This window comes from Diabrotica undecimpunctata, chromosome 7 (assembly GCF_040954645.1).
Source record: "Diabrotica undecimpunctata isolate CICGRU chromosome 7, icDiaUnde3, whole genome shotgun sequence".
In the NCBI taxonomy this organism is placed as follows: domain Eukaryota; kingdom Metazoa; phylum Arthropoda; class Insecta; order Coleoptera; family Chrysomelidae; genus Diabrotica; species Diabrotica undecimpunctata.
In genome coordinates, this window is record NC_092809.1 from 52,008,367 (window position 1) to 52,080,455 (window position 72,089).

Genomic DNA, 72,089 nt, shown 5'->3' on the forward strand with positions numbered 1-72,089 from the left:
TTTATTACAGATTTTTAATCTAAGATAGAACAGATGGAGAAATGAACAGACAAACATATTCAATAAGATCTCAATTTATTTATGCATTACTATTTCTGTCCATTTTAACTCTCATTACAATTAATGGTAGTTAGTATTACATAATATTACGAAAAGTTATTAAACAATACTGTAAACACTTTTTGTAGTCATAATTTTATATTCTCTGCATCATTATATAATAGATCTAAAAACCACATTAGCATTTTTATGTATTATTCTTAACGGTATATTTAAGATTAGTGAATATTTTATTATTATCGATGAGAAGCAGATCCAACTCTGCAATGCAGAATCCCGGATTCATGGTGGCATTTAACTAAAAAGCATTATCTATCATTAATCTGGCGTGTTATCACATTTTGCTGTTTTATAAGAATATTCTCACGCATCTTCAAATATCAATTATTTTTTATATTTCTGTTGCATTCAACTATATTTTTATAATTTCGATAATGGTGCTTTATACCAAGTAAGGTCATGAATGTTTATATTATAGGAGATGTTATGGTATTCCAGTAGAGCTAAAAAATATAAATTTTAAACGTTGAAAATATAGAGTGTCTAATTACTTATTTAATAAAATATACCACGATGGTCAAATACTCAGTCAAGATGGTCAAATGTATAATAAATCTTGTTAAATTTTATTAGCCTTAGGATCCACACGTTAAAAATCCTAGTGAAAGTTATTCAATAGCGCATATAATGTACAGGGTGAGTCATGAGGAACTTTACATACTTCGACCATATGTAGAGTCCCTCAGGGAGTATATCATGTGGCCACTAAAAAATGTCAACTCCTCTTCTTTATTAATTAACAGGGTGATTTGTGTAAGTGACCATTTATTTCATTTTACTGTAGTGTTTATACGGCTCATTTGATGTTTTTAATTTTTGCATGATACAGTACACTACTATCAAGCATTCGACTGGTATTAGCTAAACTAAAAAATTCCAGGACTGGCTTTGGAAAAATTAATTTAGGGATTCGTATTAAATATTACACCCTGTATAATTTTTTTTTTAAATGCAATAAGTGATTTTCAAACTACATAAATAGCCAATGAAAACGACATATGCGACAATGTTGTCGCACTTTTATTAAATTTTTAGTGAACGATCAAATCTTACCAAAAATAGAACAACCATAATGAAATATCAAATTATAAGGTATTAATTTAAACAAATGTTATAAATTTCAAACATTTTAATTAAAATGAGTTCCTACAACATAATCTAATACGTAGAAAATTAACATCTTTACTGTCACTTTGTATTATCTCTACGATAGAATCAATTGTTTTTCAATTTTAAATTTTTACTCATAGATCGTATTGGGGCATTATTTTCGATAAATAATAAATTAAATTGATTAAAAAGTCAAACCTCTGTATGTGTTAGTTTTTGTTGATTGTAAATGATTAAAATTTTATGTCAAATAATAATACATTGCATCAATTGTACTAAATAAAAATAAATCTAAAAAAGTTTAAAATGAAGGTTGGCGTTGACTGTTTGACGTTTCTTGATATTTTATACCCATTGTCATTATTGTCATTATCAATTGTTATTTATGTGTACAAGAATACATATTTCTTCTGTCATATCTACGTTAAGTACATTGTGTTAGTTTTGGTAGAGCTTTTGTTACTTTCGTTCAAAATGCTACATCAGTTTTCGACCACAGAATATGCAGACATAATATTTGTTTATGGATTCTGTAATGGGAATGGTAGGGCTGCTAGTAGAGAATATCGCAGGAGATTTCCTAATCGTCGAACTCCCAGTCATCCAACATTTGGGTCAGTTTTTAATTATTTGCGAGAAAATGGCACTTTTCCTAGTGGAACAACAGAGCGACATGTAGATGAAGCGCGGGAAGATGACATTATGGACGCCGTTACTATGAACCCTACAATAAGCACTAGATAAGTAAGTCGAGAACTCAATGTTACTCAATCAAAAGTAAGTAGAGTCTTACAAAAAAATAATCTATACCCATATCACATTCAAATGGTTCAGCGACTACATGCTGGAGATGAGATCGATAGGTTGGAATTTTGTAGATGGATTAACAATAATCGACCAACGCTATACAGGACACTATTTACAGATGAAGCCCAATTTACCAGAGACGGGATAAATAATTCACGAAATTCACATGTGTGGGCAGAAGAAAATCCCCATGCTATTCGAGAACGTCGTTCTCAGTTAAGGTTTTCGGTTAACGTGTGGATTGGTGTCATAAATAAACAATTAGTAGGTCCTCACTTTTTTGATGGTCCTTTAACAGGGCAGGTCTATTTGAACTTTCTACAAAATATTTTGCCGAATTTGCTTGCCAACGCGAACGTTGCTATCCGAGGAATGTATTTTCAGCATGATGGGGCACTTTTTACTGGCAGTGAGACAACATCTCAATAATGTTTATGGCAACAGGTGGATAGGACGTGCAGGTCCTATTTCGTGGCCTTCAAGATATCCTGATTTCAATCCCGTTGATTACCATATTTGGGGACGATTGAAGCAACTAGTTTACGCAGTGAATATTAATAACCGACAACAATTAATTGATAGAATTATACATTGTTGTAATACTATTAGAAACGATCCCCAGAGTATCCGTAATTCAATACGTCAATTAACAATTCGGCAACAAAAATGTGTACAGGCTGCAGGGTTCCATTTCGAAAATCTATTTTGAATTATTTTTATTTTGTTACCATTATTGTATCTTTTCCAGATCTAATTTATGGGTTTATCATAACTATGTACATATTTTTAGTTTTTTTTTTTAAATTGTTCTTCGTTATTGTTAGTAGTTACTGTTTTTTGTTGTGCAGTGACTCAGTTTATCATTTCAATTAAAATGTTTGAAAGTTATAACATTTGTTTAAATTAATTACCTTATAATTTGATACTTCATTATGGTTGTTCTATTTTTGGTAAGATTTGATCGTTCACTAAAAATTTAATAAAAGTGCGACAACATTGTCGCATTTGTCGTTTTCATTGGCTATTTATGTAGTTTGAAAATCACTTATTGCATTTTAAAAAAAATATATACAGGGTGGTATATTTAATACGAATCCCTAAATTAATTTTTCCAAAGCCAGTCCTGGATCGAATGCTTGATAGTAGTGTACTGTATCATGCAAAAATTAAAAAAATCAAATGAGCCGTATAAACACTACAGTAAAATGAAATTAATGGTCAATTACACAAATCACCCTGTTAATTAATAAAGAAGAGGAGTTGACATTTTTTAGTGGCCACATGATATGCTCCCTGAGGGACTCTACATATGGTAGAAGTATGTAAAGTTCCTCATGACTCACCCTGTATACTGACTATATACAATCAACACACAGTTTTTATTGGACGGCCTTTTGCAGAAAGGAACCAATCCACAAAAATGATATTTTCTATTATACCATTTTTATTGTAATAGAGGTCATATAATTTTATCTAAAAAACTCCAACCCACCAAGTCGTTCCTAGCGCCATTTGTTAACGATCGAACCAAACCAATATATCAGTTTAGTCGGACACAGTTTTTTAAGCAAATGGTTGCTTCTATTCTGCAAAATTGAAATCAGTAATTTCCATATTTTAAACCGTATTATTTTTATTCCATATTAAAAGCTTATTAAAGTTTCGTGATATTGTAGGTGCCTGAAGAAGTAAGTTAGCTTAATGTTACGTCTACCTATAGTGCAAAACTGATCGAAGATGACAAAAGGTATCACTGTTGTTTGGTAATTTGACTTTACTGTTTTTACACTATAATGTGTTTTTTCTATTGACTTTTTTAGACCACTGACATATAAGGAATGATATTTAACGATGGATATGATTCTGATAAGGATCCTCAATTCGTTTCAGTTGAAGGTAAACACAGTGATTCTTTATCAGAGCAAGAAGATAGTGGAACGATTGTGACCAATGCTGTCATCGAAAATTTCAGTACAAGACCGAGAAGAGGAAAAAAAAAACGAAAATCGCTAAATTCTTACAAGAGCACAAAATGAAAAAGCTAAGAATGAAAATAAAATTGATTATGATCATAAGCGAAAAATAGTAGAGGCAAAGACATTATATATGAAACCTTTCAGTGCTTCTGCTCAAAACAATGTACTATGGCATTAAGTTTAGAGCAAAGACAAGAATGTTTTAAAAAAATGTGGGAACTAGGTAAATATGACGCCCAAACAACATATATGAATGCCCTGGTAAAGGAATCAGAAAAAAAGGACTTATGGACTAGGGCAAAGACCAAAAACCTATTCCAGGATTTACAAACTAGATGGCGTTGTAGTCTGACGTGACACTTATATCAAAACCCTCTATATTTAAAAAGAAAAGGTTAATTCAGCACTCCTAAGACAACAAGGAGTTATAGATCAAATAAACAATATACCAAAATACAAAAGTCATTACCGCAGATATTAATGTTCTAAAGCTGAATTTGTACATACCGAAATGACTTTGTCTTTGATGTACAGGAAATATAAAAAAGCAAATGAAAATCCCATTAGTTTTCAACATACAGACGTATATTTTTAACACTTTCATTGCCGACGGCACACACCGTGCGCCATCGGCTATTGTCGTCACAGGGTAACGGCACACCATATACGTCGAGCGCATAGGTGACTTTCCTCTTTCCTCAAGCAGTATGGCTCTGCTCTGGCCTTCGTTAGAGTCAATTCTGTTTTCGTTTTCCATTCAGATATAGTCTAAAATATATACGTGCATTAGCGGTTTCGGAATATTGTAATTTTTTATACAGTTATGGATCGTAACGTTGCAGGACCGTCTAGTTCGAAGCGTGGACGTACACAACGAGATGTGAGGATCATATCGTCGAATAAACAGCTTTAAGAATTAACAGATTCATTGTGGAAAGGTTTAGAGGAAGATCCTCTAGTTTCATCAGATGATTCTTAATCGGGAAACAACGATATATTTGAAGCTGGTATTGTGAATGATCCTGATAAGGTTTTTAGCAACGATGATGCTGAAATCCCTCAAACAAGATTATTTCCAGACTGGAATAATACTCCTAATTTAAAAACAATTAATTTCACTGGAATATCTGGCTTTCGTGTACCAAGACCTGATAGTAATATTCCATACGATTTTTTCAGTTTGCTTATAACTGATGAATTGCTAAATTACATTGTAAATCAAACGAATATTTATGCAGAGGAATTTTTTTAAGTCATTCTATTTCTGAAAAATACAGCATAACCGAGTGGAAACCACTTTCCCTAGCAGAGTTAAAGATTTTTTTTGGCATGTTGTTAAAAATGGGAAATATACAACTAAATCGGCTACAAGACTACTAAAAAAAAAGATGAACTGTTTGCTATTCCTGTTTTACAAAAATAAATGAGCAGAAGAGTCCATGAAGCTGTGGCGAGGAAGAGTGTCTTTTCGCCAATTTTTAAAAGGTAAACGACACAAGTTGTATCAACGGCATAAAATTGTACATAACAGCTGAACCATATGGTGTGTGCAATGTATACAGTGGTGCACAAGGTGAAACTGGTGGTACAGGTTATACTGAAAAAATTATTGTAACTGATAAAAGGTTTCTAGAACAAAGGACATTCTTTATATATGGGCACCAGTTCAATCATCTCATCTGTTATAAAAAGATTAAAAATATTTATTTGGTCAGTAAGATCTTTGGCTTTACCCTTTGATCCTGGAAGGTAGGTAATAATATTTCTTAAAGAAGCTCGAGAGTGTATACTAGTCAATGAAATGTCAGTCCAAATTGTTTCATTGTCTGTACCCAAAAAAAAGTTTCTCTCATCTAGTGGTTTATTTGCTAAAGGCACGTCCATACCTTCGTCATTTTCGTCACAGTTAGAGGGTACATACTCGATATCCTCATATTCATGATCCGATAAAATATTGTCCTCAATTTCACTTACACTGCCATCTATAGATGAATTGCTTTCTCCATCTTCTATTTTAGAAATTTCTTCCAAAATCTCCTTTTTAGATAAATATCTTCGATTAAATTCCATTTTCTAAAAAAAAATATTACGTAAATTACACGGTTACGTCGTATCCGACATCAACGCGTAATAAAATCCGAACGAAAAACGATTGATTCACCTTACTTCGTGGGCATCTAGAGAACGACTACTTTTAGGAGGGTACCACGATACTGACGATACGGGCACAGAATACTAATCACAATAAGAAGCGAAAGCTTTGTCGGAACCTTTGATGTTGGGAGGACAGAAATTCAGAGTGACAGTAGCAATAAAACTATGCATTCGTACATGAAGAAAAGTAGTGAGGAAATCGTTCAAAACTGTAGTCAAATGATAGTTACACTGAGAAATGAAGTAATCTGTTTTGTATGAATTTTATTTTTTCTGTAAAATTTAATATAACTTATATATCAATTCTGTACTGATAATTAAAAAATTGTTAAGTCAAAAATATTGATTTGTTTTTTTTTTAACAAACAAATTACCGTATTAAAAGTATTTTAGTACGTTAAAAAACCGATTAAATTTGAGAGTTAATTTCAAAATAGAGATGAAAAGCAGTTGATTTCTATTACTTTTTATCGTTTTTTTAAGGTTAATAAAACACTTCATCACTCAAAATCTACATTTTGACTCAAGACTTTTTTACTTATCAATACAGAATTATACTTTTGAAATTTCTATTAACTTTGTCTTAAGTTGCTGACTTTTTTTGTTTCCTGTTGAGGAATTTCTTTGAATGTGAATATCTATTAACCTCCAACACCACGATATTTTCGCTGCGCGTAAAAACTCTGCAGCTGCGGCTAGAATGACTGTATACCCCTTAGATTTCTTTCTATGCATCTGAGGTCTCTGAAACTTCTGGTTGTATTGTAGTAAATTCAACTCGCCAGGACATATCAAATTTATGGTAGGAAAGGGTAAAAAGTTGTAATAAAACAGAATAATAAAAATTTATTGTAATTAATATACACGTATACCTCTTTGATTTCTCTTTATGTGCATCTGAGGTCTCTGAAACTTCTGGTTGTACAGTACTACATTCAATTCCCCTGGATATATCACATTTGTGGTAGGGAGGGGTAAAAAATTGTAATAAAACACAATAATAATAATAGAAATTTATTGTAATTAATACTAATAATAATGTTTATTTAGGAAGCTTAGATTATAATATAGATTTACAAAAAATAAGCATACTTAACACTAAATAAACATGAAAAATCACTGAAATAGAGCTACCATAAAAGTAGCACCCCTTGTGTGTGATACTTAAAAAATATATGTACAAAAAAGCAAATATTTAACAAATGTATTAATATAAACAGTTACATATGCGCACTTACAAAAATACATTCATTTTAATATAGCATGTGACATAAATATGTCAATAAATTCAAGAAATATTGTAGTTGGTAAACAAAGTATATTTCGATATTTTTTATTTATTACTATTATCAATTAATCTGCTCCTCGCACAATCGTGTTATTTTGTTTCCAATCCATTGTTTAGTTTTATACTGATATCTATGTTTTTTATAACTCTTAATTTGTTTTAAATTCTCCGGTAGACAATTGTATCATTTGGGCCCTATGTAGCCAACATATTTCTGGAGTATGGATTTATTACATTTAGATAAAATTGCATTATTCCTTATATAACTAGTTTGATGCGCATGATTGCTAATGTATAATAGTATCCTTTTTTATTTCATGTATGTGTATAAGGGCTTTGTAAGAGGACAATTTACGTACAGTTAAAAATTTATTCTCATTGTATAACAGTTCGCTGTAATATCTTAATTTTTTTCATAAAAATTTAATTAACCACTTCTGAATGTTTATAGAATGCAAGTAAATATTCCTTATTCCGCCCCATTCTAAAAGACCATCATAAGCATGGATAAACATAACCCGGATGGGAATAGAATAGAAATATATGCTTTATTGTCATTGAAAATTTTACAATTTTATGGACGAAGCTTACAAAGACTCAGAGGAAAAAGACAATAACACATTGCATAATCAACTGTAGGAACTAATAAGTTTAAGCTACTTTGGGTAATGATGACCCACGGGCAAAGAACCATGGAACTGTACATTAAGATATTATAATTTCTTAGTTATTAATTAAGTAACTCTTCTACTGAATAAAACGGTCTTTCAGATAGATAGGCTTTTGTCATTTTACGAAACTTCGGGAACGATGTTGCAGATTTATGTCGTAAAGGGAGATCGTTGTAGTTTTTTTGCAGAATATAATATAGATTTGTTTACTAACTGTGAACGGCATCGGTAAATAAACATCAAAGGTTGAATTTTCGTTTAGTAGTCACGATAAGGTCTTGCTGGAAACACATGTAGGTATTTACGAACTAAGCAAACAGTTTCTAAAATATATAAAGAAGGAAGTAAAATCCCGTGATCTTTGAAGTAGACTCTGCAATGTGTTGTTCTTCTGAGGCCAAACAGATACTTTATTACTTTTTTTATTTAATAATATCAACGGATTGGGCAGCTGTACCAGAACCCCCAAAAGAAAGACCACATCGAAGATGAGACTCGAAGAAAGAAAAATATGCAATTTTGGAAGATTATAAATTGATCGCCTTCGAAACAGATCTTATTGCATAGCAGGCTGAGGCTAGTTTCTTACTTAACAAATCGATATGAAGGGACCATTTAAGGTTGCTATCTCAAAAAATACCAAGAAATTTTACAGAATCAGCGATACTGATCTGGCTTTTAAGAGTTGAAGAGCTCCTTGATAGGATAATGCTACTGTTTTATCCAGGTTAAAAGAAAGTAAATTAGAGTCGGACCAGGTTTAAGCTGAAATGTTAAATAAGGTTTTTAAAATGGAAACTTTTAAATACAAAAAACCAGAATTGGAACAGTTTAAAAAATTATGTGACAAATTTAATAATAAATTGTGAAATCTCAATCACTGTTGCAGAGAAAAGTACCAAAGGCCAGAATGTATTCAAAGAAATACAAACAATTCGCTTTCACATTATACTTTTTGAACCCAAAACTTAAACTTTTTGAAAAAAATTCGTTATTTACCAACTAAACGTTGTTTGGAAGAAATGACTGAAAACATTGTTTGTAAACCTGGATTAACTCAGACCTCTGTATTTAATGCTATCCAGTTTAAAGTTAAGACTATGTCAGAATTGGATAAACATTGTAGTATATGCATTTATGAAGTTGTGCTTAAGTCAAATCTTTATTTTCATTTTAGTTGTGATGAAATTGTTGGATTCCAAAACATAGAGAAAGAAAAAAATCAGTCTGTAGTTGCATAAAACTGTACAGTTATTATGGAAAGAGGACTGTTTCAGAATTGGAAACAGCCAATTGCTTATTTTTTTGATTCAACCTGTGACGCGAACGACTTCACTAAAGTTCTCACTGAATGTGTTACCAAATTATCAGAATCTGGTTTACATGGTCACATTCTACTAACTGATTTAGGGTCAAACTTTATAAAGCTTTCCAGAAAATTAAATGTCACTGCTTAAGCTTATTTATTTTTTAATCCTCCACATCTACAAAAATCACCTAGAAATAACTACCGACGCGCATATTCAACCAACAAACTTTCAAAAAAGAAAGTGAAGTTAGCTACTCAAGTTTTAAATGGAACAGTTGCAAGCGGTATGCAGACTTACATAGTACCACTAGTAACACTACCCCTTCATGCTGCAGGTATTATTGAAATGATAAATAAATTTTGATATATTCAGTTCCACCAATATATGTATGTCACCACATAAATTTAAAAATGTGTTTTTTAAATTTGGATTATCAGCTCAATTACCTCGACAAGATATGGATATTTTTGGATAACTTAAACGTATGTAAAGAAAACATCGATGTATGATCAAGATCTAAACTTCGTACCAGTTGGATGGTGACAATAAAAAGTCTAAACGTTCTTTGGCAGCGACTGGAAAATAGTTTTTTAAATGCCCTCTGAAATTGTATGGGAGTTGGATTGATGGAATTTCCACCTTGTTGTCTTATACTACCAAAATAATTTTCCACGCAGTCTTGGTTAAGTCTTCTTGTTTTTAAGTATTTAAAATCATGAGACTTTAAGTTATCCCAAAGCTTTTTAACACCATTCATTGTTACAATCCAACACTTTTTTGATCGCGAACGACATGATACATCTTTTCCTGTTTTATCTAATATTTTCAGTTTATGTACCAAATCTATCATAGAATCTAGGTAATTGATCTGAAAATCAGTTCCCTCAAATACATTTTTAAATTTGTTAGGATTATTCTTATCAGTAGAATTTAAAATATCAAACAAATTATTAAATTTTTCAATAATTTCTATTCTTCCCAATGCATCTGATGGAAGAATACCAAGAGAAATATATGTATACATAGAACTTGCAACAGTGTTACTTAAAATTTGAGATGCTAGTTTTACTCGCATTTTTTCAAAAGATGTAGGATATATATGGGAGTGTGTTAGTTTTGGTGCACACTTATAGAACTGCTTTTTATCTTCATGATAAAAAGTTTCTATAAATGACCAAGATGTTTTTTTGTCATCAAAATAAAAAACATTATTAATTAAGTTATTTCTAGTGGCTTTAATTAAATGACATGGATCAAATATATAAATAATTTTTTGTCCATTGACATCAAATTCTGAGTTAGCTGGAGAAATCCCCAGTAATTTACTCAATTTTAGAAAATTTGATCCCATATCAGTAACAAGACAATTCACATATAAACCTGATTGAAATAGTTAAGAAATACATTCTTTTATAATAGGAAGAAGGTGATTTGCTTCAAAGGTACTGTTTACAAAGAAATATGCTAGTTGTTGTTTCCAATTTGAATATAAGCCTCGAACCATTTTCACAAGTACATTTTGTGCAATTATTGATTCCTTTTTCCCATTTTCTATATCATATAGACCAACAATCTCATCACGACCTGTATCAAAAAATAAATTACTTTTAATAGACATTTCATCAATACAAATACTACAGTGCTTGTCCTGATCTAACATTGTGTTCACTTTTAACTTTAGGGCATCAAATATTTGGTCATTATTCAAACCAGGTTTACAGACCAAATTTTCAGTAACTTTTTGAAGACTTCGTTTTGAGGGCAAATACAATATTCTTATCATAAAAGCATAGGCTCTTGGGCCCAAAAAATATAGTGTTAATGCAAATTGTTTATATTTATCAGAATACCTTCTACTTTTTGGACATTTAGTTTTCAAAATTGCTTGAGCTTTCACTATTTGTGCTAGCGATTTGTTTAAAAATTTGTCACATTTGAAAAAATTTTTTTAAAGATTTATTGTCTTCCTTCTGTTTGGAAGACGCATATGCTTTCTTTGCACTTGCACGCAATTTTTTTATTTTTAATCTTAGCTTCTTTTTCCTGGGTGTACCTCCCGACAACTTGGAGGGGGTTTGTGTTTCAGCTGTGAAACATTCTGGAGTATGGGGCCTAGGTGGGCTAGACACTTCCTGCCTATTAACATCTGAAATATAAAAATATATTTAATAACCAAATAACATATAAACGTTCAAAGTAGATATGTTAATGCTTATTAGTGATTAGTTGAATGCATAATACAGTTGTGGGAACAATAAATAAAATTACCTGTTAACAGAAACTCTTCCATCAAAGTATCAGTTATACTATGGTTATCATCAATTGGATTTTTAATGGCAACTGGCTGCACAATATCTATTTCTGTTATACCTAAAACCACAACATAAATATTACTCAGTATGTAACCATAAGATATATGTTCTTAATAAGGCTGATAAAAGATCATTAAATTTCACAATTCCAGATCTTGTTTATACCTATTATGAAAAACAACAAACAACTTTGTATATAGTTGTAAGTAGATACTGATTTTTATATGACTTTTATAATAAAGCACTATAATTGTGAATAAATAAAAATTATCTACCTTCCAGCCTTATGACTTTCTTTAATGGTTCGTCTGTGTGTTTTAAATACTGAAGAGTATGTGAGAAAATCGTTGGATGCGCTTGTTGAAATAATCTCTTCCTTGTGTTTCCTTTGTACATGTACGCCGGTTCGAAATGTTTCTCGCACATTTTATAATTTGTATGCAATTTAACATGTTTGGAAAGCAGATCATACCTATTGGCCGCTTTCAGCCATAATTCAGCTCTAAAAACAAGTGTATTTAACTAAAATATAAACATTCAGACAACATTTGTAATACGTTTGAATTTAAAATTTAATTTGTTTACCTGCTACGATCAGTCGGTATTGAAAAGAGACTAATTCCTTCACCAGTTTTCGATGGGCACCCATGAACAACACAATAAAATCCTCCCTTTGGTGCAGCCATCACAATAAGTTTATTTCACAAATATATTAAATTAACTAACTAACTAAATAACTAACTAAATTAATTATACTAACTATTAAAAAATAAACACCAAACACTTCTCAATACATAAACAAACAAGACATCAAAACTACATAAAACATGGCGGATTTCGCACATGCGCAAAGAAATTTGGATTGCGAAAAAGCCCTCCGTTTCGCTTCTGGTTGTGATTAGTATTCTGTGATACGGGTACTAGGTAGACGGCAGCTGACGGCAGTAGACGCCAACCCCACCCCACTACCTTATACGCATAAAACATGGTACAATGAATACAAGGTATGATATTGCGCATGACATTTGACAGTTGACCCAGGAGTGTGACGTAGTCAAGACCGCTCGAACCCATTATTATGATTATTACAGCTTAACGTACACATTAATTTTGAAATAATGGTCAAAAATGATCGAATTTTTTTTTTAAAAATGGTTATAGTTGAAAAAAAAATATATTTTCAGTAGCGTAAAACCTTTACTTTTCCTGGGGGTTCAGGCGAAATATTTATTTTTGTTTTCATACATATACTAATAATATACGCACATTATAGCTAAATAGTAGTAGAGTTGCTTATTTTGATTCACTGTAACTCATTTCCATGCAGTTTTACTGAAATAAAAACAAAATAGATTACAATAAAGAAAAATCTGATTTATAATTCAATATGGTATTTTAGATCTATTTATTTTTAAATTTAGCAAAAATAAAAAATATACACATTACTATAACCCACCGATTAATATATGCAAAATTTACTTACCAAACAATACAATAATATGAAAATAAGGCACAAATTAGTTCAAACGCAAAACACAATAAATATCGACTTCGATATCTGCTCTCTGCAATAATTCACCTAGCTCTGCATTAATTAATTTTTATTCTTCATGAACCATCGCTATTTTTGAATGTTTGTTATGTGTTAAAAATAGGTGCTTTTAAAAAAATTTGAATAAACTGAGTGATGTGCATAGTTATGCAACTAGAAAAAACTCCATTATAATATCTTTCATTTTGTAGATTAACGAAGACCCAGAATTCATATGAATATATCAGTTTAAAACTTTTTAACATGTTACTGTAAAATTGTTTGTTATTTTTTTAGACAGCAACCTTAAATTGTTCTTTCATATCGATTTGTATAAGAAACTAGCCTCAGCCTGCTATGCAATTTGCAATAAGATCTGTTTCGGAGGAAATCAATTTAGCATCTTCCAAAATAACATATTTTTCTTTGTTTAATCATGTTATTAATATTAAAATATATAATGGTATCATTATTAAACAATACCAAAATAATTTTATGTGTGAAAATTACAAGAGATGTCATTTAAAATATTGTGTGACCTCACTAATACACTCATAGTCGATGCCCAGCTAGCTCATTCGATCTAAATAAAGTTGACTTTATCATTATTTATTTTGATTTTGTGTTAAGTTCAGTATATACATACAAATTTTGTGTACCTTCATTACCACTTTTTTGTATCTTTTAAACATTTGAAATATCAAACTTTGGAGTATAAGTTGGTTAACCTGTACCTGCGTGTAAGCAAAGATAATTAAAACTTGTTTTATAAAGGATATCTATGTTAACAAAATAACTGAACCAAAAATCAATAAAGTTAAGTTAACTTCAAAATTTTATTTATGATTAAATATTATAATAACATAATTTTATCATCTCTTTATAATTACTATAATTAAATTAGCCGAATAATATAAAAAACACTTAAAATTAAAAGTCTTTCCTATACAACTACATTCAAATGTTGCGTGAAGAAGCGGTCTTGACTACGTATTGCGCGACGCGAATCGATTTTGGAACATTAAGTATATATCATACCTAGTGTTCATTGTACCATTCGCATAAAATGTCAGACTCGATGTCGGATCCGACGTAACCGTGTGGTTCTAGGGTAAAATAAAGAATTTTATCTTAATCTAGAACCAGAATCCGGGGAAAGCAAGGACCATACTCCAGTCGTAGACCTATTTAGCGATGATAATAGCAGTGGTGGCTAATAGATATCATTTCATATCATTTTTTGTTATTTTTACAAGGATATTATATCTGTTCATTTTCTAATATATTTTACTAGTTTCTACCGATTTTTGTTTAAAATATCAATAAAGTATGAAATTAACTTGTACATATTATTGGAATGTATTTTGATATCCACATTCCTTTCAATGAATATCTTAGTAAAAGTAAGATTTGAAATAAATTGAAGCTGGGCAGTTTTTCTTGATTTGACAAAATTTTAATTTGTGGACAAGTGTTGTTTTTCAAATAAACGCTGCAAATATATTAACGTTACTGTTTTAAAGAGTTTTCTACCACTCGGTATACTAGATAAAGAAATAACAGTTAATCGAACAAATCAATACGGGTATTCACTGAACTTAATTGGCGTTTACCATCACGCACTCCATTATTCTATTAGTAAATTACAACTGTTTCTTTTATTCTTTGTTTAACCTTTTTATGATATTTGTGTAAAGGTTAAAATACTTCATTGCCTTCAGTTATTTCGTTTTGCACAACATAATAGAAATGTGTGCATTTTTAATTGGGTAATTATTTGGAAAAATTATGCTTGCTGTCGTTTTCGGTGTTGAAATGTCATTTAACAATATTTTCTAGTATGTACATGAGGCCGTTATTTGCAAAACTTCCTGTTTGCTATTTGATTTTCTTTTCAGCAGCAACAAAAAACATTGTAGTTTTCATGTAAATTATATTTTGAATTATTACATTTTTAGCCAATACAATATATCCATTAATAATAAGTAATGATTATTGTAAATTAAAATCTTTCATAGATTTAAAAAAAAATTTTGTTTTTCTCAAAGAGAAAGTTTTGCAAATAAATCTTGGTCACTTTCAATTCTTACTGTACTTACAGCAGTTTGCTTTAGGATGTAATTGTAGAAGTCTAGTTCTGATAGTTTTCTCCAGTCTTCACCATAATGCTTATCCAACAAACTAATAATTTAATAATAAGCTTTATTGCCTTTAAGTTTGTTGCTTAGTGTTACTTTACCTGGTGGAATGGAGGAAAACGAATATTTTTTTTACAAACAACTCAACTAGGCATTTCTGTGTCACTTAAGTAATTGGTCTCACCTTTAATTAAAACCGTGTGTTTCTTTTAATAAAATATAAATCGTTTCGCGTTGCTAAATTTGAAATGTCAGGCTCCAGACAGTTTTTCGATTTTTTTGCTTCACTTTTCCAGTCTAGTATGGTCTAGCCAACACTTACTTTTCTAACTGTAGCATGTTTACTTATTATGGCATCGTAATGACTCGTTTAGCGGCCGGTGAAGACAAAATACTGGCGGAACTGCTAAAAGAAGAAGGAGACACGATAAAAAAAAGGTAAAAATACTGTTCAACAAATGTCTGTTCGAAGGTAAAATACCTCAACAATGGAGAAATGCCAACACAATCTTAATACATAAGAAAGGAGACCGAACAGACCTAAACAACTACCGTCCTATTTCCCTTTTGTAACAACTATATAAAACCTTCACAAGAATAATAAACAACCGACTAACCTATAAACTTAATAACTACCAACCAGTCGAACAGGCCGGATTCAGAAAAGGATACAGCACAATCGACCATCTACATGCGCTTAAAATCTTAATTGAGAAAACCAATGAATACAACCTTCCGCTGTACTTAGCATTCGTAGATTATGAAAAGGCTTTCGACAGCATTGAACACTGGGCGGTGGAAGAAGCTCTGGTCAATAGTAGCATAGATTCAAGATACCGACAATTGATACATAATATTTACCAAAACGCAACCATGACCGTAATTCTCGACGACAAATTAATAACGGATAATATAAAAGTTAAACGAGGAGTCCGACAAGGCGATATAATTTTACCTAAACTGTTTACCTTGACCCTCGAAGATATAATAAAATCAACAGATTGGGAAAACAGAGGAATATGTATTAACGGAAAGTACCTAAATCACCTTAGATATGCGGATGATATACTCCTGATCTCCTCGGAACGACAAGAACTAGAATTAATGCTGAATGAACTTCATGAAAAATCATTGCAAAAAGGCCTAAAAATTAACTTCAACAAAACAAAAGTAATGACAAACACGGAAGACCAAGAGGCAATAAAAATACAAACAGAAAAAATAGAACAGGTAAATGAGTATATCTATCTAAGACAAGCAATCAGAGCTAACAGAACAAGCAGCAAAACTGAAATGGAAATGTGCTGGACACAATGAACGTCTCCAAGACGGACGATGGAACAATGCCATCGGAAAGTGGCGTCCATACAATGCAAAGAGATCAAGAGACAGACCACAGATAAGGTGGAAAGATGACATCAGGAAACAAAGAGGTCCCACATGGCAGAGAACAGCTCAAGATAGGGAAAGATGGAGAGAACTGGGGGAAACCTACATCCAACAATGGAAGGATAGAGAATAGGTTCAAAAAAAATAACTCGTTTGGACGATAAGCTTTTGACAGCCAACGTTTTTTTCTTACTTAATAATTTTTCTAAATTTTTGAAGTATTCATGTACTTAGCTAAGATGTTTTTAATTTTTTAAGAGGTAACAGAAATGTAAACCAAGGCTGTGAAATATCGTTAAGGGTTGCAGCTACAAGATATTCAGTTGGATTAGTACAAGGTTTTTTTCACATGCAGCTACAACAAAAACTGTTCAACAAAGAGATATAAGTGCAAAAACAAAATGATACCCTGCAGTTATATATGCCACCAAAGCACACCATGTAAAAATAAATAATAATTTTAATAACGGAGGTATAATTATTGATTTTATAAAAACTACCATGATCGCAGCTATTTATTCACCTCCCTATAATATCCTAGTTGAACAATACGACAGCTTCTTCCAAACCTTTAGCTCACACTTCCTTGTAGCAGGCGATTTGAATGCCAAAAATACTCTATGGGGATGACGACTAACTACATCGAAAGGTAGAAATCTAAATCGATCATTACAGAAAAACAATTCATTCTCATCATCCACAGGACAACCAACATACTGGCCAGCAGATAACAACAAAATTCCGGATCTTCTAGATTTTGCAACATTTAAAGGTTTACCTAACACGCATTCAAAATAGAGCCTAGTTCTGACTTAAGTTCGAACCACAGTGCTATCATAATATTATTAAGTACAACTATAATATACAATCAACAACCATTAAGACTATCTTACAAAAAAACAAATTGGGAACAATTTGAAAATATCATTAAATAGAATATAACGTTAGATCACCGAATAAAAGAATATGATGTGCTTGAATTTGGCAGTACAAAAGCTAACGGCTGTAATACAAAACACTGCTTGGAAATCTACTCATGTAAGTAAAAAGGGTAATCCTGAAGACAACAATGTGCCGTTACATATTAAACAAATTCTAACCGAAAAAAGAAAAGCGCGTGCAAAATGGCAAAGGTCTCGAAATCCACTCGATAAGAGACAGCTTAATAGACTAACACACCAGCTAAAGTCAGTCCTAAATAAAGCCAGTACACATACAACAATTTTTGTAGAACCCCAGCTCTGAGTGACATGTGTGTTTCAATGGAACACTGGAACCCATATGTCCGAAGATCAAACCGGTCACATTCGGTAATGGAGTGGTACCTATCAGACTCCCAAGCTATAACCAACTACCCCTCCCCATCACAAGACTTAACAAATGAGGAGGCTTTGTAGTGAAAGTTACTTTGGATGCCCTGGGTAATGGGATATCGTCTGTTTTACTTTAGGTGGCTCAGCCACCTGATTTTAGGGCTAGCTAGAAGAGCTTTTCTCCCTATGAATGACTAAATGTAATTATTTTATGACTTGTGTCCCAAAATGTGTGTTCAGGACAGCGAGTCACTGACCTAAGTCGGTGACCCCCCGCCCGGATAGTGTTTCCTCGGTCACTCAGCCCTCAAGCCCCACGTTTGTCGGTACGTTACCTCTATGCTTAAGTTCCGCGAACTTGGTCGTTTTGACCTAAATAAAGCTCGTAATGACACCTTCAATTTTTATATTAACAATCTCTCTTCAGATGACCACTCTATATGAAGAGCAACTAAAAATGTAAGAAATCGGGACTACCAATTCCTCCAAAAAGAAAACCTGATAGAAGTTGGGCCCAGACTGGCAATGAAAAAACTAATGTATTTGCAGAATATTTAGGAAATATATTTACTTCAAATTTAGTTCAAAACATAAACGATGATATAAGTAGCGAATATCTAGATACAGCCTCTCAACTATCTCCTCCAATAAAATCTTTCTCTCAGTGGTAAAACCCTCCAATAAATCCAACAGTGTTATAGAATAGTAACAAAATCAAGAAAAGTTTAAAAGAAAAGACTATGTGTGCCTCAGTATTTCTCGATATTCAGTTCCTGAAGTCCTATATTAACTAACGTCCGTTTCAAGTAAAAGTCAATAATGATTTCTCAACCTATCACTCAATCTAATCCGGAGTTCCTTAGGGAAGTGTCCTTGGTCCCTTCCTGTATCTGCTCTTTACTGCTGACATACCCACTACAGATGACGTCACAGTAGTGACTTTTACCGATGATACAGCCGTTTTAGTTTCAAACAAAAACCCCCAGACATAGCATCTGAAAAGCTGCAAAATTACTTGCAGACATTAGAGAATTGGTCGACAAAATGGAAAATTAAAGTCAACGAAAAATCAGCCGAAATCACGTTTACAACAAGAGGATGTACTTGCCCACAAGTTAGTCTAAACAATGCTCCTATGCTCCTATGTCTAAACAATGCCCCATTCCTACTATAGACGTTGTAAAATACCTTGGGTTGCATTTGGACCGAAAGCTCACCTGGAGACAACATATTAACGCCAAAAAAAACCAAACTCAATATAAAATTAAAACAAATGAATTGGTTACTTGGCAGAAAGTCACAACTGTCATTGGAGAACTAAATACTGCTTTACAAAGTCATACTTAAACCAATATGGACTTACAGCGTAGAACTCTGGGGCTGTAGCAAGCGTTCCAACATTAAAAATTTTGCAGACCTTCCAATCAAAAATACTGCCTATGATAGCTAACGTCCCTTGGTATGTGATCAATGCAACCATCCACAATGACCTAAAAAGATGTCATATCACTTTAAGTCAACAAGGCCAAAATTCGTAAAGCAACGCACCACAGCCATATTATCAGTGAATCATGTCAGCCACCAACGGATTAACGAAGACTGAAGAGGACTTGGCCAGAACTGTCGCTGGACAGTACCCAAATCAAGTCAATATTGTCATCACATTTACTAATTACTTAGTGTACTGTTTATGCGTAGATTGTAAATATCCATTTAAAATAAAAAAATAATAATAAAAACTACTTATCATGTGTAATAATATTATTTTTTGTATTATCATATGCCCATTAGTTTTAACGACGAATCATTACCGTTTTAATAAAACTGATTATTTTTCCAATGGCAGACTTTATTCAGTTTTTATTCAGTTTATCTGTTTATTTTGACTTGGTAGGTTTACTAAATATTTGTACTACTACTACTTTATCCTGAAGTGTGCGTATTTATATCAGGACTAAGTACTACTTTGATTTAGCCTAAGCTGGTTTATCCCATCAGATTTAGGACGAATCAGTTTGGACCAGGCTATACCAATAAATTGTATTGTATATAGGAATAACTAGTTTAGTCTATGCGAAACTAGTTTGTCCTGAAATTAAGTTTGTCCGGTTAAATATATAAGAGAGCAACAGCTGCAAAGAGAACGTACTGTGATAACACAAACACATTTCCCTTGGAAACGGGTATGAGGTAAGGAGACACCATCTCTTCTAACCCATTTACCGCTTTGTTACAGAGTACTATGAGAAGCAATAATTGGGAAAATATTGTAGTCAACATAAATGGATAGTTTCAGAAAATCTTGAGGTTTACAGACGACATAGTTATTATTGCAGACGGGGTAGACCATGCCTGGCAACTTTTTCATAACTTTTAGGGCTCTAGTACACAAGTTTGGCTTAAAAGTAACTTTTCTAAGATATAATTCATAATCAACCATTTAATGGTATAAAACATTTCAACTCATGGCAGGCAAATTAAACAAGTGTATACATACATGTATCTGGGCAACGAGAATAAATTAGGAAAAACACTTAGGCCAACGAAGTTAAACAGTAGAATAGAACTAACATGGGCAGCTTACGAAAAACTAACGGAAGTCTTTAGATCAAATATTCTTATGTGCGAGAAAAGGAAGGTCATGGATCACTGGGTATTCCCAGTTCTAACGTATGTAAAATTGACTATTACCAGAAAAGTATTCAATAAAATATAAGTGGCACCGAGAGCAATGGAAAAGTCAATGTTGGTTATAACCCTCAGAGACAGAGTTTAAAATCATATTGTTAGGAGAAAAATTGTGAGAAATATTGTCAGCTTTTATTGAAAATATTTATTAAATGCTTTGCCGATATTGGAAGAGCTATTAGAAACGCTACAAAATATTGTCGAGCCTGGGACTTAAATCTTTCTTATTTTGTCAAGAGCTATATAGTTTTACTTCTTCTTCTTCTTCTTCTTCTTTTTATACAGACATGACTGTCTGTTTTTCAGTGTGCCTTCCGTAAGTTGTCATTCCATAGTTTTTATGGTTTTCATACTGATTGTATTTCTATTGGGAAACCGTCTCTTGCCGTCCTTTCTACTTTATTTGTTGTCATTTGGCTTATATGATCGTTTTATTCTACTATTCTATTTCTTACCCAGTTCTTAATGTTCTCCACCTTGCATATCGTCACTGTTACTGCAATAGGTTGTATGTCAAAATTATTTACTTTTCAGTTTAAGGCATTCTCCAAACCAAAATCATCTATTCTAGCATACTCCAAAATCTCATGTAAATACGACATATTAATGGAGCGCGCGTATCCAACTAATATATCTTATACAGTTATGGTGTTAAATTGGTTGCTGCAATCAGACGTATGTCAAACATTTCAGAGCAAAAAGTCACGTTGGTTTGTTTTTGAGTGTTTTTGTTGATTGTAAAACAGAAATATACTAGAACTATTTGCATTTAGTGCTTTAAAAGTTCTTATCATTTTGTTATGAAAGGTAAGTCACTCATTTACGAATATTTTACATAATATTTTGATTGATTAAGAATTAGACATCCTAAACTAAAAATTCTAGCTTAATATTTTTACTTAAATATATCAATTATATAGAAAAATGTGGAAAAGAAATAATAATGCAGATTAAAGACTTCATGGAAAGGCCTTATAAAGGATTTAAAAATAATGATGAGGAGTTTACAAGCAAAATGTTAAAAAATGAGCGACAGATAGGGCCGAAATGCAATGGGCACCGACAAAATCCCGAACAAAGGGGGACCAAGGCAACCTTTTCAATATTGTGAAATAACCGACTCTCAGAGGCAAAATTTGTTCGAGGACTTTTGGAAAGTAAGTTCTTGGGAAGCAAAAAAATCATTTGTAAAGGCTCTAGTTCTTTCAGTGAAACCTAAATATCGACACACAACAACAGAACAAGATAAACGAAAGAAGGTTAGTTTGAAATACTATTTGTGAGAATTATCAGCAAGATGATTCATTCCAAAATACTGAATCCAAAAAACAGGTTTGCAAAGCTATGTTTTTATGTACTTTAGGTATTGGAGAAAAAACAATACGGAACTGGATAACGGAAAATCACAAGGATCATTCAAGCAATACTGGTACTCAGGAATCAAAAGAGCATATTCAAGGTGGTTCAAAAGACGTTGAAGAGTTTCTTTCAACTTTATCACACTTAGAGTCTCATTACTGTAGAACTTCAACTACGAATAGCTACAGACAGGTTTATCGGATGTATCAAGAAAAGTGTCGGGAAGCAGGCAAAAAGACAGCATCATGGACTACTTTTTGCAAAGTATTCAAAAAGCTAAATTTAGAAATATGGACACCAAAGAAAGATCAGTGCAAAGAAGTTTACCAGTCTTACCTACTTGGGAAATCTACAGCTCGACAAGAAAAAGAAAATGACAAAACCGAGTGTCAAAAAGTGAGAATATTTTAGTTTTTGTAGTAGATCTTCAAGCAGCTTTTAGCTCCTCGATTAAATACTGCAGCAAATACTACAAAACAAAGATAAAGGTGCATAACTGGACCTACTATGACCTAAGAGATAAGACAGTTACCTGCTTTGTATGGCAGGAGAGCCAAGGAGGTAATATTTTTACATCCATCCTGAACCAAAAGATTAGTGAACAGTGTCCTACAAAGATCATTATTTGGAGCATTACTGGAAGTAGGGCATACCCAAATGGAGGTAGACTCAGTACATAGTCTAATAGAACGAAAGTTGAGACGCAGAAAGGAAATCTGCCTCCTTTTTGATTATTTGCGTATTATACTCGCTCTCCTTTTTAAGTAGTTGAATTGACGAACACAGATTTTGAAAGGTTTAAGTCAAATTTTCATTTTAGCATAAGGCCTGGCCGTAAAACAGGATACCCAAGGTGACCGATATCTGCGCTCTCCAATACAATCCAAATGGAACAATTTTGTACAAACTGCAGTTATCAGTTACTTGGGTACGACATGCCTCATCTTCAGCGTTCAATTATTACCAATGATAAATTGTCTTATCTTTACGAAGGCTCGTATCCAATTGAGCGTACTAAGTATGCCCATTTACAAGAACTAAAAGAGTTTATTCCTGCATATTGCAGATTATTGTATTAAAATTTGTTGCATAAATAAGTTTTAATTTTGCACTTACATGAAGAAATATTTTTGTATTTTATGCCTAATGTTTACCTTCTATTACTTAATAAAATAAAATATTTAAATATCCTACAATTAGGTCTCGGTTCTGTATTACAATACATCACATGTCAAAAAATGTAACCAAGCGGTAGCAAGCAAATTATTTTGTCGTTAAAAACGGGTTTCTAAGCCGTAGTTAGTTGATCTGTTAATATAACATTAATATAATTCGACAAAAGTATAGTTTGCCCCAAACAGCAGATCGCGTATGTCATTATTGGTCTGATGACTGTTTTGTAAATTCTTCCTTTCATTTCTTTCCGGATATTTTTATTTCTCCATATTATTTCATTCAGCTAACCTGCGGCTCTGTTTGCTCTATTCACTTGACCTTTTACTTAAGTTTCGAGCTTTTCCTAGCTAGAAAATATGTTGCCTAGATATTTAAACTATTCTATCACTTGTTCTATTATCTGACCTTCCAGCTCCAATTTACATCTTAGTAAATTTGCTGTTATATCCATGCATTTTGTCTTCTTTGTGGAAATTAGCATGTTAAACGTTCTGGCGGTTATATTAAAGTGGTGTAGCATACGTTGTAAATCATCTTTACTTTGAATCAGAAAGTAGTCATGTGTCATCTGCATAGCAGATTATTTTAAGTTATTTTTTTCCTCTTTGGTATACTTTTTTCGTTTTTACTTTTTTCATTATTTTATCCATAATCAAGTTGAACAATAGAGGACTCAAAAAATCTGCCTGTGTTATCCCACTGTCAGCTTGAGTAGTTAATTCTTCTTTTACTTTTACTTTTATTGTGTTTTTTGGTAGATATTTTGATCGTTTTGATTATTTCTAGAGGTATCTCTCTTGCATACAATAATATCTGTTAATTTAACTCGGTCAAATGCCTTCTTAAGGTGCACGAAACATAGATATACCGGTTTGCTTTATTCTAATGAACTCTAATGAATTCATTAGAATAAAGCGTCGGCATGATTTTCCCGACCTAAAACCTTGTTGTTCGTCTATCTATTCAGTTCTGTAATAGAAAAATCTAAAGCCAGAAAATTTTCATGCGAGTCCTGTAAGAACAGGATAATGCGTTCTTTATCTAATTTATTTTTTATGAAATGTGTGTAATTTTGGAAAGACGAGGCTTTTTCAACAATAGTAGAAGGCATTGTAGCAATTTTTTATAAAGAAAAGACGACAGTATTACAGTATACTCCCCCTATAACAAACACGGTTATTACGAGTTTTCGCTTATAACGAGGTACATTAGATGTAACGTGAACTTTCTATTGAACTATAACCCTCTATAGCGAGGTAAATTTGCTTATAACGAGAGAAAATAAGATTGAAAAACGTGTTTTTTTACGTTTTGGCCCGACTGTAGCTATAAATAAATACCCGTTTTAACTGCCGTCCGCAATAAACTTCTTAGAATTTATGATTATTAGTCGGAAATTTACAATTTATGATTCACAAGTGTCATTGTAGGGGTTTGACCATTTACACCTAATAATATAGGTCCTAATAGAGAGGATCTGGAAAGGGTTTTAAAGGTTGTCAGAAACTTTATCCAAAGAAAAAACGCAAAAAAAGAAGCATAAAACTGTTTCACATCCTTAGAAAATATGATAGATAGAATACTGGACAATTTAAAGCATTCAAAAATGACAGACTTCTTCCAATTGCAGACGCAGTAGTTTATGTTATTCTTGAAAATACGCTTTTTGTTTTAACGTATATCATTGACAATAAAAGTAAACAACTCTTTTTTGTTTTAATGTATTTCATTGACAATAAAAGTAAACAACTTTTTTTCAAAAACGCCATTCAAACAATATTTATTAGCATCTTATATTGCTTCGAATGGCTTCACTATAGAAAGTTAATGTTTTAGAAAACTACATATTCATATGTATGCACAGTATTATTGTTGTTGGATATAACGAGATCCGCTTATAACGAGGTAATTAGTCTTCCATTCCAGTTCTCGTTATAGAGGGAGTCTACTGTATTTACTTTGGGAATACCTACTTACTGAGAATATTTCTTTATATTTCCGAAGATCATCTTGACTCTTTTTCAAAGTTTACTCATTGGAGTAGAACTGTTTATTTCGAGGATATATTTTTCTCTGAAATATTTTTTAGACATTTTTTCTAACCAAAAGGGCTATGAAAAATCTAAAGTAGATTTTGTTTTCTAATGTTTACTGTTATAATAATGTTACAATATTTTTCAAATTCTTCCATGAATACATCTGCTGAGAATAGGCCTTTCATTATATCCATTTAATCGAAAGACAAAAATACGCGTTTCTACAAAATATGGATGAGAAACTTAGGAGAGTAGTTCAGTTGCACCACAAACTAGTAATAACAAAAAAAGTTGGAATGATAATATTAATAGTTAGAATAGAATAAAAATAATATATAAGAATAAAATTAGAGACAAGTCAATAAATAGCATGGAATGATTATACTTATACAGAAAAAGGGCAACATATACATAAGCTAGTCAATATGTTAAAAACACAAATAAGAGATCATTAAACATGTTCATTTTATTTTCACTTTGTATTCATCAATTCTATCTGCAGTCATTGTATCCACATTATTTTCTCACATTCGCAACGAGTAAAACTAGGTATAAAGAAAAAATGGACCCAGTTCTGCAGAAAGCATCCAACCCACAAACAGAGTATTCTTCAGAAAATTGGAAAATATTTTTTTATGAACAATGAATTATTGTTTTTGTTTAAAATATTAATATTTCATAAACTTTACACCGCAGGCTTCGTTGAAATAGACTGCAGAAAACATAAAAAAAATTTTTTTTGAATACTGTGTTGATTTTTTGTGGGTTGGATGCTTTCTGCAAAATAAAAAATTCAGGTTATTCAGATTTATTTATTAACATTATTCCGACTCAACTACAAAAAAGGACAAAAGTGATTCTTAATATAATGTACATATTATATGGTAATAACAATATTAAAAATTTAAATTTCTTCAATACAGAAATCTAAATTATTGGTATTAAAGCAATCAACATCTTCTTCTATGCCTGCATTCCCGGTTAAATTTTCATAAAAACTTAAACAATCTGCTGGCAAGAGATGGTACATTTCCCGCAAATTTGCAAGCTTCGGTTCTGCTATTGGTTTCCCTTGAGGCCACAGTTTGACCAAATTTAAAAATACATCAGATTGAGTTTGAAGCTGTCGCCCTCGCGTTATCTTTTTTATATTAACCTCTTTAATGGGACTGTCAAAACTGTTCTGCTGAATGAATAATGAAAAAGGTTCATTTTTTGTTATCTTGATAGATCGTATAGTAAGCCAGTTAATTTTGTCACCATCAACAGATACTTTTCTGTTGGTTATATTGCTTTCTATGGATGATGTACCCAAAAGTCTTTCGAAGTCAGTTCAGTGACTACAAGTGGATTTTTCTTTCTGCACTCTTTCATGACATTTATGTAATCTGAAGGCAAATACATTCGTTGCTGGTGTTTTAAAGCCGATTCGATATCACTGAAATCCGAGTCGTTTGACAAAAAACTATGACCAGAACATAAGAAATTTATAGTAATATCTTCAAGATTATGGGATGAATGCAAAATATATTTTAATATCAAAGTAATTTTGATGTTGCGATTCTGCCCCCCACACGAATCGCTCCACAAGATCAAATGTTTTACATCAGATGACAAATATTTTTGGGTGTGGCTGATTAAGCATGATCCCACTTCCTGCGCTCCTCTACCAGCTACTCCTTCAGCCCATACGTAACAGTATCCACGATTTTCTGATCCACTATGCACCCCTGCAGTGTAGACCCAAAGTTGTCTCTTATAGAAAACGATGTTAGTTGGAATCCTAGGAAGTGGTAGAGTTTTCTCCAAATCAAAAGTGAGGCACTCATAGTCATTTAGTTCTTTTGCCTTTTTAAAATCTTCTCTTCTCAAGGATTGTGCAGTTTCAGCCTCATCAAGATGTCGTCTGTGTTTTTCAGTTAGTTTCTGTTTCTTCTCGTTATTTGTTTCATTATTAATTTCCATTTTTAAACTGTCGCCTACGTTGCATGTATCCTTTTTCAGCGTCTTAGTTCGCAAATTAAAGTTGGAATAAAAGATTTGTTTGTATTTGGTAATACTTACAGGTTTATCACATTCTTTGAAATACATTTCGTACATTTTGGCAAGTGTCACATGTGGAGGTAAAAATTTTGCGTCAGTTGTCTTCCGTAAGTAGTGGGAAATATATTTTGGGATCCTATTAATCTGATTGATCACTTCTTCCAACTTATGATCAGGCGTTTTATTCTTACCGCCTTGATTAACACCTCGTTGGTCTACTAATGGTGCGCGACCATGAAATTTCTTAAGTGCCGTGTTCACCCGGCAAGGGCTTATACCAAATGTTTTAACAAACATTTCTCTGCAGATGACTTTATCAGTTATGTTGTAACATCTAGAGAAATTACGTTTCTCAATATTTCTTCCGTAATTTCTTTTCTTTGGGACTTCGCGAACCGCAGCCGCTATGTAATTATTTTGGCAGTTATACGATTCTAGTGCCCAGAATTTTTCGAATTCCTGCTTTCGTACTTCAACGGAAACAAACTGTGAACACTTTAGTTTACATTGGCAGTCGAAATCTATAAACGTTCTTGATTCTGTTTTACGTCCTTTGTAGTCGAAATGGGTTACGTTACTGTTTCTACTTTTTTTTCCTTCGGCTCTAGATTGATCTGCAAATTTTCTTTTTCTTCCCTTTCGAGGTCTCCCTTTACGAGTATTTATTTCATTTGGTTCTTCTTCTGATTCACTGAACGAATCGGCCACTTTATGATGACGAGCAGGTTCATACGTAGGATCAGCTACTGAATCATCAGATCCATAGTCAGGATTTGTAACGCTTGCTTCTTCAACAATTCTATTACTATTTGGTTTATTCTGCATTTCCATGTTTTCTTTATTATCCGTAAAAATTTCATCCAGGGTAACTGACGACTTCTGGATTCCAGTACTAGTTAAGTTTGGGTTTCCAATAGTTTCAAAATCTGTAATATAAAAAATAAGTGTTAGTGGATATAAAATTTTGTTGCAGCAGTCGAAAAGTTAACTTTAGGCATAAAATTTATATTAACTTATGAGGAAAAGAAAAACATATAAGAAAAAAGATAGTTACCATCAACTAATTCTTGAAACTAAGATTCTTGATTGTCTTGGCCATATAATATGATGATATTATCAGTGTCATTATTTCTAAACTCTTGTACTGTCTCTAATTCTTGAAGCTGAGATTCTTGGTTATCTTGGTAGTATAATGTAATGATACTGCCAGTGTCATTATTTCTAAATTCATGTACTGTCTCTAATTCTTGAAGCTGAGAATCTTGGTTTTTTTGGTCATATATGATGATACTATCAGTGTCATTATTTCTGAACTCATGTTCTGTCTCTTCGAGAAATACGGGCCCATTAATTTCTGCTCCCCCATTTTCATCGCCCGAAGCGTGTTTCACAGATTCCAAAACAGACAATGTGTTTCTACTAGTGTCGGGATTAGCAATCAATATATCTAAAATAAAAACTTTGTTCAGTTCGCATAAAAGATTATTACTTTTTTAACTAAAACTAAACAGAGAATTTAAAACAAGTTTAAAAATGTTTTCTCTAGTGGCGTAAAAATGGGGGGATAAAACTTGTCAACTAACTCGATAGCGCGCCACTGGTTAAACGTTTCAAAACTTTATGTCAAAATATTAGGTACTTTATTAAAAAGCATGTTGGTCACCAAATTTGCAAAGAATATTAAATTTGAAGGTATTTTTGATTTATGGCAAATTGTTTATTTTTATTTCAAATTTTTAACACCCTGTATATCAGAAACTAAGCATTTTAAGGGTTTGTGTTCCTATATCAAAATTCATTAATTAACGAGAGCTCTCTGTGATAGAATGTTGTTGGTCGAATATAGAAACACCCTGTATCTGAGTATCTAGGTATACGCCATTAAAATTTTATTTATTAAATAAATTATTTTAAAATAAGCATTATATTTTTTCCTGTTATTTAAAACAAAACAGGAATCATTGCAAATTGGAACTTTGTAATAAAGTTGATATATTTAGAAAATTAAAGTCAACTACATCGTGTAATACCCAATATTATTTTTGTTTGAAATACAGTAAATTTGGAGTCATCAAAAATTAATTACTTACCCTGTTGTTTCTTGGCTAATTCCAATATTTTAGCAGCACGATTTCTTAACATGTTTAACAACACACACTTCCGTACTCGTTAGTAATACTTTAAAAGAACAAATTATGAGCAAATGTCCATTATTTCAACAAAAATACGATTAAGTAGTAGGTACGAGTAATAGTAATACGAGACGAAAAGATTATTTACTAGATTTTGAGGTTAGGTGGTAGATTTTTGTTTTGCAGAATGCATCCAACCCACTTGGTCATCACTTTGGTCAAAAGATAAATAAATAGCGGCAGGCGACCATGTGGGTTGGATGCGTTCTGCAATAAGTTAATAGATGGAAGTACATTTTATTTGTTAACCATGTGGTTTGGATGTTTTCTGTAAATAAATAATTCGTGATTATAAAATAAACATTTTCAATGATGATCGTTTTTTCCTATAAAATGCTAGGATAGCAGTTGGTCGTCTTCTGCAAAATGAAGAATAGGTTGAAAGCAGTGGAAAAATGACATTAGCTCTATTTTTGATATAATGTGGGTTGGTCGCTTTCTGCAGAACTGAGTCCAAATAAAAACAATTTTTAAAGAAAAATAAAAGTTTGTTTTATATTAACTTTCTGAATTATAAACATAGATGTTGAATGTCAACAAAACTCAATTGTATGGCTTAATGCACGGGTTGAACGGGTTGTGGTAGATGTGGTCCGGTAGCTCTGAAGCCGTCTTTGTCAGCAACGTAGTTAACTTCGAAAGTTTCGCCGTTAGGTCCTGGGTAAAAGTATCTTCCTACTACAGAGAGTGATTCCTCCTTAGTTCCGGCATTTTCGAGGACAGCTTGTTCTTCTCTTTGTTGTCCATCGCTGGTTTCAACACTAAAAATGAAAATAATATTTTACTTTTCGATTAAAAAAAAATGTTTAATCAACAATTTTCTTTAGAGAACAGGCTTCCGTTTAACAAAAATATTCTGAGGCTCATATAAATACATGAAATAGGAGGATCAGGGGAATACAACATTTTTTTTGTTTATTTTTGGCATCGTTACTAAATCGACTACTTAATAGTACCTAATAATGTTTCGATACCGTAAGATTTCGTTAGTGAAGTTTTAGTTTAAACCATCTTTTAAATCGGTGTAATCTATCATACCTACATGTCCTCCATTTTTAAAAAATGTGACAAAAAGTCGCAAAATAACTATAGAGGGATCAGTGTAATGCTCTCAATCGCAAAAATATTTTACACAGTAATAAAAGGAACAAAAGAACAACACATGGACTATTGTGGCGAAGAATACGCCGGATTCCGAAAAGCCAGATCGTGTCTAGATAACATATTTATCATGAGATAGGTGATGGAAAAGAACAAAGAGAAAAATATTGAAACACATATGACCTTTATCGACTTATAGAAACCATATAATAGCGTGCTGAGAAAATAAATATGAGACGCAATGAGAAAAATACACGTTTAAGAGAAATGGGTAAATATAACACAAAGAGTATAAAAAAACAAATGGGGTGCAAATAAAGTTGGGAGGCAGTGAAATAACAAGAACAATCACCGCAATAAAAGGTCTCAAATGGTAATGTGGCTTATCACCCAAACTTTTTACATACATAACTTTTAAGTATTTATGGTCAATAATAAGCCGGTACTTATATAAAAGATAGAGAAATTAAAATAGTATCGGAAAAACAAGCTACAAAGGCACTCCATGGAGTGATATGAAATAAAAATCTAACCAAAAAATACAAAAAAAGATCTTTCAGAGAATAGTGATGAATATTACCCTATATGGAGCGGAAGTATGGCCAATGACAAAATCAATATGACATAAAAAGAACAGTTGGACTGGACTTCATGGCGAACTCAGAATAAAAAAAAAGCCCGAGGAGAAGAAGAAGTAGAAATTCGTTACTTGGAGAACACTGCAGTGGAAATGTCGGATATTTGATTTATTTAAACATGTAATCGCAGATATTTAGTATTGGATATCTGGAATAAGTAAAGATAGAACGATTTAGAAATAAGTTGTGATTATGATCATCGTCCTCGGCAACAAAACCCGTAATGAGTGTGAGCACTGTTTGCATCTAATTCTTTCCTTTTTGCCACATCTGTTCACTTTTCATTGTCTAGTATAAAAGTTTTCTTTCCGAGGCATTATTATTTAATTAGAAAAAAAACCCTTGCCTCCTATCATATTATCTAATTTTTATCTCAAATGTGATTTGAGTTTTTATCCGATAAGTGAATAACTTATCTATCAGGCAACTTAAATCCATTCATTAGTAAAGTATAAAAGATCCGTCTGATCTTGTATACAGCCGCTTGGGCTTAGGCCCCTAAGGCAGGTCGAAAAAGACCTCAGTCGCGAAAACTGAGCATCGAGGTCATGTCCGACAAGCATGGGCTCGATGGCCAGGCCTTTTGGGTGCTCAGCCGGCGAGGAGACCAAAATGTATTTTTGTCAAATCGGTGGCTAAGTAACCGAATACATATTTCGGACAGAAAAACATCAACTTAAGTTGATGGCTCTCTATTAAAAACACATACTTTTTTTTAGGGACCTCAGTCATGTAGTCATGTTAGATTAACTTCTAATAGAATAAATAAAGTAAATAGGGAAAAAAGCCGATATGTGTGCTACCCTTACAGTTAGGTGGTTTAACCACAGACAGAAGTGAGACCGGTTTAATCTTTGGACATGTGGATGCCACTGTAAAATACTACACATGTTCCTAGGAGCAGGGTTGATCACTGTGTGTGTGCATGGGAATTATTTCCTTGCATCTAAAGTACGCAAGTACGATGTAAGGACTTCTATATTACAAACTTAACTTTACTATGCATCGATGTTCTATTAACTTTTCAACTCTTGAAGTTTAAAATCACTGCATACCCTTGTTTACCAACACCTATAATATTTTAAGTATTTTCTTTATAAAAATTCCACGGTAGGACTCATATGCCTTTGATTTCAGCAGTATATGCAACAACTGGTCTTATCAAAGTGTTTGCATCTCAATATTAGTTTATTTGGAGAGCAATGTGGATTTTATAGTAGCTTTAGGTTACCAAAGTGTACCCTGTTTCCCCTGTATTTACTTTCAAGATATTTTTGCTTAGGTACTTTATTTTATAAATCTACTGTGAGTTTTTGTGAAAAACTACTAACTCATTTGAATTTAAAATCTCTAAAAGTAACTTTCTGAAAGTTTTCTTTTTACTTTAATGATGAGATATTCCCAAACATTTCATTTAACTCTTGTTAATTTTAGCTTTTATTGTTTAATCAGGACGGCAGAAACATAAAATCACAGAAAGTGATGTCGAAAGAGCTGGGCAAAAGCCGTCCAAAAGCCTAGCAAAAGCTTGAAGTTTTGATATAGTTTCCACCTTCAATGTCCACGTTTCTACTTCGTACAGAAGCACTCAGTACACGTAGCATTTGAGAAGTCTTATTTTTGTTTCTAAGGTAAGGTCATGGCTCTTGAATACAGAGCTTATAGTCAAGAATGCACTTTTTGCCTTTCCGATGCGACATTTTAATCTCTTGGGTATTGTCCCACGACTCATTGATTATAGTTCCCAAGTAGTTGTACTATGAGACACGTTTAATTTTAATTTGATTCACATACAGATTTGCTCCAGTTATGTTTTCCTTGCTAATTATCATTACCTTTGTTTTACTGGTGTTCACATCCAGTACATATGTTCTTCTTGTTTCCGTTATTGTGTAAATTTTGCAGCCCTTTTATGGTATTGGAAAACACTATTGCATTATCTGCATACCGCAGGTTATTGAGCTCGACTCCATTTGAATCCGCCAATAAACAAGCAAAATTGCTGATAAAGGAGAAGAACAAGAAGCATTAATCAACTCTACTTACGCAAATCTATATCCCTCGTTTCCTACACTGCTTTCACTATCGTAACGTAAAACTTTGGCATCTTTGGATGAGTCATAGGCACCAGATCTAGCTACGTGTTGTTGAGGTTGGACTACTGGATGTACAGCATGCACTGCGGGATGTGGTACGGGATGCAATACTGGATGCACAGCACCATGAACCAGAGGTTTGAATGGCGAATTGTGTTGAAGCAATTGTGGATAAGCAGCAGCACAAGCTACAGCGATTAAAGCTGAGACAACAATGAGCTACAAATAAAGAAACGTTATTAATATTTTTTTATTTTTTAAAATTGTATATCATAAAGCAGGAATAAAAATACTTCAAAAATACAGGAATAAAAAATACTTCAAAAATGCAGGAGAAAATTAAGTCCTTCAGCTAACGAAAAAATTCATCACAAACTCTATATTATCACTGAATGTTTATTATTGTTGTAAATTGAAGCATTCTCTCCCAATTACATAAAAAATTTACCAAAATAGTCATCTGCAAACTAAAAAATACACTAAATGAAAATCGATTTCAAAAAAGATTATTTTAAAATAATGTGCTGTTATTATAACCTAGTTGTTTTGGTTAATTTCAAAGGAACTAGGTAATCATCAATTAAAAAACATAAAGTAATCTTCACAACAGATACTAGATTCTCTAGAGAATGTTTCATATTTTTATTAATATTCAACGATAATTATATAGATATAATCAAAGAATAAAAACTAGTGACAAATATATAACAAAAAAAAAAAAAATACTTTACCAAGATACCAAAAAAAAAACAAACCTTTTAAATAAAAATTGACATTTTAAAATTAGAAATAGCAAACTACAGTATTCACTCAAAAAATACAATCTAACAAACAAAAAGTACTTACACATAAATCTCGTGAAACGAAAAGTATATAAATTAATATAAGGAATTAAACTTACAGAACGCGATAAAAAAGAAGAGATTTACGGAAGATACGCCTCAATGATATTAGATGGACTAAGAGATTGCTGTAAAGGAGACCCCGTGAAGATAAAGATAAGAGAAGCTGAGGAAAACCAGCGACGCTATTGTAAGATGACACACGAATAGTAAAGTTTCCTGGAGGAGTATGGAGAAAGCTTATGTCTAGCAGTGAATATGAGAAGCTGGATGATGAAGATAATGATGAGAACAAAGTAGCCAGAGTATGTGCAAAGAAAACACAGGCACAGCGGAAATAAAAAGATACTGAAGAATCTTTGTAATTAATATAGAACGAACAATAATTACAAAACTAAAGTTGGTTTCCTCTATTGACAAAGATTTTATTCACCTTTCGACAAGAATGTATTATTGGTACTTAGTATCGATAGTACAATACTTTACATCCTAACTTTTAAGGTGGTATACTACTTCTGCCCAATGATACTGTAGAAATGAGGATATTCGTTGGGACAAATAAATGATAACGTCACAATCAAAACTAAACGTTGTACAGCAATGCACAAAAATAGTCTTCACCCATATGTTGTTTTGTTAGCGTTGTATTAGCGATGTCAAGAACGATGACAGGGAACAAAAATGAAGAGGATCAATTTTCTCGAAATGATATGCATAGATATTTTAGAACTAGATGAACTTTCAATAGATGAACTAGGATCTTTGTAATCAAAGCTACGGAAAACTTAATGGTTTTCTCTAATAATTTCAAACAATGAAATGATTTTTTTTCAGCAAACAAAAAAAAAAACGTTTGTCTTAACACTTACCACTTTCATTTTGATGTTTTGATTGTTTAAGCAACTGTGGGACAATGCAAAGACAATGTGGTCCTGCCAAAATTTATACTAATGGCAAAAAACTAAATTTAAATCCCCACTGAACATTAGACCTACACAAAAATAGTTTTAACATTTTATTAATTGATGCTATGACCTTATAGACACATATTTTATTGATATTTAAATAAGCAGATCCAATTATTACGTAAATATGTAATTCTTAGCTGGCTAGGGATTTCGGATGGTTCTTTTTCAATCAGCATACCAGATTTACGACCAGATAATTTCTTGTATCTCACTATATTATGACTATAATCCTTAATAAAATGGTCTACTTTATGAAAAAATAATGGATGAGTTTTTAATTAAATGCAAATGATGACAAATGCAATATTTTATTTCTAAAACTGATGCTATGTATAAACCACAAGGTCAGTGGAATATAAATTAGTTTAGAAAGAATCTCAAATGCCAAAACTGTTTTTATCAAATATTCATACACGTAAACCTAGGTCCTAAGTTTGAATGTAATATTATTCTAAAACTGTTGTTATTCGTGACATTTTACGTTTAGCCATATATCATGTTAGGAATAAACCACCAATTATAAAATAATATCTTCATTTGACATTTCGGTTTTCAGATTATATTTACTTTTTTAATCGCTTTTGACTTTTAATTTATAATTGAAAATTGATGGTTTATTTATGCTGATATGAAAGCCGCAAGACTAAATAAAGAATATATTTTATATTTTGTGGTTAATTCTCAATAAAATAATTTAATAACTTTGAAATTCTTTTTGCTTAGCTGACGTTTGCTACAACTTCTCGATTTGACTTAAATTTTACAGGCGTATTCTATACCATAAAATATAAGGATTTACTAAATTTCAGAGTTTTTGATCCAAAATAGCGATCTATAAAGGTAATTCAATTTTTTTAAGTGAAAAAAAAATGTTTTCCCGTATTTTCCAGTTTCTTTGCATACGGGCTCTACATGGTTGAAAAAATATCCAAAAATGCATTTTTGATGTAAATTTCTTTAATAAATACGATTCCGGTGTTAAAATCAGCCTAAATATGAATAGACCAGTAGAGATAGTGCAAACACTCCTGACCATTGAGATGCGGAAAGGCGGAGTCAAAATTCACGTAAAGGCAGAAAGGTTCTATTGTAAGTGGCATTATACTAACCAAACTGAAACGTTCTACGTTCTACCTTTCACGTTGCATAGTACAGTGCGTTTCGCATGGAAGTGGGGACTAAACCAAATTTCGTCTACTGCGCCGTGGTCAGGAGTGTTTGCACTATCTCTACCTAAATGGATGTAAAATACGGCGATAACGTGTAATTTTTCATGTCGTTACTGAATTGCATCAAAATTTGAATTTAGGTTCTACTTATTCTCCATTTACCTTTTGGGCTTTTGCCGTTGGTTGTTTTTACTTTTTCAGGGGAAAAACTACCCCTTTAGAAAAAAATCGTATTGACAATTTAGCCATATATTATACATTTTAAAGTAGACGACTTTAAAATAATATTGCCATTATTGCTTTGCGTTCCTGGGACAACTTTATTGTACAATTTATCCGATTCATCTTAATCCGAAAAATCTCATACTCGACATGGTAAGTATTTGGTCTTACATTTAATTGACTTTCAATAAACACGAAACTCTGATTTTATATGTATGTTATTTAAAAACATAAATGATGTATCCTCGATATGTTACTGACTTACCAATAATTTTTTTTTTATTAACGTCCTCTTTTAATATGGGTAACCAGATCCTACTGCATTCTGCAGGAATTTGCGAAACAATTGGTCTCATTTAGCAATATTAAAGCCGCTTGTTTGATTTTTCTCTTTTTAGCATCTGTTTTTTTTAGGCCTGTACTTGAATCGTTCCATTGAACCCTATGTTTATCTTCCTATGCGTGTTCACATATCTTTTTTTATTTTGAATTAACGTGTCTTGACATCTTTGGTCATTGACACGGGAGCAAAGGTTTACAATAGTACCTAAAGAGTTGTGATACAGAGTTTACAATAGTAAAGAATAACAATATTATGTAAACTATATTTTGTTAACCAATTGTGTGATCTTTAAGAAGTCTATTACTAGGCTCTTAAGTCGGCTTAAGCAGTTTAGAAGTTCTTTTAATCTGTGGGTTATATTGTTGGTAATGGTAATAGGAATATTGTTGCAGTAAGAGCACAACTGTTGGTCTGTAGAGGACATAAGATGACCGTGTGTCAAACTTGTCTGATTTCTATCATTAATCTTCGTATCGTCTCTTTTCTATTTAAAAATGTAAGGGATAAATAGCTGTTAACATTAGGTTGTATTTCTCTGAGCTTTGTGTCTTTGGTGATCCAAAGTTCCTGCCACTTGCCTTGGATATTCCTTTTAAATTTTGATTTTATATCTTCTTGGAACTGTATATTGTAGACGGGTAAGTTGAATGTAGATGCTTCTTTTGCAGCTCTGTCAGCCATCTCATTTCCTTGGAAGCCGATATGAGAAGGCACCCATATTATTGTTATAGTAGTCCCTCGGAAAGTGTGGAGATGGATTGATTCTAGTATTTGTTGCACTAGGTGATGTTAATTGTTAATATTTTCTAACGAATGAATTTCGGATAAGGAATCGGTACACAGAGCTGCATTTTGATAATTGTCAAAACGGAACTCGAGAGCTTTTGAAATACTGAAGAGTTCTCCTAAAAACACGTTACATTCGTTGGATATTCGGTATTGTCTTAATACTGTATCAACTGTTGTAACAGACTAGCCAACTCCATCTGCGTTTCGGGATGAATCGATATAAAGAACCTTATTGTAGTGGGATGTATTTACAATATCCTTGAAAGCTTGTCGAAAAATGACATTTTCTATGGGATTGGAACTATATATTTGGGCGAGTTTCCAGGTCCAAGTCGTGGCGAAATCAGAAAATTAAATACAGGGTTAGTCGGATTCGATAAAATTCTGCTAGAATAAGATAGGAGTAGTTGCTGCCTCCGAAGGTGAAGGGGGATTTCATGAGATTCACAATAGAGACTTTCAGCGGGACTAGATCGAAATGCTTCTAAGCAAATTCGGAGAGCAGTGTTATGAACAGAGTTAAACAATTGTAATAAATTATTGGATGCAGACAAGTAAACTATACAACCATTGTCTAATTCGGATCGGATTATAGCTCGATATATTTTAAGTAGTACACTTCCATCGGTACCGCATTGATGGTGAGACAATGTCTTCAAACCGAAATTCGAAACAAATTCATTCTGCCTAAACAGTTGCCTTTTATTTCATCGATGTGACGATTCCAAATGAGTTTGTTATCGACAGTTAGTCCTAAAAACTTGTAATGATCAATTAACTCTAAATTTGCTCCGTTTACTGTTATTTAGGGAATTTCTGCGCTGTTGTATCTCATGGTGAATTTAATTATTTTGGATTTCTTGGAAGGGAACCTGCGGCCAGTTTTCTCGAACTATCTAGACCAGTGAGGGACTCGACAGAATTTTGTAATAAAGATGAGGTTGCAGCTGTGGATTTTCCTTGGCAGTATACAATAAGGTCGTATGTGTATAGGGAAAATTTAACGAAAAATTTTATATGAGAGCAAATATCATTGATATCTAGTAGAAATAGGGTAGAACTCAAAGTAAAACCTTGGGTACACCATTTTCAGTGACATAGTTGTCGGATAATACTCCGTTAACTGTTTTTCTGAAATTGCTATTATTTAAAAAGTTGTTTATAAAGCATAATACGTTGTCTGTAAGATTATTTTCTACCAGTTTTTTAAGGATAACCGACTTACATGTTGTATCGAAAGCACTTTCTATATCAAAGATTACTGCGATTACGTCTTGCTTGGAGGCCATAGCATTTGCTATATCTGTTTGCAGGATCACTACATTATTAGTGGTGTTGTTTATATATTTGAGATCTACCAAATTCTCTATTCTAACATTTAATGGTCTTGATGTTACACCTAAATAAAAATGATCGCATTCACAAAGTATTTTATAAACATAATTCTTTGTTCTTTCTTGTTTATTGTTAGGTTTAGTTTTAGATAAAATCGATCTTAATATGTTTATTGTTTTAAATATTGTCAGATAAAATTAAATTATTATAAGAATGTTTCACCAAGTACAAAAAACAAAATTTGTTTAATGTATTAATGTTTTGTATTTTATGAACGATTTTCGAAGTGTAAATCAATAAACTTATGTTAAAATTAAATTGTGGCATATTCCCAATCAAAATAGTAACAAAAGTTACGGCAGTTTAAATAAAAAAATTATAATTTAAGTTGCAAATAGCTGCATTTTTATAATAATAATGAAATTATTTCAACTTTTAAACTATTACTCTCTACTGTTTTCAAATTTAATTTACTGGATTATAGATATAGATTAGAGATAGTAGCGTAGGAGGTGCACTAATATTAAGGATTAAAATGGTGCAATTCATCACCATGAAATGAAAATGACACAACAACAAGAGGAGTTATGGATTAAGAGCATTATAAATTAATGATTTTTAGTTATTCTTCTCAAGAATATATGAGAATAAATGCATACAAGCTTTACTTAAGCTGTTGTGTGTTTTTTGGGGCTTGTTATTCATATCAACGGAGGCGGATTTTATGCTACACGAATATTACTTGAATATGTCGTATATTTGAGAACTTTTCCAAATTTTGTATATTTTTTAAATTGAAACATGAATATTATTTGTCTATTTTAAAACATTTTAGTCGAAACAAAAAATTTTTTTAATTGGACCCAAAATATTCCCCCGTACATGCAATTGTATCTTTTTGAGAACTACCCGAAGTGGGCTTCACTGCCTTTTCGGTTTTGCTTAGAAAACACCTTATCTTTACCCACAAAGTGAGCATAGTAAATTGTCATAAAATGATTGTAAGGATGGTTTATCGGAAAATTAATAAAAAATTAATCAAAAACAGCTCGCCGAAAAAAGCACCTGGCCCCGACCAAATCACAAACAGGGCTCTAAAATACTTACCAGCGAGAGCTATATTATACCTAACAAACATCATAAATGCAATGCTAAGATTCAAGAAATTCCCAAACAGATGAAAAGAGGCCCATGTCATAATGCTACCAAAGCCCGGAAAAGACAGCACATTCCCGCAAAACTACAGGCCAATAAGCTTACTACCTGCAATCAGCAAGATTGTAGAGAGAATAATACTCAGTAGACTTCAAGCTGAAATAGATATACTAGAGATAATACCCGAAGCTCAATTCGGTTTTCGATCAGAACACTTCAGTGAGCTACAAGTACTCAGACTAACAGAGTACATAGCAGCTGGATTCAACGATAAACAATACACAGGAGCTGCCTTCCTAGATGTAAGCAAGGCATTCGATAGAGTCTGGCATAAAGGACTAATATACAAAATGAGAGGATACAGGTACAGTGGAGCAATGACAAGGCTGATCTCGCCGTACTTGAGCAACCGTCGTTTCAGAGTCCGGATAGGACAAGTCCTATCCGAGCTAGGGAACCCGGAGGCTGGAGTGCCACAGGGAGCGGCACTGTCACCTCTACTATACACGATATATACAGCAGACATACCTAGAACACCAGGTACACTATTAAGCCTCTATGCCGACGACACAGCGATAGCGGCCAAACATAGAAACGTAGACATAACGATTAATAACCTACAAACAGCGCTAGACGATATAGAAGAATGGCGTTTAAAATGGAAAATAGCAATAAACTCCGATAAGACACAGGCTGTACTTTTCAAAAAGACGCACCAGCAACCAGAAGAACAGGTAACTGTGCAAGACAACCCTTTTAAGTGAAAAAGCAAAGCAAAATACCTCGGAGTAATCATGGATAAAGGCTTAACATTCAACAAACACGTAGAAGCCACAGTACAAAAAGCAAACATGGCAAGAGCATCTATAAAAGGACTAACAGGGAGAAAAAGTAAACTCAGACTAAAAATAAAGATAAATGATAAAGACTAATAAATAGCATAATACTGCCCATACTAACATATGCATCCCTTGCTTGGGGACACATATGCAACACATCAAAAAAGAAAATACAAGCGGCACACAACAACAGCCTAAGAGAAGCAGTTAACGTACCAAGATACGTTGCAGAAAGATTCCTCTTTAGAGAACTACAACAAATCAAAGTAACTGACACGATGAGAGAAAAAGCCAGGATAAAGTTCACAGAAATAGGGAACCACCCCAGTCACATACTAAGAGAGATAATGAGGTATGACGCTTTCCACAGATGGAAGCACAAAAGACCAAAACAACAAATAGCAGACTAAAACAATAACACCAGAGAGGAAATTAAACCAGAGAGAAAATAAAACACTAGAGAGAAAATACTTCAAAATAACAACAACGCACATAGAAGACAGTTCGTAGCTGAAGAAACACTCAAGGACTATCACCAAACACATAGTGGGCCCGGTTGCCTTAAAGAAGATAAAATCGATATTGTCTTATATTTATATTATTTTCAATGTTATAGTATAGACTTTACACTAATTTTGATTTTTTGTTTCAGGGCCACCTACAAAAAAAATTACAAAAAACACAAAAAACCGGCTTCGGCCACCAAAAAAATTAAAAAACACTAACAAAAACTGGCGCAAGCCACCAAAAAAAATTAACAAAAACCGCAAAACCCGGGCACGTAGGGCCCAACCCCTTGAGCAACAAGTCGCCGAACTGAGCCGGGGCTCAGAGCGGAGACTTGAGGCCCAAGTAAGCAATTTTAGTTCGCGGATAAGCCACATTAAGATAATAGGATCATAGCGACAATGCGCTGTCCTGAGTTTTTGCATTCGGTTAGGAAACCTTATTGGGGTTCTATTACCCAGGACCTCCACATGAATAGCATTTGGCTGATAGTTGTGCCCCTATCGCGCATAAGAGTGCTATAGGGGGGAAAGGGATGGTCTGGAGCATTGGAACGCGGTGGGGTGATTCCTGTTTTACTCGAGTTAACACACCTCGCTTCAATGAATTGTTACACCCGAACGTAATTCCTAGGGATGAACATTTCCCACAGGCTGGGTTCAATCAAAGTGCTTGCTTACTTGCTCGGAAAATAAGGATTTTATTTAATTTTATTACATTTAGTAGGTATAATTTTAGTGACTTTTTAAATACTTTCTTGTTAAGAGAATATTTACACCTCTAACCATTGTTTTACGATTCTCTAACAAAAATTAAAATATGATTTAAATCAGATCCCGTTTTATTCGTGGAATAAATAGTTTTGACCACGCGCTGAGCTTGCTGATTAATACAGCAAATTTCTTTAAGCTCAAAAGAGAGAATACTTATTAACTGTATAAACGGATTTAATATCCGTTAGTTTTGCTAAGGGGAAAGTAAATCAGTAAAATTAGTCACCTTTAGTCGGTCAATGCGAATGTTTAGTTTTTGTATAAAAGTACTTCTATTTGTGAATAGTGCAATATGCCGAAACACTTTAGCCTGATTTATTCCTGGTTCAGACCTTATCCCGAGCTTCTTTACACTAATGGAAAATTTTTGTGCATGAAGTGAACTAGTAAGATTTAAGATTGTTTCTTACTCTTTTTTCTGTAATAAATAATACTTATATGTCTATAAACAGTTTTGAAAAAGGACGTGCTGTCTTAGATACCATTTCAGGGAAAATTTTCGGTCACACAACACGTCGGGACAGAACTACATAAGTCAAAATGTAAGTCAAAATGAGCCAATCGAAATTTCTTCAGTTACCCGTTGACAAAAGAAAATCGTTGATGATTTCATCCAGTGATCAACATAAATTTAATTTTAATTTATGCGAGGCGATGATTTGTGCAAACATACCTTTGAAGAAACTATTTCCAAAAGTTTTTTGGAAAACTTATTCCAAAAAAGTGTTTCCCATGAAAGTAAGTTGATAGAAAATTATGTACCTTACTACGTCTACAACGACGTCATAAAAAAAAATCAAGAAAATAGTAAAGAATCGATACATTTATTTTATTGAAGATGAAACTACAGATTCTAGTGGACGTTACATTATAAATTTATTAGTAGGATATATGCGCGAAGATGAACCTAGGATGAATCATATTCAATAGCATGTCGACAGTTAGACGACGAAAATAATCATTTGAGTGTATTAAGATTTGTTATTAAATGTTTTATGATTTCTTTGCTCCTAATGTAATCTGTTGATATGAAAAGCAGTTTTCAAGTTATAAAAATATTCTATCACATCAAAAAAGATATTTCCTCTTAAATATTTAGGAAAAACGCTTCTTCTTCCCATTCTTCCTCTTTATAAGCAACTCTGCTTGTTCATTGGCGGATTAATACCTGTATTGAAGGTTGTTACTCCATCTTATGCGCTGTCGTCAGATACTTCTTCTGTCGATTGGTGACTTATCTCTTGCTATTTTGATGACGCGGGTCTCTTCCATTCTGCTTATGTAGTTATTCCATTCTCTTTTTCTATGTTGTGTCCATTCATTTATATTCTGTACGTTACATTTTCTTCTAATGTCTTCACTTCTCTATCGATCTGTCTGCGTATTTCCTGTAATTCTTCTTAGTACTCTCCTCTCTGATGTTTTCAGTAGCCTTTGCGTTGTAGCTGTGTTAGATCTTGTTTCTAAGGCATATGTCATTATTGGTTTTACACTGGCTTTATAAATTCTTGACTTCATCTCAGTTTTAATGTGTCTGTTTTGTTAGATAGTATTATTAAAGCATGCTACCAGTCTATTTGCTTTTTGTACTTGATCTCTCACTTCTTTGTCCAGGTCTCCATGGCTAGACAGTGTAATTCCCATATACTTTATTTCCATTACTTGTTCAATATTGATGCCATCGATTTCTAGTTTACAAAAACACATTGTAGTTAATTATAATCGAAGATATATGTAGTCATATTATTGTTTTATTGTAAATAGGTATCTACTTCACTATTGATATCAGTTTTTGTAAAAAAAGGTGAATAAATTGCTTATAATATATAAAAAATAATCTTTTTATTTGAAAGATAATATTTACAACACCTACTAGAATAGAATAGAAAATAGGTGGTTTCTCGAAAATATTTTGTGCTATCTTCACTTTCACTCAATCAGCATTGGTTTAAGGGCGTTTTTTCCTCAGTTTATACGGTGTTGTACCACCTACTGCGCAATTCACGCGATGTAAAGTAGATACAATTATAAAGTAAAGAAGATTTTGAGCCTGTTTCCCAAAATTAGTTCTCAAATTAGCAACCTAATTACCCCGGTAATTTTGTTCTTTTTTATTGTTTTATATGATTATCCTTGTACTATTAGTATAATAATGTACTACGTACTACTAATCATATAATATTGCATTAACAATATGTATACTAATCGGTGTATTTCTTGAATTTAAAATTCCATAAATTTCACAATTTCATAAATCACAACTTTTATGTTTTTTTATTATTTAACTGACTCATTACAACTAATAAAATTAATAACAAGTTAATTATTATGATAAATTTAAATATGTAAATAGCTCAACTTCCAGTCTTACTGATCTCTAATGAAATCATTTATCAAGCTATAATAATTCGCATATTTTTATTTTACATCTAAAAAATTACACATTTAAAATTAAAATGTACTGAAATATTCGATTAAATTATGAAATAAAATATATTTTATTTATTTATGGACATAGACAAGTGTACTGCTAAAGAGAAATCAACAAGGAAGAAGGACCAGAGTTCGAAGACATTAGGATACTAGGAGCATTTCTACAGTTCGCAAAAAAGGTTCTCCAACTGACTGTAATACTTATTGTACAATAGCCCTAATCTCTCATGCAAGTTAAGTTTCTCTTAATATAATAATTATATACTCTCCAATTCATTATATTCCAACTACTACTAAACAAGAGAAACAGTTACTGTTAGAAATATGGACTAAAAATGAATATAAAACTAACTTATTACATGATAATAACAAAGAAAACAAATATACAAACACACATTTACGGGAGATGTACCGATAGAATGGGTTGAAAATACAAATACCTGGGAATCTGAATTTCAGAAAATAATGATCAAACAAGAGAAATAAGGGCAATGATATAAATAGCAAAATGAAATGCGTTTGTAAAAATGAAAACAATTCTCTGCAATAAAGACCGTCAACAACAAGTCACACTGTTTGTTCAGTAAGATAACTACGCCACTTAGGAATGAAATCTGAACTACCAACATCTGACATTTCAATCATATTTTGTTCTTGAAATGATACGGTTGATTTATTGCTAACAATTTTGATCAATGACTTATAATACAGTGTGTTCCAAAGAAAATTTGAAACTCAGAAACCAAGAGTTTCTTTAAAATATAAGAATACATTTCAATTTGGATTGGGAGGGGGACGAATTTTTATGCAAAATTCATGCCCCTAAATTTTATCCCCTACTGCTCCACATCAACTCTCATTTTTTTTAAATAGCAAGTATGGTCGAGTGGCACATCATTTGAAAGGTATTTTTTTTCTCTATACGACACACTTTTTTTTTAATTTGATTTGCATAATAAGTTTGAGGGTAATTTTGCATTTAAATAATTTATTGATTGAATATTAGTGATAACAAAAAAAACATAAAATTTCACTAAATTAACTAATTCCATGTTCTTAGTAATATCCAATACAACAATTCAATCAACCTGCAAATCGATATCAACAGTCCACTGTGTTGAAGATAATTTTTTTGTTTTTGTAAAAATATCACTTTTTCATATGAATTTTTTTTAAATAATAAATCCTATTTATCTTCTTTAATGTTTACCAGGTTAATTTGATTTGAGATTTGTCAACGACTGATTAGTCAGAAATATTATTGTAAAAGCTTACAAAAATGGGATATTCTAGTAAAGAAGAATAGAATTAGTTAAGCTATACTATGAAAATACTCAGTGTGCTAAGGCTATGGCAAGGATCTTTATTACTAACCACTCAGAAAAAACGTAAGTCATCTGTATGTTAAATATTTAACCGATAAGTTTGAAGATACAAGTGACGTTAACAACACAAAGCACGAAGGGGACCGTCGACTGCGAAAAGAAGCAGTTGAAGTGACGATATTGCGTCATTTACAAATGGCAAATCGACAGTTTATCAGAAAACTATCTCATACGTCTAGTGTTTCAGCAATGTTCATCGAATTATAAAATCCCATAAATTTTACCCTTATAAAAGACGATTACTTCATCAGTTAAACGAAGATGATCCTGATCGCGGGTTCAATTTTGTGAAGAATTTAGTGAAATCATAAATAACAACCAACTTCGATTTTAAAATACGTGTTTTTCCGAAGAGTGTACTTTTATTTTAAGCAGGTAAGTTAATAGACATAATTGTCGTTATTGGAGTAACAGTAATCCTCATTTATTTATGGAGACATACACAAACAGCACAGAAATTAATTCTATGGGTTTTGGCATTTTAGGAAATCACGTATTAGGGATATTATTTCTTGAAGAAAATCTCACTTATTTAAATTTTTTCGAAGACGTTATTGATCCGCTGGTCACTGACACGTTGAAATCTGATAATAATCCTCTACAGGATGAATTGACTTAAATATACAAAATTATAGGCCACTCCGCCTGGAGATCTTAAGAGTTGCGACGAAGAATTGTGACAGAATGCCGATTATTGACACCGAAAGTATTTGCAAATGTACGAAGAGGCTTTGAAAATAGACTATATAATTATATGGAGGTCATAGGAAGTTATTTTGAACATTTAATTTAATGAATATTTTTTTGTCATTACTGTGTTCAACCAATAAATTAGTTAAATCCAAAACTATCTTCAAAGTTATTCCGTAAATTAAAAAAATATACTGTCGTGTAGAGAAAACAAAATTACATTTCAAATGATGTGCCACTTGACCACATGTGCTATTTAAATAAAACTGGGGGTTGATACAGGCTGTAGAGGGTTGCATTTGAGGGCATGAATTTTGCATGAAAATTCGTCCACCTCCCAATACAAATTGATGTGTTTTCTTTTCAATTTTAAAGAAACTCTTGGTTTCTGACTTTCTGGGGGAGAGAGTCAGAAATTTTCATTAGAACACAGTGTAGATATTATACATACGTCATACGTGACTGGTTTATAAATTTATGAAGAAATATTTATTAAAAAAATATGTCTATTTTATAAAGAAATAACATTGTTTATAAAGAAGTAACGGCTTTAGAAAATTTATAAAATAATATGTATCGTTTTTAAATGATTTAGAGCATGTATCAATCTTACATAGTTCATAACGACATTGCTTTGTTGTCCCTTTTTTGTACAGGTATCAAATCGATTTGCTAATTTAGGCATTTTTTATATTTATATTAATATTTCTTTTTTTTGTTCAATAACTAGACTTTCTTCACGTCAAATAACTGTCAAAGTGAAAATTTGAATTTAAAAGTTCTCCGATAAAAATTATAGTTTTTAATAATTTTAAACAGTATTGATTTAAAATTTAAGTGCAAAAACCATAATAAACGAGCCGGTTTTCTAATTAGTATTGTGATTTACTTTTTATGTATAATTAGGATTTTAATTTTGACCATATAGTTAAACGACAAGTGTTTTACGGTTGTAAACTTATATTTTGTTCCCCCAATGGGGGACACTAGTGCAGGGACGTCCTCGTTGACGCAAATGTTAGTAGATAATAGTGAGGACCATTTAAAAATAACTAATAATCAAAGCATGACCATAAAAAATGTCAACAGTGTAGGTGCTGTCATGGAACCGGAAAAGAAAACCTTTAATTTACGCTCAGATAAGTATAATACTAAAAATATTTGGGTTTATATTGAAAAAGTAAATGTTGAAAATTTAGGTAGATTACATCCGATGACTGTTGGTCACATATTATTCAAAAAATTAAAGCTTACAAATATTTTAGAAATTAAAAGCATAGGTAGAAATCGCATCAAGGTTTTGTTAAAGTCTTTACTGGAAGCAAATAATTTAGTAAATAATCAAGCATTAAAATTGGAAAATCTTAAGGCGTACATACCTAATCATTTGTTGGAAATCAAGGGTTTAGTACGGGACGTAGATACTCAGTATGACGTAGATTATTTAATAAATACTATAGAGTCATCTTCTAAAGTTATTAATATATATAGAACTAAACGTAAAGTTGTTAATGATAATAAAGTTGAATTCGTAGATAAAAAGACAATAATTATCACATTTGAAGGCAACGTTCTGCCAAATTATGTTTCTTTTAATAAGGTATTTTGTCCTGTTGAACAGTATATTGGAAAAGTCGTTCAGTGTTATAAATGTCTTAGATTTGGACATGTATCCAAACAGTGTAAAAGTACACAAGAACGGTGTATTCAATGTAGTGAAATTAAAGAAAAAGATCATAATTGTAATAGAGAAGTTGTATTTTGTATTCATTGTAAAAGTAGGAACCATCTGTCGATATCTAATAAATGTCCACAATATGAAAAGCAGAAAAAAATAAAAAATATAATGGCTGAACATAACATATCTTTTGTAGAAGCACGTAATTACTGTGAAAAGTCCTTTTCAAATTTTGTAAGTAACAATTCCTTTGAATGTTTAGCAGAATATGAAAGGGATTTTCCTAGTTTGCCTACAACTAGTAAAATTATTCCGGTATCTAAACAAGTTTCACACAAGCCAAATTCTGTTTTTACTCACACTGATTTAAATATTACGAAATCTCAAACAAATAAAAAAAGAAAAGTCAATTCACCAACTACACAGTCGTCTACTGAGAAACCAATGTTTCCTTTTGTTTTTGGACCTGATAAACCTTTACCTGTTAATCGAATTGTACCAAATTATGAAAACGTTGAAATTAAAAGAAATGTAACTGAAAGTCTTTCTACTTTTATATATCAGCTTTTACAAAGTATACAAACTTTTGATGATATACGATCTATAGATAAACAATTAATAGTCAATAATATTGAACAGGTATTGGAGGGTACTCTGATTAATACTAAATAAAAAAATGTCTTGTCAACCTAAGTTAAAAATAATGCAGTGGAATGCTCGTTCTGCTGTCTCAAATAAAAATAGTATGATGCATTATTTAGTAACTAACAAAATAGACATAGCTCTTATTAGTGAAACATGGTTTAAAAAAAATGTATTATACGATTTTAATGGGTATAATCTTGTTCGTAATGATAGGTTGGATGGTTATGGTGGAGTTGCTATACTGATAAATAAATCAATTTGTTTTACTGAACTAAAAATTGAAAATAATAATTACAATAACGAAATACAGTTATGTGCTATAAAAATTAAATATGGAAATAGTCAAATTAGTTTTATGTCACTATATAGAGCCCCGAAAATAAGATGCACGATAAATGATTGGATTAATATATTTTCCCAGTTACAAAAACCAATTATAATAGGAGGTGATTTTAATGCCCATCATACTATTTGGGGTTCAAGTACAAATGATGGAATCGGAATACAGCTGATTAAAATGGCAGATGATCTTGAATTTACAGTTTTAAATAATGGACAACCAACAATACTAACTCAACCTAACCAGAATTACTCAATGATTGATGTAACTTTCTGCAGTCCGGATCTTGTTAGTAAGACTGAATGGTCTATCTCTTCAGACACGCTAGGATTAAATCATTTTGTTATACAGATGGAAATTTGCATTAAAGCCGAAACAGAAAAAATATTACCAAAAAATAAATGGAATATCAAAAAAGCTAATTGGCCTTTATATACTTCTTTAGTACAAAACTTTTTTAACCAAAATACTGAAATTTCAAATAACACATCAAGCAAATATGAACATTTAATTAATAGTATAAATTATGCTGCTCACATTGCAATACCACAATATAAACCTTTTAAGCCAAAAACTCGAAACCCGCCACCTTGGTGGAATTCTGAATGTGACACTATTATTAAAAACCGGCAATATTCACTCATGAATTATAAAAAAGAACGTAATTTTGAGAACTATATAAAATGCCAATCAAACATGGCAAGTACAAAAAAACAACTAAAAAGTATTGCGAAACAAAGCTGGGTCAATTGGGTTTCTTCTCTTAATAAATCAATACCATCATCAGTACTTTGGACTCAAGCTAGAAAGTTATACAGAAAATCACCAACAAAAAAAAAATCTTTTGAAAATATTTGGATAGAAGAGTTTTTTGATATAATTGCTCCTCCAACAGTGATATCTATGCCTAATAAACCTGAGAAAATAGTAACCGACAAAAACCACTTTTTACTTCAACCGATTAGACAGACAGAACTAAGCTATGTTTTAAATAATCGTTCTAGCACAAGTCCTGGTTATGACCACATTAAGTATCCTATGCTTGATCTGCTTCCTCCAATCGCTAAAGATCTTTTATTGGAAATATTTAACGAATTTATGTCTGCAGGTACGGATGAATTTAAAGAAGTTATTGTAATCCCAATTTTAAAGCCAATGAAGGATCCGAATCTGGCAAAATCATACAGACCAATTTCACTTATGTCTTGTGTTCTCAAAGTATTAGAAAGGATACTAAAAGTAAGGCTTGAATGGTGGTTAAGTGAGAAAAAACTACTTCCAAATTCTCAGTTCGGTTACAGACAAGGATGTGGTACTTTGGATGCACTCGCTACCGTAGTAACTCACATTCAAAATGCATATTCTCGCAATACGTATGTTCCACTATTATGTTTGGATATTGAAGGTGCATATGACAGTGTTAATTTAGATATGCTAAAAGAAAAAATGATTCAACAATTCCAAATACCTTTCCTGCTTGCCCAAAATATTGTCAATTTCTACTTAAACAGGAAAATATATATTAGGATGGAAAACAATCAACTCATTGGACCACGTTTTAATAGTTCGGGTCTTCCACAGGGCTCAGTTTTAAGTCCACTTCTATTTAATCTTTACACAGCCGATTTTCATAATATTAGTATCGAAAAAATTTCTTTTAATACAATACAATATGCAGATGACTTCTGTATCTATACTGAATCTAAAAAATACAATGACGGCTTAAACACATTGGAATGTGTTCATGAACATTGCTGTAGGTGGTTTAGAAAAAATGGTTTTGAGTTGGCAAACAACAAGTCTAACATTTGTATATTCACTAGACATAACTTGCCTCAAAGAGAACAAATAATATTAAATGATAATTATTTTCCCCTCTGTAAGTCGATAAAATATTTGGGTATGATTTTGGATACAAAACTGACCTGGAAACTGCATGTTGATTTTATGCTTGATAGGTGTAATAAAGCACTAAACTTTCTCAAATCAATTACAAAAACTTGGTGGGGTGCTGATGTTGAAACATGTCTTCTATTTTATCGTTCTTATATCAGGTCCATTATAGATTATGGCTCTGTACTTTACGGATCCGCTAGTAACAATATTTTAGGCCGTATAGATGTTTTTATAAACACAGTTTTGCGGTGTTGCATGGGTGCTATGAGATCTACCCCTATTGAACCACTTTATGTTGAGACAATGGAACCGCCCAGTAAATTTAGAAGAGAATATCTCAGTCAAAAATTTCTCCTTAAAGTTCGTTGTTACAACACTTGTTTATATAAAGATATTAGTAGTTTAAACTATTTCGACTTAACAAATAAATATTGGACTCACAAGAATTCTCCTCCCTTATGCGAAGCATTTCGAAATACTGCAAATAAAGATACTGAACTTACAGTTGCAAATAAAGTGGTACATTTTAAAGATTTCTTTGAGTTACTGGATCAAGTACATATAATACAACCTATTTATCATGAGAACCCTTTAATAAGTCGTATTGTTTTAAACAACTATCTAACAAATTGGCCAAAATCGGTTTGTATTTATACAGACGCATCTAAAAGTTCAAAGGGTACTGGTTGTGCCTTTTATATTCCAGATAAATTTATAGAAAAAATGTTTAAGCTGCCCACAAATTTCTCTATTTTTAGTGCCGAGGCTGCGGCCATATATGAAGCTTTAATTTATTTTAAATTTGCATCCTATAGTTCAGCAGTAATTTTATCTGATTCATTATCTGTACTTACAGCTATTCAAAAACCGCAACTACCATGTAGTACTTCTAATCCATACATTTTTTTAATTAAAAAATGCTTATTTGAAATTAATAAATACACCAAAAAAATACAATTGATGTGGATCAAAGCACATTCAGGACTTACATATAATGAACACGTAGACCAGTTAGCTAAAAATTCCATCATTCATGGAACACTAACCAAGTATCATCCTTGCATTATAGATGCTTTTGCTTGTTCAAGAACTGAACAAATGAACAACTGGAAAGCACACTGGGAAAACTACTGTAGTATTTCAACAACACAATATAGTTTGATACAACCAAATATTCCAAAAAAACCTTGGTATAACAATTTCATCCTCCCTCGCAAATATATAACTACCATCAGTAGACTTAGATTTGGTCATGCATGTTATCCTGCACATTTATTTAAAATAAATATATTAGATTCCGATATTTGTCAAGAATGTCAGATTAAAAGTGACTTAAACCACATATTTATTGAATGTCAAAAGTATAAACAACACACCAACAACCTTATTAAAAGAATGATGGACAAGAACATCCCACTTCCTGTTAAAATATTCTCTTTCTACTATCACTTAATGAAAAGAAAATGTTTGACTGCTTGATAAACTTTTTGTCTGATGGTAAAGTATGCCTGTAATTAGATTTGTAACCTATGTTTGGAAAAAATAAAAAAAAAAAGATTAAAAAAAAGGAATATAAAAAAATACTTAAAAAAATAGATTAAAAAAAATAAATTAAAAAAAAAATTAATCAAAAAAAAATAAATAAAAAAAAAGGATTATAAAAAAAATAAAAAAAAAGAAAAAAATAAAAAAAAAAAAAATAAAAATATAGTAAAACAATCACTAAGAGGATCTAAACCTCCGAGGTGTTGAATCGGGTTTATGTCCTAACGTAGTGATTAAAAAAAATATATATATTACCATAGTTGTATTTATTAATATAGTAGGTAGATATTTTTATTTGTAAGATGTATACACTATGTAGTCTCAAGATTCTACTTGAAAATTATATATATTTAGAAACCTAAAAAGTACGCTACTTTTTATGTATTAATAACGATATTATTAAAAATTGCTAACTAATAAACAGATGTTAGAATAAATAATTATGTAACACTTGTAGCCCAATTCGAATCAAATTAATCAATAGAGAAATTTTTCTTAGCGTTTATGCAAATCGCATCAACACTTTACTACTTTAGGCGTAAACAGGCAAATTGCCATAAAGAACGCCCATCAAACTCAAATTTATGATCTTTGTATAATACTCCGGTCACTTATTAACCAATACTCTCAACTGCTACACTATTTCTGGTAGCAAACACTACAGAAACTATTAGAAGAGAGATATTCTAAATTACCTAAGACTCGAATCATCAAAATCCATTCTACTTTTGTTTTATTTCCAAAGTGGTATAAAAATAAAAAAATGATATATCGCCAAAAACATAATTTAGTACATGAGATAAATGGTATAGTTTTTTTAAAACATAATTCGTTTTTTGTTACTAAATTTGCAAATTTACAATTTCCTGTTGGAAGCTAATTGTAAATGGTAATATTGTAGATACATAAAAGAAGAAATTATCCGTTGATAACACTCTTAATAAACACTAACAAAATAAATTAATGTTGGATTAAATTTGAAAGTAATATTAAAATTAAGGCTGGAATTAAAGAACGAAGTCTGTTGGCCAGTGTCTCTTCAATCTTCGTCTGACTTCTGGTTGGAGGTGTAGTTGCCTTGGTTCCTCGTTGGGGTGGGCTGGCAGGTTTTTTAGATAGTTTCTTGTTAGTCTGCTGATTTTTTCTGCAACGAACGGTATATCAGAGTAGTCATGCAATGTTTTGAAAATCATTCTGAGTATCTTGTATTGGATTATCTGAATGATTTTGGTATTAAAAGACTTGACACAGCCACATAGTTGCACTCCATATGCACATATGGGCGTTAATAGGAACTTACTCACAGGAAGCTTATTACCTGTAGATAGCTGTGTTTTGAAGATATAAGCCAATTCATTTGACATATTTTTATGTGTACCGAGATGTGCGCTATCCCAGTAAGCATTTGGTCAAGTGTCATTCCCAGGTAGTTGACTTCTATTTTTACTAGTTATAATATATCGTTTTGGTCAGAGAAGAAGAGCAGGACCCAGAACAAGCTTCCTTGATAACATCGATAAAGACATGAGAAATATGGAAATACATTCTTGGCGGAGAAAGACGATGGATAGGGACGACTGGCAAGAAATTCTTGAGGAGACTGGGACCCACGCAGGATTTAAAGTCAGAATGATGATGAATACATCCTTTAGTGTAATTGTCGGGCATGTGGTGTTTCTGTTAGTAAATGTAATTTGATTAGACTTGGTATGGTTAACCCCTTAACGCCCAATTTATAAAATATAAATACAAAAATTTAAAATTTACTAATTTTATTAAAAATTAGTTTGTCTATAAGTGGTCTAATTATTTTATATAATTTATCACGATTTTGATTAGTACGTTTAGGTGCTTTTGAATTATCATTTAGATGAAGTTGTCTTTTTATTTCTTCTCACCTATTCTTACTCATTACATCTGTAACCTGAGTTACTGGCATTTTATGTGCCCAAAACATGCGAGACCTTGGAACACCACATACTGATATTATGTAAAAAGTAATTCCAAAAAAAATTTCTAGTTTAGACTGTGTCAACCTCAGTGGTTTATTAGCATTTTAACAATTTGCAAATAAGTTACTCTGATCAATCATGTCGCTCAAAATCTCATTGGTAAAAAATATCAAAAATTAATTTACTATGGAGCAGAAGACGAAACAAATGCAAGAAAGGAGTACTGTCTATCATTAGCGCTATTATTAGGATCAACAAGTTGCCACTTATGTCCAATATTGTTTAAAGTTCTGGATTATTTCGATTTGGAAGTACTTGGTTTTCATTTTCATCGCTGGCGTTAACTACTTCCTCTTCATGACTTGATACTTCCTGCTTCAATATTTATGATCACGATGGTTACTTAGACCAGTGATTCTCAACCTGTGGGGCGCCCCTCCCTAGGAGGGCGCGGTATTATCAATGGGGGGGCGTGAGCCTATTCGAAAAAAACATCAACAACATTGACTAATTTACTAAAATCAAAGCAAAACAAAATTCTTACAAAATAAAAAATAAAATACACATGAACACTGATATAACAGGTATAATTATAAAGAGCACTGAACACTAGATTATGAACAAGTTTAATAATAAATTAGTGACTTCCTTGAGCTTGTTTTGTAGAACAAAGTTTATCGAAACGGGGTGTAATATTAGAAATAGACGTTCTCAGTTCTTTTTCTATATTTAGCTGCGATCTATATTTGGTCTTCAAAGCAGCCACCACAGAAAATCCTGTTTCGCAAAGGTAGGACGTTGAACACGGCAATAGTATACGAAACGCTCTGGTTTTCAGTGCAGAAAACTCATCATTTACTCCTGCCCAAAATTCAAAGAGGGATTTATTATTAAACTGTTTCTTAATTTCATCATTTGCCGTGAAGTCAACGAAGGTTTTTTCTTCGGCAGTAGAGAGCCCTTCCAGTGTAATTTGGAACGGATTCCTAACCCACTCGTAACTACGTATTAATTTGTCGTCGGCAAAAAAATTTTTTTTAAATTTTTAGTGAGCATCGCTAAATGATTTTCAATGGTTACAAAAACAACTTTTACGTGTTGTTGTTCAACCTTGTAAGTTTTAATACATTCTTCCACATTTGCAAACATTTCTCGGTTTTTTGCTTTAAATTTCTGCTCCGCAATTCCAATTTTTTACAAAAACCATTAACTTTATCAATCGTATCCAATATATGTGTATTGGCTCCTTGAAGCTGAATGTTCAAAATATTTAGTTTCTTGAATATGTCAACCAAATAGCTCAATTTAATCAAAAATAAACTATCTTGAAACATCTCGGCTTCCGGTCTATTTTCTTCTTCTAGAAAAATAGCGATTTTATGACTTTCAAAATGATTTGAATCATATGATTCAAAAACACGTTGTAAAAATTTCCCACGTGATAACTATCTTGCCTCACAATAAAATAATAATGCTAAATATAATGCACCCATGTCTTTACAAAGTGCAGAAAAGATTCTGGTTTTCAAAGGTCTCATTTTTATGTAATTAACTACTGTTACAACCGTTGTTAGCACAATATTCAGGCCAGGAGACATTTCTTTGGAAGCCAGAGCTTCTCTGTGGATCATACAGTGTGTCTATATACACATTGGAGACTTTTGTTTCACAAGCACTTGTAGACTATGAAAATTTCCGGACATTGCACGAGCACCATCTGTGCATATTTCGACGCAATTCTTCTATTTTTGCTTCATTTATATAATCGTTTAAGATAGCAAATAATGCGAGCTTACGTTGCTTTCAGTTCTATTGGTTTGCAAAAAAGTAGTTCTTCTACTAATGATATGCCATCACAAAATCAAACGTAGGCAAGAAAATAAGCATCTTTATTGCTATCTGTTGCCTCATCAAGCTGAATCGAAAACAGCTTGTCGCGCAACTTCCCGAGTAGCTTATCCTGTACATCTTCAGGTATATCACAAATTCGACGGGCAACAGTATCATTTGATAGAGGTATAGACTCCAATTTTTTGGCAAAATTATCTCCAAACATAGTTTTTACAATTTGAATTGCAGCTGGCAAAATAAGCTCTTCACCACTAGTGTGAGGCTTTTTACATCTAGCTATTTGATGGGAGGTTTTACAAGATTTATAAGAGGCAAGTAAATCTTTTTCATTCACAGTTAAAGTTTTTTTTAAAAATGATATTTGTTTTTCAAGTGATTTTAATTTTAACTCAAAGAATTCTCGGGGTTGATTAATGCACTCACTATGAAGCGTTTCCAAATGTCTTTTAAGTTTATTTGGTTTCATGCTGTCGGATGCTAAAATTTTTGAGCAAATGATACATAGAGGCCGTTCTTTTTCATTTACTTCAGTAAACGTAAACCCAAAATTTAAGTAATCTTGAGAATATTTTCTTGATTATATTTTTGGAACCACTCTCGCCTGTACACTTGTTGATGCTTCACTAGTATCAAATGCTCGGTTACGCCCAGTTAAAAATTTATCCATGATTTTGTATAAATTTAAGTATATTTACCTACTGCTTGGAATATTTTAATACCGTGAACTGCAATAAATACAAGCAAACTACAACATAAACATTAACAATAAATTGAACAGGTGCAGAAGGACTAACTGGACTGACTAAACTGACTCGATTAAGGTCTGGGGTGGTCTGTGTCTGCGGAGAAGAGAGGAGAACTCGGAACTCGGAACTTCTCGCGAAGAGAAACGATCGGTTCTGGATTGGTGTTGCCACATTTCAATAAATTTACTTATTTTCGGTAATTTGGTAATTAATGTTTTACTGTAAGTTTAGTGCAAGGGCGGATCCAGAGAGACTGGCTAAAAAATTTGACAAATAAATATACTTTAATAACGATAAGGTTTGATTGTCTTTATGGCACTCAAGTGTGTGAAAAGTGCCTTAAAAAAATTTCGGTACCACCGAAAAAAGTTCATGTACCACCACCCCTCCCCCCTGAAAATCGGTCCTGGATTCATATATTTTTATTATATGAGGGGGGGCGCGGTGAAAATAATTATATAAAATTGGGTCGCAACTGCTAAAAGGTTGAGAGACGCTGACTTAAACAAAGGTCTGGTTACAAGACAGCACTAATCTTTTAGTTTTTTTATAAATAACCTAGCAAATATACGGCTACTAATCACCAACTAACTCAAGAATAGGAAAACTAAGAATCTACTTTGGAATATAACCCTGAATAAAATAAATGGTTTGCGGAAGCGTCTCTAACAACGTACAGTTGGGAATGTTCCGAAATCGCTGCAATCGGAAACATATCCAAGGTATGTCTACAAACGTTATATAAAAATTAAAATACGGTTTGTATCAAATTATCCCCACTCGGCGTTAAGGGGTTAACTTTGATTTTCCATCAAGTTTTACACTTACCAAAAGTACCTTTATATATCTATATAGTATGAAATTATTACGAATCGTAGGAGGAATTTCTCTGAGAGGTAGAATAAGGAATAAATATACATTTAGAAAAACTAGAGTCCAGGATATAGTGACATGGACACGAGCACAACGGCGCAAATGGAGAGATCATGCCTAGAGAATAGACCCGGAAAGAATCGCAAAATTGGCAAAACCCATAAATACAATACAAAAAGATCACTAGAAAGACTCCCGAAGAGGTAGTATGACAAAATAAACAAGAGTATACCCTACAAGAAGAAGAAGAAGAAAAAGTCTTACTTTGGAACTGTAGTTTTATTTTAATAAACAATATTGTATTTTTTTAGTTCCATTCTCCATTAATAAGTTGGAGGCCTTCAAAATGTGGACGTTGCGAAGAATGTTGCAACCGCATACCATGGACAGATAGGGTGAGAAACGAGGAAGTCTTAAGAAAGGCAAATACTGAGAGAGAAATACTCAATTTGATCAAGGTGCGAAAAATTGGATATCTTGGCCATATTCTAAGAGGAAAAAAATATGCAATCCCTCAACTAATCATCCAGGGAACGATTGAAGGCAAGAGAGGAGTAGGTCGCAAACAAATGTCGTTTCTACGGAACATAAAGAACTGGACAGGCATAAATAACACTGGTGCTCTTTAGCATGCCGCAAAAGACAAACGTCTGGCCTTAAGATAATTCGCCAACGCACTATAGGTGCACGGCACTATAAGAAGTATTTTTTTAATATTATATTACTGTTAAACACGAAAAAGGAGTTTTATGCATTGTAAAAAGGCCCTTTAATTATTTTATATTTTGTGATAAAATAAAATATCGTAAAAGGATGTAAATTTGTGCAATTATTTTTGATTATTGAATCATAAATACGTACAATATACTCTATACGCAACTGTCAACTTATCTCCCAGACTAAACCAAACTGTATTTTATTTTAACCTTTCCTAGCAAAGGTGAATCTTTTCTCAGTGAAACCCGACCGGTCATGTATTGTGTAAAAATATCTTCTGAGAATAGGTACAAAGCTATTCTCCTATTCTGTAGGTACCATTTAAATGATGCAACAGTCGTAAAATGGTTTCCGCTGAGTTTTTTTGGTATGTTCGTTTAAGGAGTATTTACAGCGAGTGTGATTTCTCATGCATTTTTTAGATACAATTATTTAAAGGTAAAATTATGTGGAAGAGGGAATTGCTAAGGTTAGAAGTATATAGAAAAATATGTTCGGACTTATATACTATTTGCCCAGAAATTTATAATGTTGCAATTTTGAGTGAGTGTAATAATAGGAAAATGTAGATAGAGATAATGAAAAAATATTCGCTTGGAAAAATTTTAATTCATAAGTTAAAAGACGTTAACAAAATTAAAAAAAAAAGTTGTGAAAATTAGTCTAAAATGGCATATATTTAACAAACCATTTTATATAGATATGTACATAGTTTATTAGTAAAAAAATACAAAAAAGTATTTTTACAGGAGAAATACTAATATAAACATACACATAAATAAATATAAATACAGAATCAATAGTCAAGTATAAAGAGACATATAAATATAAACCATAAAATTAAGTGTATTAACAAAGATAATAGGCAGACAACAATCTAAGGAGATTAATATTGAAAGAGAAATAATTCTTAAATAAAAAAGGCATTTATTATAAGGTAAATTATCTCTTAATTTTTGATTAAAATTGATAAAAAGTAAGAGCTTTTATTCTAGCTGACACTGTTATAAAACTTGATGGCTTAATACCTTGACCCATTTCATCATCTTTCAAGGTGGCTAAATTCTGATACAAAATTACTGTTTTTTCTAGTGGGTTAGTTGTGAAAAATTTACATGCGCATTGTATAAAATTTTGTTTAGTTTGCAACAGACACTGTATCGTTATGTCGAAAAGGTAAAGTTAAAATTTTGAAAGTTTTAAAGGAGTTGCTACAATCTGATCTATAACTGACCCAAAGAAAATACGTCGTTCAACCACTTCATCAATTTTACAAGGGTGACTAAAGAAGATAACAGCAAAGCTGGACAAGAATGACAGTTACTATGATAAGCTGTTAAAATAGTTTCTCTAGAAGTCACTTGTATAAGATTTTTAAAAAAGAAAAGTTGTCGGTAAAGCTTTTTTGATAAATTAACTATAGGTTGTTTTTAGGTTAATTCTACAGAAGTGTATGCCAAGAAACTTCGCCTTGGTGCACATTTTGATAGAGAATGTGCAACCGAATTTTGATAGAGAAAGTGTCTAATGAGTGCAAATGACTTGTCTCTCGCTCCCAGGTAATAAGGGGCAAATTGGCTTCTATTGACGTTCTCGGAAATTTAGGTAGGTATGCAATGGATTGTATTACAGTATTCATTGCGAACTTATTTCAAATTAGTTTGCTGATAGTTTCTCGTCTTTCTTGTACTTGATCCTCAATTATACTGGTTGTTCTCCCAGAAAATAACATCAACTATTTTTTCACTCAGCTTAGCAATGATTGAGACTGTCTATCGAACTCCGACTAGGCCGGACCGTTAACGCCAAGCAATCAATACCATTTTAGTACAATACTTTAGTTTTGAAGTTGATGGTCGCCAAAGAACACAGTTTTCGTTTTTGCCAGGTTAGCACACACACATTCACACTCAAAAACACTCTCACATACAAAATCTCACAGTGGCATGACGGTGAAAGGGGTCCTCTTTCTTACTACCGAAATGACCTCATCATTGATGATTTCAACCAACGACAGAACAATTGTGCAAGACACAAATTCTAGTGTCGGCTGAGGAAGTTTAAACGGCTCACGGAACCAAAATAACACCGAAAGGGTAGCGCCCATTAAATTAAATTAAAGTCCATTAAATTAAAGTGTAATAGACTAGTTCTGAAGTTGGATGTAGACGTAAAAGCTGCTAGCAGAAACAATAAAGACTCGGTCTTTGTCACACTTATCTCAAAAAAAAAACAAACACTGCACTCTGGAAAGAACATCTCTTCCAGTAAAAACCTCTCACCTCTGATTCTACTCGGCAAATCTATCTTAACAGCCTTTAAGATGCTCCACAACACACGCCTACGACAACTTGTCCCAGTGACTTTTTCAGCGCTGTTTTGCATTGTACTGTGCTAACCAACAAAAATTCAAAGCTAACCTGAAGAGAAACAAAGAATTCTAAACAAGGACTTCATGTTCTATCCTGGTCGAAATAAAAAATTCTTACCCTTATCCTTAGGTGAACATTGATTGATGATGTACTTGATTATATCGTGGAAGATGCTTTTTCTTCTTTTAGTGCCAACCGTGATCCAGTGATCCATTGTTTAGTCGCGATGTTATTTATATTTTCACCATTTATCCTGATTCCTTCTGTAGAGTTTTCAAGAGCTTGTATAAATAATTCTTAAGAGTATATATTACATAGTAATGGTGAAAGTACACAGCCTTGTCTCACACCTACTATGTATCTAGTTATCTGTTGCGCATCCATGCTATTTCCATCTAATGTTACCACAACCTGATTGCCCCAATAGAGATTTTTCATTATGTTAATATTATTTTTGTCGACTTGTTTTGTCTTTCGACATTTCATGAGAATGTTATGTTTAACTTTGTCGAAAGTTTTTTCATAGTGTATAAATGCGACGAAAAGATCTGTTGGTTTTGATATTTTTGAGCAAGAGTTGTAAAACTGTACAGAGCTTCTACAGTTCCGAAACAATTACGAAAGACAAACTGTCTATTACTCATATCCGCTTCACACTTTCTAAATATCCTTGAATGTATAACCTTTAAGAATGTTTTTAATATTTGTGACATTAAGCTGATTAATCTATAGTCATAACAGTATTTGGAATTCTTAGTTTTTGGCAGCGGAACAAAGATTCAAAGTAGCCATTCCGTAGGTATGTCACTAGATTTGTATGTTATTAAAGAGGATAGTAATTGCGCTTAAATTGTCTTCATCTATAAGTTTATTCATGTCGATGTGCCCAGGGGCTCTGTCAGATTTTAAGTTGTTTAAAGTATGTTGGACTTCAGATTTTGATATTATTGGAACTTCCTCGTTATTAATTTCTGATGGTGCCGTCCTTATGTCCATGAAATGATCTTCAATAAAAGATGCAAGCTATTGAAATTTTGCAAACAAGAAAAACCCATGCTAGATGGTACTACAGACGGAGGAAGGTGTTACCGAAATTAAAGTATGAAGAAAGTGCATAAAGTGCTAAATCCAATTAAAATAACGACAAATAAAGGAGAGCAGTTCTTGTTAAGCAACGATTAAGATGCCAATTTCATGGTGTTCCTTGTGAGACAAATTAAAAATTTGCGTGGAAATTAAATACCATTTATGTAGACGGTAATATTTTTTTAATCGTGTTCGTTGTAGATAAAATACAGTATGCAGCTCGTACTTAATCTTATGCTTTTATATCGACAATACACTATGGTAAACGCTTTTTCTATGTTAACAATTCTATTTTCTTGCTAAAGTGCAGTGACTCATCCCTACTTATCCCTCTCCCTAAGAATGTTGGTTATTCCCATCCCTATTGATCTCCATCCCTAATGTTGCTTATCCGATCCCTAATATTATTGCTTATCCCATCCCTAATATTGGTGCTTTATAATGTAATGCCCGCTGATTTTCCCGCCTGACGTGTGAGCTACCCGACGAGAAGATAAATTGGCAGTTGACAGACAAAAAGAAGACAGGATAGACGCCATCACAGATAAAAAAAAGACTGACAGCGGCCCAAAAAGAAGATAGGAAGAAAGTTCACACGCTCACCTGTCACACCTGCCACGTGCCACATCAAAGGATGCCGCTTTTTTCCATGGACCGAAAAATTTTCCCACGCCCAAGAGTCCCAACCTCTGCTGATATTACAGTTTATTTTATGGCCAGTTTCAATTCGTAACGATGTAAGTATATATTTATGTATGTATTGCCACATTTTTAGTTTAAAAGTCAATCTTTAATCTCTTTGTATTTGAGGTTTTCATTAATGTGACCGTTTTGAAATTTTAATCCGTTTAGATAATTTCAATTTTTTTTATTTTAAATGCATACCATTTTACTTGTTCTTCTTCTTTGTCTTATTCTTCTTCTTGTTCTAATGGCGCTCCAACCCTTTGTTGGCCTTGATCTGGTAAACAACGTTCTTCCTGTCTGCCCTGTCGGTTACTTTTTTTCGCCACTGCCTGAGGTTCATTGTTTTAAAATCTTTCTCGACATCCTCTATCTACCATTTACGGGGCCTTTCTCTTGTCCTATTTCTTTGAAGTTTCTATCTCTGGATTACTCTTATAGCTCGATTATCTGACATTATTTCTAACTAGCCAAGCCAGTTCGGTCTTTGTGACTTTACATTTTATACCATTTTGCCTTTGAAGTCTTTTACTTTACTGTATTTATCACCAGCAACTGTCAGAGTACAACATTAGATCACCGAAAAGTTTTCAACAGTCAACAGACAAGGATAAAAGCAAGAAAATGGGCTGACACCGACACTATTCAACCTGACTCTTGAATATGTGATACGACAGCTGAATATAGGAAGAGATAATCTCCTAACAAATAAATAAATACAGATTCTTGCCTATGCCTGTGACATTAGGAATATGTCTCCCAGAACAGAAGAAGGTAGAAATATATTCACAATTAAAAACAGAAGCAAAAGAGGCCTGACTAGAAATAAATATTCAATGGACAAAAAAGCTAACACAGGAAAGAGCTAGGCGAAACAGACGCACAGTTGAATTGGAGGACGATATTAAAACTGTGGAAAGTTCTGTGATGACAGAAGACACAAAACGAAAACTGGAAGTATTTGAAAGAGAGTACAATCCAGGTACAATCATAAACTCTACCAACTGTTGAAAGAGACAGAAAATGAGAGACTGTGAGAATGAAGACCGCAAGATTGCCAAAAAGGCCCTAGATAGTAAAATGTAGGTGGCAAGGCCAAAAGGAACGCCACAGAAAAGATTGGAGGATGATGTGGCAGCGGACGCCCAAAATTTGTTACACGTGAGGACCTTGAGACAATCGGCGCGGATCCGGCAAGGCTAGAGGTCAAGGCTTGATTTGGGCTGTAGCGCCATTAGAGAGAGAGAGAGAGAGAGAGAGAGAGAGAGAAACCACTGGGATTTTTCCTTTTTTAATTAATATTAAAATGTCTAAAAAATTTTTTTTTCTAAAAAACAACATGAAAATTTTATATTGTTCTACGTAATTTTATATTTGTCCAAAATACCTATTAACAGTTTTAAGATCGCTTACGCTTCACTTAGTTCCGTTTACTATCAATATCACCTTTCTCTATTGTGTGCTTTAGATATTTGGATTTTGTGTTTTTTATCCTTTGTCATAATATCTTCTTTATTTAATTCTTTACGTTCCATATTTTTTATTTTCCTAAAGTTTTTAGTATAACGATTCCATCTCTATTATTACTTGTTTATGCAGATCTTTTGGCATTATTTGGTAGATCACGTTCTATGCCGTATTGTGTAACTTCTTTATCGATTCAAGTTTAGTTCTTAAAATTAATTTTTATGTTAGTAAAATAAAAACAAAAGATGAAAATAATAAAATTCTATAAGAATATGGCTTTAGAACAGCATACCTAATTGATCAAATTGTTATTCTAGAACGAGCATCAAAGACAATCAAGTTATAAGATACTCCAGGTAGCTAATCAACCTTGACAATAATTATTCACCGTACTACAAGAAAAAAATAAGCGTATTTCCTTATAAAAATACCTTTACCCATTATCTTAAACGTCCTTGTATTTTTTGTTGGAGATTCCTCTTCTATCTAACATTGATAATAAATAATGTATAGAAAACTTTCACTGGCTAATGTCATCCTTTAACATTACAGCATCGGCTTGCACAATAATTTGTTAAATTAACATTATGTCATGAAAATATTTTTTACTGTGGAAGTTGCTGGGTTTATCGTATTTGATGAATCGGTATACCTTTTATTATCTTTATAATGTGTATAATGAAGAATATTGGCCATTAGCTAAATTCTATTTAATAAAGGCTTTTATGGTTTGCGTTAAACGAAATTAAGGTTAAAAGTTAAAAAAAAACTATACATGCTACATACGAAGATGTTAAGTCGTTTTAGTTTTTTTGACTATTTATTATTAGAATTAACAGCACGAAATATTTACAGTTTGTGTTGGAAAGTACACTTTTCTACATTCAAGAATATTGTAGGTACTACCATAATTCTGTTTTCTTTCAGGTTCACTTCTATTCCCTATATTACCTTTTTTTTTTATTTAAACACAAAACCACATCAACCGCGCAGGGTTATTAGTGGATATAACAAATACATGAAATATTACATTAAATAAAATTGAATAACTTGATGTCTTTTAAATAGCTAACACTGTCGAATTTTTTTTTGGTGAGAACTGTCTTGAGATCATCATCTGTGAATCCGTGGGATCTTCTTTTTTCCTTGAATTGAGGACAATCAAGCAGGTTGTGTTTCAGTCAGTGGGTTAGAGCAGCTGGAGCAGATAGGTAGTGGTTCTTTTGTTATTACCTATTTGTGTGTTAAGGCAGTATGGCCAATTCTTAAACAATTAATAATGACTTGGTTTCTTCTGTTTAAAGGAGTCTCGAGGACATCAGTTATTTTTGGACAAATAACATATTTAATTTAGTACCTAATTTTTCCCAATAATTTTGCCATGTATTAATACAGTGGATTTTAACCAGGTTTTTTAGATCGGTGTACGGATATGTCTTCAATTTTGCAGAATGTTTTGAGTTCGACTTTTGTTAGCCAGTTGGTCTGCTTTTTCATTTCCGTAAATACCTGTATGTGAAGGTAGCCAAATAAAAGCCGCTTCCTTTCCTAATGATCGAATTTTTTTTAGTTCGTTTTTTATACTCTCTATATTATGGTTGTTGGTATATATTTGTTTCAGTTCCAGTAATGCATTTAATGAGTCTGTTATGATAATGCACTTCATCGTTCTACTCTTTTCGAAGAAGATAAGGGCTTCCAAAATAGCTGTAGCCTCACCTGTTAGTATACTGCAACTGGTTGGTATCGATATGCTATAAGAATTAATTATTGTGGAATTTGTAGTTGATTTCTGATACTTGGTAAGTGTTACGTCAATAGTTAATGGTTGGCTTGTCCATGGGGGATAGTTTGCATTTATATTTACCGATACATTGAGATGATTCGTATCGAAAGTTATAATATATATTAACTATATTAACTTATATAATGGGTTTTAGTATAAAAAATCGTTAATTTTTTTTTGTTTATTGGTTTTGGTTTGAAAACTTTAGCAACGTAATTACATATAAATATTAGTATTTTTCATATTATATAGTAAAAAGGATATTTTTCACTCTCAGGCGACGTTAGCAACCCGCAACTCTGGAGATAGAGATTATTGTACCAGGGCCATAAAATTATGGTAAATGAGAAAAAATAATCGTCAAACTCAATGTTATCGCATTAAATAATGGTTGATGGATTCGACCGATAATTTGGTGGAAGTTTGAAAACAAAGTTTTCAGTGTTTTATTGTTACATAAATAATGGTTCTTTATTTCTAATCGTTCTTTATGTTCCCTCTTATGTACGATTACTATGATGCTTCCAATATATTCCTTAGGCATTCTCCGTTGTTCCCATATTCTAGAGCTTTTCCTTTTTTATATTACTTCTCCGTTTATACCATTATTTCCCGGAGCTTTGTGACTTTAAAGATGTTATCGTATTTAAAAGATTTTATCGCAGAAGAAGTAAATAGATATAAATTAAATGTGTTAGCCCTCCAAGAAACTAAACACAAGAAAATTTTTACAAAATAGATACAAATAAACAAATACATTTTTTTCAATATTGGATGGGAAAACACTATGTTGGGGAAGTTTTTATGGCGCACAAAATAAAAAAAAAACATAATAAACAGTTTTTATTCAATTTCAGAGAGAATGTGCAGTCTGAGAATTAAAATAAAAGAGTATTTATTAAGTATCCTGAATGTGCATAGGTACGCTAAGCGAGAATTAGAAGGACGAAGAAAAAGAGTTATTTAAAAATAATAGGAGATTTTAATAAAAATATTGGAACGGAAGAAATGTATAAACCAATATTTGGCAGTTTTAGCAAACAGGAATTTAGCAATAATAATGGACAAAGATTAGTAAACTTAGCAACAACAGAAGAACTGATTGGTGTGAGCATAATATTTGTTCATAAATACATCCATCAATCCATAAGGGATTTTACGGAGCAGATGCAGATACTGATCATTTCTTGGTAATCGCCATACTTAACCAAACATGTGAAAGAAAAAGAAAAAAAAAAGGGTATGGCAGTCCAGTGGGACTGCCGGTAGAAGTTATATTTCTATACACGCATTCGCCGTTACAAATTTATATGGAAGTCAATCTACACAATCATTACATATGTAATGCTATAGGTAAGAGAGAGCAGAAAGAGAAACAGAATTAGGTGTATAGGTATATAGTGCATCGTTTGCTGTATATAAACAACATTTGACCTACAATAGGAGTATAGTAAATGAAGGATTAAATCAATATTTTGATGAAAAGTAATGAAAATAAACTACCATTATTACTAATGTGCAGCTACATTGTGCAGCTATGGAGACTTGGACAAAGAAGTGAGAAATCAAGTACAAAAAGTAAATAAACTGACAGGATGAATTAATAACACTATATTGCGAAACAGACACATTAACACTGAGATGAAGTCAAGAATTTATAAAGTCAGTGTAAGACCAATAATGACATATGCCTCAGAAATAAGATTCGACACAGCCACAATATAAAGGCTACTGGAAACGGCAGAGATGAGAGTGAGAGTACTGAGAAGAGTACAGGAAATACGCTGAGAGATCGAAAGAGAAAACATTAGAAGAAAATGTACCGTACAGTGTATAAGCGAACAGACAATAAATAGAAAAAATTAAAATGCAATAACCCCATAAGTAGAATGGGGAAGACCCGTGTCGTCAAAATAGCAAGAGGTAAGTCACCAGAAGTATCGGACGGCCGGGCAAAAGACGGATTGACAACCTTCCATAGATGTATTAATTCGCCAATGAACAAGCAAAATTGCTTATAAAGAATAAGAATAAGAAGAAGAAATTCAATAGGGTTTGACCTTGGACCAAGCTATATATCAAGTATCAAATTTTTAGGATTTTCCCTTTATAGTTATAGCACATAAAAGCAGTAAAACAGACAGACAATAACTATCGAGTCCTTTATAATAAGTATTAAAAGAGTCAAAAATTTTAGTACATAGTTTCTTCTCATAAATTGTGTAGATAATTACAATATATTCAACATATAATCTAGCGAAAATAAATGAATTTATTCAATATGCTAACGTGAACAAAAAAATGAAATAAGTCCCACCCAAACAACTCTTTTCTGAACCTTAAAACTTGAATTACTAAATTTTTAGGTAACTGAACTAAGCCCCAGTTTTATTAATAGCGTCTTGGCGCCATTTTGTAAGATACTTTTAAATGGGACTATGGAGAAATTAAGATATTATTTGAATGCACTTGTATAAATCATTAGGTCCCTGGATTTTTTTTATTCTTTGTGGCACCGTTTCGAAATCCCCACTAAATTGTGAAAATCTTATTAAATTAACTCTCGGTGAAAGAATAACTCTTTTTCCCAGATGAATAACGTCACTAGTATCATATATATGCCAAAAAAACTTAATTTAAAAATAAAATCGACCTTTTTTGAGATTGATCTCCATACATATAAATATATACATAAAAAAAATTAAAATAACAATATTTATATTTGTCCCTTTCATCTCTACGCCCATGACTACTATTTCTACTAAATATTTAATGATAAATAAAATAGTTTGAAAAATTAAATAATGTATAAAATTATCGAAATAATATTAAAAAAGGTATTATGATTTTTCCATTCTTTGATTTTTAAAAGTGACAAAAATCAGAACATAATAATTAAAAACATATATTCCCTCATTGGGATCGATCTCGCGACTTCTGGTTCTAAATACCGCGCTTCAACGTGGCTAATCAATGTAATTATCTGACAAGAACATTATTAAGATGTCAGTTTTTTGGTTGTATTTTGTGTTTGTGTTTATTTATTTATTGTATTCCAAAAATGGAGATTATTACGAAAGTGAGAGAAAATATATCTTCTGTCTCTCTCTTACCTATATCTTACATATGTCATGATTTTGCCGATTTACTCCCGTACAAATTTCCAACGTCAAACGCGCGTATAGAAGTATAACTTCAAAGGAACTTAACTCTAGAAGCAATTTTCAATATACAACAGCTAAAATAAGAAAGCGCCCATACGGGTTTTTGGCAAGATACAAACAATAATTATACTAATCCAATAGACCATGTGCTTATTCAGTAAGAATATGGAAAGATGGTAATAGATACAAGATCTTACAAAAGAGCAGATGCAGATAGCGATAATTTCTTGGTAATCGCCAAACATTTGAAAGAAAAAGAAAAAGAAATTTTACTCTAGAAGCAATTTTAAATATACAACAGCTAAAAGAAAAAAACTGCAGACAAAATGTTGCAGACGAAATTGCAAAACACAACCTGCATATAACATAAAAAGTGTGGATAAAAGATGGAAAAACATAGAAAAAGTTATAGTAATTCCAAAAAAAACCAAAAAGCTATAAAACCAAGTGATTCGATATTAAAGGCAAGGATGCTATAAATTAGAGAAAAAATGCTGCAGACAGCAAAAGGAAAGGATAAAACTAAATATAAAATGGAGAGAAGAACTGCAAAAAGCATGTGTAGATCAACGGAACGAAAGTTCACTGCGGAAAACATAGAAAAAATAGCAACGCGATTTATACAAGAAAAAAGTAAAATAATTTTTTCAAGCAGTCCGAAAAAACAGCCATGCAATAGGAAAAAAAACCCTTTTTATAAATAGCAAAAATAAAGAATTAATAAGAATTAATATCACATGAAGAATGAATTGTAAATAGATGGGAAAAATATTTTAGGAAGAAAATAAAATAAATTCAAAACTTATTAAATATGGAGGAGAAAAATTAGCAGAAGAATTGCGTGAGCTTATAAAAATTATATGGGAGGAGACCGAAATGCCTACATACTGGAACAGATCACTCTTAATACCGGTATACAAAAAAGTAAATAGGCAATACTGATCAAAATATAGGGAATAGCCTTGCTGGATACTATATACAAAATATTAGCAAAGAGTATTTAATATGGGTTGCGCCCAAACAACAAATAATAGGAGAGTATCGATGTGGTTTCCGAAAAATCAGATCAGTCACGGATCATTTTTCCATTGAGACTAACCGAGAGAATGTGCTATGAGTATAATATTCCTATCTACGCTGTCTTCGTATATAACAAAAAAGCATATGATTTCGTAAATCGACAAAAATTACTTAATTTATTAAAATATTTAAAAATGCCAAGCAAATTAATTAAACTAGTCCAAATGACAATTAGTAATGTAAGCGTGAAGGTAAAATATAACGGAAAGCTGTCAGTTTTGAAACCAAACAAGGTTTAAAGCTAAGATACCCTCTATCTACAAGTTTGTTGAATATGTGTCTAGGACGGATGCTAAGACATAACAATTTAAACAGAACAGGGACTTTATGAAAAAAGAGCTATCAGATGGCTGGCTAGATTAGCAGATGTATTAAGAGACGTATGCGGTGTATTACAAACCTCAGCAGAAAAAAATCAATGTAGACATTAATGAAAAGAACTCAAAGTACATGAAATTTACAGTACCTGAAACAGGATTAATAAAATACCCAGAATGATACCTAACAAATGTTAAGGCAGGAGTTTTACCCAAAATTATTTCTTCTTAAAATGTATCGAGACGAGCCAAAATACATATGTACAAAACAGTTTTAAGACCGACAGCGAAACATGGGGGTGCTAAACCAAATACAAGAAGAAAAAATAAATATATGGAAAAGAATACCAAAAATGTTAATAAATACAGAAATGTGTGACAAAAAAAGAGAGAGCCGACTAAGAAAGAGATGGTTAGATGAAGGAGAAAAGAATCTTAAAGAGAAAGCTGTTGGAAATTGGAGAGAAAAACTAAGGACCGAAAACAATGGGAACAATTGTCAAGCTATGGGTCGAAAGGGCATGCGTTAGCACTAATATCGCATTTTTAACTTCTTAAAGTGTGTTATTATTTACACATATGCAGAATGGAACGTAATATCTTCTCCGTCCGTTTTACTTTCAATATTTAATAAATACTGAAAATGTTCTGTCATTTGATGATTTCTGTTTCCGTCGTTATTATTTCTCCTGTTTCATTTCGCATACATTTTGTTTGTTCTGTGAAAATTTGCTCGGAAATTTTCATCTATAAAATTCATCTGTAGCATTCTTAATCTTTTGTGGGTTCTTATTTCCAGCCTTGCTTCGCATTCTTTCTTAATCCATTTTTATTTTTGGCGATTTATCTTTTTTTAATGGTTTACCTCGCTGCTTGTTTTATAACCGTTGCCATTTGCTGCCACGTTTGCTCTATCTCTGTTATTCTTCTCCTATCTTAAAAATTGGAATGTGCTGCTTATGGCTTATGCTTATTATGTGATATTCTATTGT

The 72,089-nt window shown here is 32.2% G+C and overlaps 2 protein-coding genes across 2 annotated transcripts; both read right to left on the reverse strand.

Annotated features, from left to right (window-relative positions):
• Window positions 1-11,364: 11,364 nt before the first annotated feature.
• Window positions 11,365-12,468, reverse strand: LOC140446372 (uncharacterized). Its single transcript, XM_072538915.1, has 4 exons — window positions 12,334-12,468; window positions 12,024-12,250; window positions 11,705-11,806; window positions 11,365-11,582 (listed from the first exon to the last, which is right to left on the reverse strand). The coding sequence occupies exons 1-4, from the start codon at window positions 12,432-12,434 to the stop codon at window positions 11,365-11,367; spliced, it is 648 nt and encodes a 215-aa protein (XP_072395016.1). The 5' UTR covers window positions 12,435-12,468.
• Window positions 12,469-30,080: 17,612 nt separating this feature from the next.
• On the reverse strand, window positions 30,081-35,318 carry LOC140445342 (flexible cuticle protein 12-like). Its single transcript, XM_072537314.1, has 3 exons — window positions 35,160-35,318; window positions 33,399-33,667; window positions 30,081-30,374 (listed from the first exon to the last, which is right to left on the reverse strand). The coding sequence occupies exons 1-3, from the start codon at window positions 35,166-35,168 to the stop codon at window positions 30,170-30,172; spliced, it is 483 nt and encodes a 160-aa protein (XP_072393415.1). The 5' UTR covers window positions 35,169-35,318; the 3' UTR covers window positions 30,081-30,169.
• Window positions 35,319-72,089: the final 36,771 nt, after the last annotated feature.

Coding starts and splice junctions, on each gene's coding strand:
- LOC140445342 (XM_072537314.1), bottom strand. Junction 30,375..33,398: donor AACGAGGGATATAGATTTGC/GTAAGTAGAGTT, acceptor TTTCATTTTTAG/TGTTGAAACCAGCGATGGAC.
- LOC140446372 (XM_072538915.1), bottom strand. CDS start 12,434: ATGGCTGCACCAAAGGGAGGATTTTATTGTGTTGTTCATGGGTGCCCA. Junction 11,807..12,023: donor GAAAGTCATAAGGCTGGAAG/GTAGATAATTTT, acceptor TTGTGGTTTTAG/GTATAACAGAAATAGATATT. Junction 11,583..11,704: donor GGAAGAGTTTCTGTTAACAG/GTAATTTTATTT, acceptor TTTATATTTCAG/ATGTTAATAGGCAGGAAGTG.